The sequence below is a fragment of the Lampetra fluviatilis genome, chromosome 29, assembly GCF_964198595.1.
Source record: "Lampetra fluviatilis chromosome 29, kcLamFluv1.1, whole genome shotgun sequence".
Classification (NCBI taxonomy): domain Eukaryota; kingdom Metazoa; phylum Chordata; class Hyperoartia; order Petromyzontiformes; family Petromyzontidae; genus Lampetra; species Lampetra fluviatilis.
Window position 1 is genome coordinate 3,258,212 of NC_136303.1, and position 70,643 is coordinate 3,328,854.

Sequence of the window (70,643 nt, forward strand, 5' to 3'; positions counted from 1 at the left end):
CACGCCGGTGCTTTTGGGGATCCCGAACACATTGCTGTTTGGAGTTCGAGATGTAGACGTTGTAGGGAATTGTAAGATTAGAAGAGCGTTAATCGATCTCCACTCCTCACATCTCACCACCACCACCACGGGGCCTTCCTTTCCATGCTCACCAGTCTCCTCCATTCCAATTCAACTCAAGTAGTTACGCACCTCCGATTAGCGCAGTTGGCTACGTACGGTGCGAAAGGAGTTCAACATACATACACGCTGCATGCGCCTGTTTATTGCTAAACAGTGGCCCCATTTAATGTGCAGTGCCGGTTCAATTGAAATTTAAGATGTGTGCGCATGCATTACAACGTGCTTGATAACAGCACTTGACCCTACAGTTTGTAACGGCTATACAGCGGATCGTTGTCTTGATCCCATGTTTGGGTGGCGCACCTACCCATCATAGCTGGGTCTGTCCCGTGACCTCCTGCCAGCAGCAAGCCTTCCTCACTTCAAGTGGCCTCAAAATAGTGCACCTAGCCTGGCACAAGCCCTGTGGTGACCTCACTGCCGCCCAGTCATCGCATATGACGTACACGGGCTGATTCAAACAACCATTGCTCGCTACGTCACATGGGACGGAGTTTCGCAATCGTCTGGCGTGTGCAGCTCGTTACCAACCCATTTTTGGATTGGCACGAAGGAAAATTGGTCAAATTGGAAAAAAACATGAGAAGTGGAGTTTTGAGAATCCCTGGGTTACATGGGCATTAGATGTTGCAGTTAACACGGGTCAGCAGTCTAGCGCTAGGGCCGTGAGGGCTGCTTGCAGATCAGCCATGCAACGCCTGAAGTGGCGTTGTCCTCTGAAATTACAAGTTAGAGGGTGAAATCCGCTCTGTCGTGTTTTGCGTCACCGGCCATGAATTTGAGGGTTCCAAATGAAAGAAGCGTTTTGTTCTCGATTTGTTGATTTTAATCGATTGGGCACATCGATCGCGTCGCGCGCACAAGATGCGATTCGTGTAGGTCGTATACGATTGGTTTACGTGACGCCCCCCCCGCCCATACAGCCACTAGAGGCCGCTACATTCTCCAGTGTTGAATATAATTCGATTCTTGAGGTGGCCGGGTGGCTCAAGTGGTCAGGGCGCTGCTGCTAAGCTAAGCCGGCGTCGCTGAGGACCTGGGTTTGAATCCCAGGCCTGTTACTAAACTGGCTTTTCAAGTGTAGATCATCTCAGACCGATCAACAAAGACTGCACACACACAAAAAAAACATCGCATTAAAGTGGGTTCTACACTCTTTTATTTGGCCTTATTCCAGCTCTGAGAATAAAAAAAACGTTACTAGTTTCACGGTCATGTGACGCTCTCACAGCACAGCGTGTGGGAAATTTGCGCCCCCTGCTGTGTAGAGGGTGCAAATGCCACGGGTGTAGAGATGCTGAGTGTAGCGGCCTCTAGTGGCTGCAGGGGTGACTTCAATCCCATTGCATGCAACATGTATGGATCCAGAGCCCATCGATGAACGTATCGCGACGAGAGTGCATTCGTGGATGCATCGTCACTCCCCTACCCAGCCACTGCCTCCTCCTCCTTCACCCACGTGTGAAGGCAGAGCGATTCCGTGACTTAAGTGCTGAAATTCTAGATTTGAAGCTTTCGTGACTGCAAGGATTCATGCTCTTAGGTTTTTTTCGGTAAAGTCACGTAGGTAGAAAAATACAAATAAATAATAGAAGTAATAATAGATTTATTATTTTATTTCTATTATTACTTCTATTATTTTTATTATTTATTATGTTTCTACTTACTAGACTTTACCGAAAAAACCTAAGAGTATTAAGTGCTGAAACCTAGACCGTGTTTAGATAATTCCTTTTTTCAGCAAGAATGATTGCCGTTTTTACTTAACTTTACATTATTTGGAAGCTCAACGGGACGGATAAAACATACGATTTCAACTTGTAGCGTGTGCAGGCATTGGCTCGCTCTGGAAGAGAGGGAACGACTCAGAGGCACGCGAAGCCAGACAAGCGGGAAGACAGCTACGCGACGAGCCGGCGCCAACAATTGCCAAAAGCTCTGCGATCCGCCATATCTTAACTTGTGTCATCGGCCAATTAACGAGCGTTTACACGTGGGAGGACAACCGGAGTGCCCGGACAAAGCCGACGCGTGCGAGGGGGAAACGTTCGATCCCATACAGACGGATGAGGCGGAGTCCACATTTTGGCTGGACAGCCTCCTGGCGAGCCAGGGTATGGCTTGTCAGCGCCGAGCACGGTTGGCTACGTACGGTGCAAACTCCCGTTGTATGTAAGTATATATTTACATATATGTAAATACAAGGGAGTTTCGCTACATTTGTGCGGACCACCAACCCTCACCTCCGCAGTGCTGGATTACAGGCGGGCGTCACCATCGCCCGGCTAAATGTAAACCCTTCCAGAAAAGTGCCCTACTGGCGGACAGGATAAAAGTGTTTACTGCCTTATACATTTGTTTTGCTGATAAATGCCTTCGGTAGGCTGTGAATGATGAAGATTGTAAAAGTAAGCCGCACGTCATGAATTCCATGCAATCGGACAACTGTTTGGAGCCGATAGTGAACGCGATGTTATGAGTCACAGGATTTTTACGCCATTGGGCTGTTGAGAAACAATTTCACAAATACTGCCACGTCACCTTAAGTGTTCCCATATCACGTGCATGCAATTGCAGGTTCATACTTTGAGGGGTTCGCCTGGATTTTTTATGAACTTAAAAAACACATTTTAGTAATACAGTGCTGTACTTGACGTTAAAGGTTACATCGTTAAGTTTGCCCATTATTTGCCGTTTGCTTAAAAGTGCCGAACAGCCGTATGCCAAAAGACGCCGGTGTTTGTGGGGGTTTAAGGACGAACATGTCCTATGCGTGCCAGCCTTGTCACGCAAATCGTAAAATATTTGAGCGCATCATGCGTCGGAGCGTCTAACAGCTACCATCGGCCCTCGCTTGTCCTTTCGTGCCATCGCAGAGCCGGCTTATGGACGTGGTACCGCGCCAACTCCGTGTTCTTGCACAGGGGAATTGAATGTTCAGGTTCATACGGTGTACAGCCGTTTCAATACGGGCGAACACGTGTTTTTGTTGTCTATTTGTTTGTGTTTCTCCCTTGTGATGGGACCTTGCGGGATGAACGTTGAGATTTATAAGGTGGTCAATAAGTGTCTGAATCGGTCTCTATTAAGGTCGGCACTGATAAGGGGTTGACAGGTACGTGGACGTTGAAGTTCCCGTTTTGCCAAAGCGCTAACGAGATGGCGTGATAAGCAGTCGGACTCTTAAATTATCCGGGGCCAATGGATGAATTAAAAATAAGGATAATACTTACGGAAATTTGGCTTTAAAAAAAATTCAGAATTGGGGTTGAAGTCATGATGGCGTGTGGTCGTGTTTGGGTTTTGTTTATCGGTTCTTAAAGGGACTTTGTGGAGTCGTGGGCATCAGCAGCAGTGTATTTTACGGGAGTTTCTCGCCTTCGGATATTGGGCGTGGGAACGGCCACAGCGAAAGGAGGCCGATTAATTGATCACAAAAAAGTAGATTTTTAAGCCGAATAATCAACTATTCCCGGCTCTACCATTAAACCAGAATCCACGTACGATAACATTTTTTCGCAACCCGTGAATAATCGAGTTAACTATGGATCTATGTTTACAAATGTTGCAATGAGTTATAATGCATAGCTTGGCTATTTCACACCGGTTTTCAAAATTTCTGCATTACAATCGGGTCCCTGCTCTGCACCAGACCATCCAACGCGGTTTTGCAAATTTGTAATGGCCATAATTGGGCTACAGCGAGTGCCTCTTGGAAGCCAACTTTCATTCCCGCATTGTCCATTTGTTACACTGCCATTGAGATGCCTGGTTTGTTCCTGTTACAAGCCTAAGCGTTGTCAATAACGCAATTTCTCGGAAAGCATTGAGCCTCGGAGACTTTCAGGATAGCAGATTGAGCTATTTGGAAAATTCCTCTTCAAGGAGCAACACCCAGAGAAAACCCCGAGGATGATGGGGGTTAAACGGATCTCCGCCAAGGTCGGTTTGAACGCAGAATTTTCTGCGCTGTGCATCTCTGGCCACCTCGGAACCGCGTCGGTTTGAGAGTTTGACAAATCTTTGGCGTGATCCAGCAACCCTCGCGAGACCACCACCACACGCAGGCTCGACACAAGGCTCACCCCTCTGCTCAATTGCGCCGTTCGACGTTGCGCGCGTTTTGCGAATGCAGTCCCAAGCAACTTTCGTCACCTCGCAAATTTTGTACATTTAAAATTGTGGCATTTCGGTAACCGGATGGGGAAATGGGATCAGTGTTATGTATTTATTGTTCGGGATTTTCTCCCAACGGTTGGGCTTGTAAGTTCCATGCGTGCCGTCCAAGCAGTGTTAAAATGCGCCAAGTTTTTTCTGCAGACTTGCACGTAAATATATACGGACTTTTAAATGGTTGTGCTAAAACTGCCCCGTTTCACATTCTTTCCATTTTCAGCGAGTGCATACGTCCTCGTGTAACATGTTTCACGTGTGGGATGCTTTCATCTTTAGTGTACGCAATGTATAAATGGTGACCAGTCTTATAGGCCCACTCATCAGGCCCAAGAGGTTTCCTTGATGGGTAAGGTTAAGAACCAGTAAACTCACGTTGGCCCAATTTCTCTCAGTTAGCTACGAGTGGCAATTCTGTGACTGTCCACATTACTTGGGAGTCTTGGCACGCAGTGGGCAGTAGTTGCCTTCAAATACTTGCGAGGCAAAAGCCAGGAAGCGGGCTGCTGACAAATTAAAACGTCGCGTCAAATTTTCGTCCCGCCTACGTTTTTGATTGCAATGTGTGAAACCAAATTTTGAAAAAGGGGAAACTCCATATCCGTCAACCCATATTCTGGTACAGGTAAATTGAGTCCAGGTCCATGTGATGTACAGCCGTTTCAATAAGGGCAACATTGTTTGGTCTATGTGTGTTTCTCCCCTGTGATGGAACTTTGTAGGATTAACGTTGAGATTTATAAGGGCACAGGGTGCCCAATAAGTGTCTGAATTGGTCTAATAAGGTAGGGCACTGATAAGGGGCTGCCAGGTATAGGAATCGTGGCAGAGACCGGCCCACAACATTCTCCAAATGCGACCACGAGATTTTACCAACACAAGACGACAGCATTGTGAGAATGTGGATTTTATTTATCTGGTTTCCATGCGAGTGAACAGGTGCGCACACTCAGTGCTTCTTTGGCGTTGCTCCGGCAACCTGCATCATGCACACACCAGAGTACAAAAAAGCACACGCAGTTCCGCTTGAATTCAGTGTCAATGGGCAAGCAGTGAAACCGAGCCCAGCCCAGAGAAACCATCACCGACTGTGCCAGTAAAGCACACGGGTGACTATACAATTAGACAAGTCGACAACACGCCGTTCCTCCACAATAGCAGAATTTTTTTCCCACATCTCAGACACACGGCATTCTGGTCGTCGATTTTTTTTCAGCTATTCAGTATAATTCCCAACATGCACCTCGCTGTGCCCTTCTTCGCACACTTTTCAGATAATGTTCTGCTTTCTTTGTCAACGCCCACGTTCATGATCAACATAATGCAAGCAGGTCACACAGCGGTTTAAGACTTCCCTCTGTAGCAAACCAAGGACATGACTGCACCAGTAGAGGTTCCTTCAAATAGGAACAGCATCAAGGTGCATTTATTTAATCAAGAAGTCATTTAACTCAAAGCAGGCAAATACAAATGCATGCTTAAGTTTATATGTAAAGCAGTGAGGTGCCATTGAAGATGATTAAACTACGGCATGGATTGGTGAATAAATTATGTGTAAACAAAGGCCATCATTGACATAGATTCACCGTCTATAGTTTTGCTCGTGCCCTCAGGGTCACCCAGATCGGTAATTTTCCACTTATGTTTGTGGGTATATCTAGCTAAATTAACATTCATGTGTATTATGCATACGCGATTATTTGTATGCACGTTTGCGTGTACAAACACGTTTACAGTAAAACCTCAATATAACATTCCCAATTTTACACGAAGACGCAACATTCACTATTCCCACGCACCTGGTAATCAATTTAACCAGCCCCCCCCCTCTTAAGAGCACGCGAGTGAAGTTTTACTAGAATGTACTCGTTGCATGTATGTGTGCACAATAGCTCACAACAAGCAAGTGCACTGGGTGGATAACACACATCAATGTGCCGCCAGTCACCGCACAGTCAATTAACCCTGGCACAGGTGCCGTGGGGACGTCACCGGCACCATTCAAGTGGCGCATGTATGTTCAACTTCTATAGCATCGTACGTGGCCAAACGTGCTAATCAGAGTTGTGAACGGTGGTTGTCGCGTGTGCGAATGTGCGTACCTGTCCAGCGATTCTGTCGAGGTCCCTCTGCCCTGTGGGTGTCAGCCTCCTTCCCCTGAAAAGAACACACAAACGGCACCGAGTCAGCGACACAGTTCCCGCTCCCCCGAACCCCAGCGTGCGGATAAACCACCACACCTGCTGCCCATCTACCCCCCCCCCCCCCAATGCAAAGTGTGAAATAACAAAAAACCACCCTACACTTCCGCACTCTTACAAACATACAAATGTGGCACACTGCGCTGCGAGGTGGTCGGAAGCCTGTAAAGCGATGGATTTTCAAATCTACCCGAGCAGAGCTTTGAGTGCAATGCTCTCAAATGGGTGAGATTTCTCCGGGTTGCCGAGTTTCCTCCCACATGAAGCCAAATGCTCATTTGAGGCAAATGGTGCCAAACATCTCGATGCAGAACCCTCGTGAGAGTCTGAGACTCGGTGAGTGTGACTTCGAATGATCCACTGACTCTCAACAGGCAACTGAATATTATGAAAGTGATACTTTACAGAGAATGTTATTGACATAGACTTCCTAAAATTAGATTTTCTTTGCGATCTCTCCCTATTTAGTGCAGTATCTGTAAATGGTATCACCCAATCTTAGACGGAATCAGATATACGCACTTCATCTAAACTCTGGAGGACGCGCTTGGCGCAAGCTGTTAGTGCAATGCCCTATGAACCCTGCATCCCGAGTACATTTCAGGCCACGGCTAATATCTCCGAAACAATGGTGCAAAGTGATCATTATATGCCGAGGAGACCTAAGGGAGGCCCAGACTACGTAGAAACATCAATTGCCAAGATTAATCACAGCCTGGTGTGGAGAACGGGTAAGCCAAATCTCGCAGCACATCACAGTTGCCACAGCACCCCTACCCACAGACACTTGCATAAACAAACGTCCCCTGGTACTCAATTTTAAGGCAGAGTTAATGCAGTAGAGGCCTAGAACTGTTAACGGTTATCGATACCAATTTCCACTGATGTGATCTTGCAGCAGCAATTTAACCCAACCTTTTCGGATCATAGTCCAGTGTGCGAGCCACTACGCCCCTTGTACACTCGTAGCTAAGCAAAGTGGCCAATCTGAAAAGTAAAAATGTATAATTCGCCCCAATACGTACGGGGTGTCATTTCTTGACAATCTGGGCTAAAGCCTGGAACACACCAATAATTATACACGTAGAAGGAAATGAATGCACACTTCCAAAACCGTAAGCATTACTCCCTTGCCAAGAAAGGTGAACAAAAGTATGTCTATCGGAAGCACAGTCCCAATTGGTTGAAACCTATGCCCGCACTTTCTTTAGACGTGTCCATCCATCCGTCGCCTCCCTCAATCCGTCCCACCAGCCAGCCAGCAAAACTTTTCAACCGAAGCATGATAGAATGACGGCGTATCTCGGGCAATTACGGCTGAGGTGGCAGGCGATTTTGGCAGGCAGGCGTGACGCGCAAACCCAGCTCGACGCCGTGGGGGATGCGGGTGACCGTGTCGCCATGCAGATGTGCGCGCGGTGGCGTAACGTGCGGTTACTGGAGTTGGGCTTCTCACCCGGTGGGATCCTTCTCCACCATCTTGAGGCTCTCGAGGGACTGCAGGACCTTGCGAGCGACGTTCTTGGAGCCGCGCGAGAAGTGGCTCGGCTTGGTGCCGTTGCGCTGCCGACCGCCGTAGATCTTGGTCATGGCGCCGACCCCGACGCCACCGCGCAGGTACAGGTGTCTCACCACCGAGGCTGGTGGGGAGGGGCACGGGGCACGGGGGAGGGAGAGGGGGAAAGAGTCAGTGATTGGGTCATGATAAGAATCGTGAATCAAATCGATACAATGGATTGTGGCGATCGAACCGCTGGGTTTAGGGATACTCAATTACATGCCAACTAGTTTATACGGCTTGACCCGCGAGGTTGGCGGGGAGCACGTGGCACGGGGGGGGGAGTGGAGTGGCAAGAGTCAGTGATTGGGCCCTAAAAGAATCTTAAATCGAAATGATACACTGAATTGTGGCGATCGAACCCCTGGGCTTAGGTAGTCATCACCTCTGCACCTCTAATTAGCACGGTTGGCTACGTAAAGTGTGAAATAAGTTCCACATATGTACATTACATGCCAACTAGTTTATACGGCTTGGAGTGGGGAGGGTGGTGTGTGCGCGTCCACGCCCGCGTGTGTGTGTTCAGTGTACATTCGGTTGCGTGCCCACGATTGTGCTCGTACCAGCGCGCACGTAGTACCAGTCCCCATCGTAGGGCGCCAGCTCCTTGTGTTTGGCCAACTTCACTGTATCCACCCAGTCGGGCTTCTTCAGCTTGCCCGACCTGGAGCACAGGCGAGACACACACACCAATCTCTCAATTACGAGCATCGTGGGCGGGGGCTGGTTCTGTCAATAATAAAAACTCAATCCAGCCTGTTTTCCTATGATGCGGTGGTCGTTGCGTTTCTGAAGAACAGCGCGTTGTGGAAAAATCGCGTTATAATAATTATCGGGGGTAAAGCATAGTCCGCGATAACACTTGAGATGCGAACGCAGGCTCAGCAAAGACTGAAGCGCATGGTGGGTAGCATCTAGAAGCATCCAGCAGCATCCCGCCTTGTGTGACGCTACGCCGAGACACACCGTACAACTGCTTGTTCCTACAAAACCATAGCGTAAACCGATGCCCGAGGTAACACGTACATTTTCCTACGATGCTAGTTGGTTGTTGTTGGAGGCAGCGCGAGACATTCCCTTTCCCCGAAACATCACAGTGTTCAATTTGTAAACGTTGTGGGTTTACTCTCCAACACGCTGGGTGAGCTTCAGTAGTCAACGAATTGGCACGTTTTGGTTACGTGACAAACCTTACTATCTGGATGTGTCGGCTGGTGGCGGGTTTAACAGACACATTTATATTTACGCGACCAAACCCAAAAAAGACTTTAACCATGAATAATATTGGTCGCGAAGGCCTACTACTACTAAATTCAATTAATCTAGGAGCAAACCTGAAAAGCAGTTGCGAGTAGCAACATCATCAATACCAGCTAACATCACACGCCTCGCCAAAGAGAAGCAGTTCCAGCCATCACATTAGGAGTTAATTAAATATTTGACCAAATATAACAGGCTCATTTTTACGTTGATGTTGTTGTATGGCCCACAAATGATGTTATAAATATCCAAATGGCCCTTGGTAGAAAAAGGTTCCCCGCCCCTGTGTTAAATTAACATTCCCCATTGCCCAGAGAGGCTCGGGGGAGGACGGCGGCGGCCCACTCACTTCTTGAGGAAGGCCGCGAGGGCCTTCACAAACTCCTGCTGATTCACGTCCTTCACGGTGATGCCTGGCATCTGCAGCGAGGGTGGTGGGGGTCGGGGTGGTGGGGGTCGGGGTGGTGGGGGTCGGGGTAGCGGGGCCACAAACACAGCACACAGAGAGGGGACCGGCAGAGTTAGGATACAAGTCAGCTTCAGGGAGTTGTTATATATTTGTACATACAAGCTCTCGCGCGAAGATGTTAAAATGTGTGAATGGTCCTCTCTTCCTGAGCAGAAATCGACACCCACCAAGGGGAGCACAGATCGGTTATTACTGTTCAAGCAAGGTGATTGAAAGGGTTATATAGGGGGAAAGTGCTAAGATCTCGCCATGAACTTAAACCTCACGACTCAGACGTGCGCTCAGTGTTGTTTTGTTGTGTTACAAGCGCAATATATTAAACATTAAAGTTGTATTCATTAACAGCGTCGCATAAAGAAAGATAAAATGTCTAATGTAGCCAACAAAAAGGTTACATTGTCTACCCAAACTCAACGAGTGTTAAGCTGCACGCTGCCACGTGTTCGCATCATCTACATACGAAATCTCAAAATGAAAACCACCCAGACAGCCACAACTAAAATAAACCGCAAGACATCAATAAATAAGACAATTAGCATCCATAATACGGCTTTCTTTGGGGTTATATAGCGTAAATGTGTCGTTAAACCCGCCACCGCCGATTTGTAAGGTTTGTCACGTAAACAGAATATACCAATTCGTTACTAGTACAGCACACCGGTGCATTGGGAGAGTAAATCCACACTCACAATCTGTCAAGAAGAAAATCAGCCCACCACACAATTTTAAAAACGTGTTTAAAATTTTAACCGCTCGTATTCAGAACGAGACGGGGATTTGCAAATGCAACCCGCCCCGGGGGCACCGAACCAATGCACGCGAGAGGACGACGACCACGGCCTCAGTGCCCCGAGGGCGAAAAGGCCTCAACAAAGCCTAACCCGGCCATAACCACCGTTACAGTTGGGAGGGGAGCACAAACCTTACACGCGATATTTTAACAATTTAAACAATCCTCGCCGAGGCGCTGTGCGAGCGACCGAGGCGCGACGACGCTCGTCACGAGGGCGATGATCGCAAGGTGGGAAAGAAAACGCGAATACACAACAGGAAACCGGCGGAGCTCCCGACAGAACGAACCGTGATGGCGCGCGGTGCAAGAGGCGAGAGAGAGAGAGGGGGGAGGGAGGCGCGGGGTTTCCCGGGCCCGCGGGCAAGGGGCGAGATCTCACCCCTCCCAAGATCTCGCGAGAGTATGGCGCACCTTGCCGCTCAAGCCCCGCCCACACACCCCGCCCACACTCCCCGCCCCGCCCCGCCCACAGCCTCTCTCACTCTCGCGAGATCTCCTAACACTTTGCATATTGTCCTTGGTAAATGGGCGGATAATGTATCTAGCCCCGCCCATTTACCCTTGGCCACACCCATCTCAAACCTTTATAAGACCCTGCCTCAGCAGCTCTCCCGACATATTTGTTCACCTGATGACGATTGCTTGTGTTGCAATTGAAAGGTCGTGATATTGTTATTATTTTCTTTTTTTCTACGTGGCTTTACCGAAAGACCCAAAGAATATGAATTGCTGGAGTCACGAAAGCTTTAAGTCAAGATTTAGCACTATAGTTAAGCGGCCATCAAGGGGCGCTTATTGTATTTCTGACTATGGTCAAATACATATTCACCGACGCCTAGTTTATACAGGGTGCTTCAAAACACATTCCTGCTGCGGAGGGAGCTGGTAGGAACGTTGGGTTGCTCGGTCAATGGCCAGGGTCAACGGCGGCGTGGTGTATTCCGCAAATATGCCCGACTGTGAGGGCGGGCACAAGCCGGCGTGAGTAGGTTAAACGTTGAGTTTTATAAGGGCACCACGGGGTGAACAGCCCCTCCCTCCCCACCCAGCCCCTCCCTGCCCACCCAGCCCCACCCTGCACGACGAACGGACGGACACAATAATCCGTGGGCTGGTGTAACCAGAGGTTCTACCTGTATAAAGGTTAACACTTATACGGGACTATCGTTTTTAATGGGAAAAATAACGCATAATACTACACTGTAACACGATAACAAACGTCATGTTAATCGCTTCAAAAAGTCAAAGGGTCTCCCCACTTGTTCGCCATCGTTGTCAACGCGTGCCTGTAATCTCCTCCAGGTGGTCTCCAGGGGCCGGAGGCACAAACATTTGTTGTGGTGTTGTTGCAAATTCTCAGAAGTGTTCACATTTTTTTGAAGCACCCTGTAAATTTACCATTATTGTTCAGGTCCGTTCACTGGTGCCAGTTGTAAATGTATGCAATGTATTCTCAACTATAGTTCAATGCATAGTTAACTCTTATTCTTGGTTCTTTTGGTAAAATCACGTAGGTCCCCCTTGCAAAAGAGGTTTTTAACCTCAAGGGATTGTTTTTACCTGGTTAAATAAAGGTGAAATCAAATAAAATGATAAACATGCATTCAGAGTATTTGGCTGCTATAAGTTTTCACGTAAGTAATCCACTTCGTTGAGCTATCATTTGTAGCCAGCTGTGCGGGACCCCAGGGTCCCATAAGCCCCCGGCTCTTGCATAAACTGCGTTGCGACGTCATTTTATGTCTGTTAAAGGCGAACGATACGGCAATCTATTCCTCTCGACGAGCTCTACACGATGTGCTAATCAAAGTTTTGTTTCTTCTGCGCATTCGTCCAAGCGAAGCGAGGACGACATGACAACAATGATCTTCGCCAGGTAGGTCGCGGCGTTTATGTGCGAGGTGGGACGGAGTCGCCAAAAATAAATTAATTAGGATTTTGATTTCCGTTTATTTGGGACCCCGTCATAAGGTTCATCTGAAAAATAGCTCTATTGGCTCAGTGGGCCTTACCTAGTAAAATAATAGTTGATAAAATTCACGACGAGCTTATGTCGAGCGAACTCCAGTTGAATACCTTTTTGGTCAAACATTATTTGTGCCTAAAATCCATCGTAGCATAAAAACAAGACGGTAACATGTTGAATATGCGAAATGCAACGACACAGGGAGACATCGCGATAATCGTCATATCGTGATATTTAATTAATCGTACCGTGAAATTAACATCGTGGCAATACCGTACATGGCACCCGATTATATTTCAGAGCAAACGACCTTCATATTCCAGAGTACTATTTCCTAGAATGCTTACAAATATATATTAAACCTCAACGCATTCGTTCAAATGTTATATTTTTAAATACACAACTGTGCTTAAGTCCCCATTAACCAGTTACAATCCGTATTTTCTATACTCCGTTAAATATGTACCCAAGAAAATAGCAACATTGACTCGTCTAGCATCTAGATGGTGCGGTTAGTCGACAGAGCAGAATAGTATTTTCTATATGGAATGTGATGAATTGAGAATCATGCCCTGCCAAATGTGTTTGCATGGTAACATTAACAAGTCTATTATATCCTGTAGAAGTCCCTTTCCGAGTTGAATTATATTTATGATTGCACTAACAGACCAAGCCCTTGCTCAATTGCATGCAGCATAACTGTAATCAATGCAGTCATTTTTCATTTACCATTACATAGCCGACACTTCTGGGAGTCTGAACCAATAGTATCGAATATGCAAACATATTTAGACTTAAAACTTTCGTGACTGCACGAATTCATATTCTTGGTTCTTTCGGTAAAGTCACATAAATAGAAAAAAATACAAATAATAACAATTTATTATTTTGACATTTTCTTATTTATATTTTAATTTTTTGCTTTTTATTTACGTGACTTTACCGAAAGAACCAAGAATATGCAAACACATTTTACCCAGACAGCTAAACATTAGCGTCTGTACAGATTTCCCTCACTGTATGCAGGTTCGGTTTATGCGATTTCGCATATACGTGACTAATCTATTTCGACGACAAATTCGCTGCATGCGATTTGAATTCACTAATATATTGCTATGCAGTCGGACGTGGGACAATATTGCTTGTGTACTGTGTGCGCTACTTGGCAGGCAGATAGTTGTCCTGTCTGGTGCATTGTGGGCTGGATGACTGTCTGGACTATGCTTGCCAATTTTGCTTTGTGTGCCCTTTCTTTTCAACGCATCACTCGCATAAACAGCACTGCTAACTGTATACTTCTGAGAATTGATTGCATGTTAGAAAGTGTTACATAATCTACGAATATTTCTTCCAAACTTGTGTAATTTTGCGCATCTAGCAATGCTGTCGCTGTCTTCCTGCTATGAGCAGCTTGGGCCGGAAGCGGCGGTCATTTCTCAGGTGGTTGTTGTCGTGGCAACGGGCAACGACACGGTGAGCGTCCGCGTTCTGGCCGAGAACCTGGCGGACCCAGCAACGTCAACGACTGGTCGAGAGAAGGTCACGTGCAAGCGGTATTTTCCTGGCACCTCCAGTAGCAGGTCGTCCTAACGTGGATCCCAAAAACACAGCCAACGCAAACGATCATTACTATACAATTACAATGTGGATATATATAGAATCTGAAATAAACCACGTATCAAGATGCTGTAATTAAATATGTAATACGTTATTTGTTATTTATATTGCACTGCCTATATTGATCAGCAGCGCATCACATTATAGTATTAGAAATAGTGGGAATATTTATCTCATAAAGAAGCTGCCACTCATAGACACCCCATACACAAAAGCCGAGACACACATACTTAAGAAATCCATAGACTAACATCCAAGAGACCCAAAAACTCACATAGAGGCTCGAAGACTTACAACATAAACCTATCGACTTGCATACAGTGCAATGGGAGAGAATTGTGAAATGAAACGTCAGGTGCTCACAAAGCTAATGCCAAGGTTGCAGTCGTTGATGGTGGTGACATCCGGGAGGGAGACGGTCACTATGTATCGAGGAGCACAGTCCTCGCTTTCCTCCAGATGCACAGTGTGCTTGGGTTCCTTCAGAGACATCATGGGCAGGAATCAAAAAGGCATGCATGCGTACACAAACATACCCTAACTCACTCGCAGAAACATACACAAAAAGGCAAACACGCATCAAAATATCGCAGATAAATGCGCGATGATCGCTATTACTGCTATCAGAACGAGATGGCGTGCGCGAGTCTCATAGCCAAGCCCTTGGTCACCTGCAGCCTTTCCTTCGCAAGCCCGCCTTCCGTGCAATCAATTGGCGTGGGTTCTGGCCTCTCCGGCGGAGATGTGGGCAGTTCCTCAATCAGCAGTTTCCCATTGTTCCTCCTCTTACATGCGGGCGAAGCGGTGAGCTTCAGTGCCAACCGGGAGCCATCCTCGCCGTCGCTGATGCCCTCCTCCTCTTCTTCGCCAGGCGGTCGCGTGAGAATCGTTGCTGGAAATGTCCCACGCGGGGCTGCGACTGCCCGGAGCTTCTCGACGGCTGGTTGCCGGGGATCAGGTATGGCTGCGGAGGAAGGGATGCGAGCTCCTTTCAGCTGGTGCTGGATGAAATTTTTGTAGGCGGTGGGGTCAGAGATGGCTAGCTCATCCAGTGCTCCCCAAATGTGTTCCGCCTGGCGCATCAGTCCCTTGTCCATTCTTGTGAGGGGCAATCGACTGCAATATATCATTATCATCATTAAACAAATTATTGGCAGTGGTGCACAAGAAAAATGTACGAATGTGTTAAGTTTTTATTTCATCATCTCAATAAACAGCATCATCATAAACAACACGTTTTTGAATGACTTAATTTCAATCTGCATCACTATCGTTATCATAATCGTGAACATTATTAAACAGGGTGGCCCAGATGTCTTATAACCCCCGTTTAATTCTCTAAAAGTTTTTTTTAAAAGTAAGATTTATTTAAACATCTGGACCACCCAGTACAATTGTTTTTAGGATGTTTTTGTTGACGTTTTTATTTGCTGTAACCAGGTCCCCATCGAAAAGAAGCAGTTATTGCCCAATTGGTTTTACCTGAACCAAAATAAAACTTAAAAGTATCATCACTAACATCACCGTCAGAAGTGTCACTGAAACGATCACCACCACCGTCATCGTCGTCACCACCACCATCAACAACACCCACATTACCATGGTGTTCACGATTATAAAAACTTCGAAGTACGACTTCCTCGCAACATACCTTTGCAAGGGTAACTCTTAGAACCGTTGCGATTAAAATGTAAGTTTTAAGTTTAATTGATTTGGTACTAGCTTCGCCCGGGACTTGGATTCACCACGCCCGGCCGCCTTTGTCACCCAGTGACGATGTTCACACAGCACACCAGTTACTCGTTTGAGGCTGAGTCGACCTAGGGGAGGCCCAGGACCGGTTGAAATAATCGTCACCGGTGGTGGCCGTGAGCGGGAATTGAACTCTGGTCACTGGGTTCGTAGCGCTAACCGCTGCACCACCGCTCCCCACACGATGCAGTTACGAATCAATGACAGGCACTCAAAACACCGCCGCAATTCTCAACTCGCCTCGCTTCGAAAACGTCCCGTAACAAAGCGCGCGATGTTGAATCTTCTACTCGAAATCTTCACTCGCAACGACTAAAAAAACCTCACGAATTACTGCAGCACTGCAATGGCGTCTCTCGGGTGGCTCCGTCTCCATGGCGACCCGCGCGTGCCCTTTGACCCCTCCCCCTCCCCGCTGTAACTTTCACCCCCCCCGCCCAATTTATCTTGGACCCCCCCCGCTTCCTCTTTGACCCCCACCCCTTCCGTGTGCCCTTTGACCCCCCCCACCCACTTTATCTTGGCCCTCCCACCGCTTCCTCTTTGACCCCTCCCCCCGCTTCCGCTTGAACCCCCCCCGCTTCCTCTTTGACCCCCCCTTCCGCGTGCCCTTTAACCCCACGCCCCCCCCCCCGCCGCCTCTTCCACACCCCCCCCGCCCGCCGCGTCACGTGACGTGACGTCACCACAACGAGTTACCTTGAGTGGTACAGTAGAGTACTGTAGTCGTGTTTCGCTCCCCCGCTGTTATAATCTGAATCAAGATTCCGTTGTCGTGTTACGAATGTAATAAACAAACACTTCTAATTATTAAAGACCCACTGTCGGCACGCGTGGGCGAGAGCGAGTGGCGGCGTCCGTTTGGAACGCCCGTCAAGGTTGGTACAAGACGGAACGATGCACACACACACACTCCGGCCTTCGTTTACTTGGGGAATCAACTACTCTACTACCATCGCTTTACAAACAACAACAGCTACAACAACAAGACTTGATTACTTATTAAAGCTGCTGTTTGTCAACAAACTTCGCCGTTGGTTTATGTATCTTGCAATCTGCGGTTGACCAAGCATCGCTAACGCCATGAAAATAAATATTCTCATGGGACTTGATTTTTGTTGTTGCCGGTATCAAAGTATGAAAACTGAGAAGAGGTTTTACTCTCTCTGGCAATGATACAGCTGCCCATCCCGAGCTATAAATGCCAGAGGTGGGACAAAGTCATTGTTATGCAAGTCCAAGTCGAGTCGCAAGTCATCAAATTCATGACTCGAGTCTGACTCGAGTCCAAGTCACATGACTCGAGTCCACATCTCATAGGTGGGACAAAGTCATTGTTATGCAAGTCCAAGTCGAGTCGCAAGTCATCAAATTCATGACTCGAGTCTGACTCGAGTCCAAGTCACATGACTCGAGTCCACACCTCTGATAAATGCCCTGATAGTGACATTATCTCTGTATTGTTGGACTTTTGGCGTTCTCTGGTCTGACACTGGTGGGACTGGGCCATAAATAAGGCTATGGTGTAGGCCAGGGGTCGGCAACCTAAATAACAAGAAGAGCCATTTCTTTCCAATTCGGTACAAAATTCAGTATTTCAAGAGCCGCAATGCATCTGAGTACATACTGTACATACGTACATATCGTCAAGAAGCAGCCCGTAAAGAGCCGCATGCGGCTCCGGAGCCGTAGGTTGCCGACCCATGGTGTAGGCCAATGAACTTCAAAGACAATGCTCATTTATTATCATGTTTGGTTTGCATGTTCACCATAAGTACTTGGGGTTAATGCAGACTTGATGCCTCGCAAAATGTTTCTAATTGGTGTTTGAACATCTTAGCACACCTGTGTTATTGCCAGAAAGGGTAAACACCTATTCATATTTTGATATTGGCAAAAAAGGTCCCATTTTGTAGCTGTTCACTCCGAGCTATAAATGCTCTGATAGTGGCATTGTCTCTGTACTGGTCGCCTTTTGGCGTTCTCTGGTCTGACACCGGTGAGACAAGGCCCTAAAGAAGGCTGCTGTCTATGTTGTATGCCAATCAGTTTCAAAGACAATGCCCATATAACACATTCCTGCGGAGGGAGCTGGTAGGAACGTTGGGTTGCTCGGTCAATGGCCAGGGTATCCATGTCTCGGGGTCTGTACATTAATGAATCACACTGTTACACAAGGTTCCTCTCTAAAGAGTCTGAGATTTGTAACACTTGTAAAACATATTTCGTGTCTTTAATCTTCGCAAATAGTTTTTTTTAAATGTAACCCGTCAATAAACCGTATCCGATATCCGCCCGATTCAGGTACTTAGTGAACAGTTTGGCCAAATTCTAGCAATTCCAATCTAACAAAAATAACTGGCTGCATTGGCACCTGCTGTAACATGTGCTTCTCTTTCTACATCCATTGCTAGATCAGGGCCTCCTACTGCCGTGTATATTCCGTGGGTTATTTCACCAAACTGCACCACGCTGGTCAATGTGGGTTGGTGAAGTTGGCGAGCCCAGCGGCATTTCAGATCTCACTCGCCACTGGTGTTTGCCGTGGCTGGCAATCGAACTCAGGTTGGTCGGGTTCACGGCTCAGTGCGGGAACCACTTGTACCACACCACTTGAGTTGTCTTCGTTTCCTCATACAGTATTCATTCCAACACATCGGTTACATATAAACTCCAAGCAGCAGAGGGCGTACTGCCTACATCACTTCTTGTACACCTCCACAAGCGTGCGCAGACTTTCAATTAGCCCTTGAATCTCGCTTGCGCAGCACTTTGTACAGCACGGATCATTATAATTTAGTGGGTGCGAGGTTTTTCTAATCTTCAGTGCTGGCAGTGAGCATTTCACCTTCCCCCAGTGTTACTTGTTTTCCTGGAACATGTCTAGATAGGGAGGGTGGCCGATGTTCGAGACCGGTGATGGATTGCAAAGGAGACGATGCGTCCAAGAAGACGACCACCGTGGAGATAAAGCGATGAGATCCGTTCATGTGCAGGAGTCGCGATCAGAATCAGTAATTCAACCTGGAGAAATCCGATGAGCTGTGAAGCTCTTTTTCACAGACGTCCAATATGGTCTGGTCAGAAAGATACAACGTCAAAGAATACAAAAAAAAACTATAGGAGTGCAAAGTATAGGAAAGGTTTAGTGAAGTGAGATTGATGGGAGCGAAACGGGATTGCGAGGGATAGCAACGGCTTGGGGATGCCCTAATCCAGCAGTAGATCGACTGTGGTGTTTTATGTTGGATCATCGAGCCGTCTACGAAAATAAGTTCTTGCAATCACGATGCACTCTTTGAATTGTGAGAGTTGATTATGATTAAATCAAATAAACACAACGGACATATTTGCAGGTAGCGTAACGATGCTTCTTACATCCAAAATACAGCCAAATGTAATTTGTTAAATCAGAGCATGACCACCAAATCGTGACCACTCAGAATCGCTTGAAGGCATGTAATTGCCCTGCGCGGAGTCACATGAAGTTATTCAGTCAGAGCATGTAAAAAGGTCACTGCTAAAGATCTAAACACATCTCACTACTCCTACGATTACAAGAAGCCATCCCGGGGTGGAGTTGACACGAAGGCTGGCACACCACAAATGCTGAATTTATCACCGTGGATTTTGCGATTATGCTTCTGATTAGAGCATGAGCCACTGCGAGCTAAATGCTTCTTTGTGATGCCTTACATATCTGTTCCATAATTTACACAAGGTGATGGTCGTTCTATAGTTTATTTGCAGACACAAGTGTTTATGTGTATGTGTTTATGCATGCACTCATTTACGTGTGCGTTTTTTTATCGTGGGAAGTGGTGTAGCAGTAGTTTGCACACTGCACTAGAGTCCCTGAAACTTCGCTTCAGTTAGCATCCATTCTAATTTAAATAACATCAATTGGTGTCTAAACCGGTCATGGGCCTTTTTTAGGTCAACTCAGCCTCATGCAAGTACCTTTTGCAAAGTGTAAAACATCACCAATTGGGAGAGCGAGGGGGCCGGGCGTGGTGCTAGCTTAACAACCCCCCACATGTACCATGTCGCCCTTGGCAGGCGCTCGCTAACGGCACTTGCCCCAACAGTCTGTCAAGGCTGCAGAAAACCCCTTGTCTTTGTGTTGTGTGTACGTTGTCCTTGCCTGCGTGCGTGTAAGCAGATCTCAGGATGTCTCGCCTGCCGTGCATTGACAAGCGTCTGCTGAGGAACGTAATCCGGCACACGGACGCTCACAACAAGGTAACGCAGCAGCAGCAGCCGCAGCAGCAGCAGCGATCGATGGGAACGGAGGGTGGAGGGGGGTAGGCGGTGGAGGGGCTATGCAAGGGGACGTGGGGACCCTCCGGCAATTGCTCCTCAGGGATTGCGTTATCCTGCTGCATGGCAAGGGTGGAGGATAAGCAGCTTGGAGAGTAATTGATAATAATTTTAACGTCTGGGGGTGGAGTGATTGGTGCAGTGGTCAAAGCACTGCACCGTGTCGGTGGCGTGTAAACATCTGAAACGGTTCCCCGGGAATCCTTCCCATCACTTGATCACGGCTGTCAACCCATACGGTTTACTTGTATTCTTGTACAGGGAAATAGAGTTTTCAGTTTCATACGACATACAGCCGTTTCAATATGGGCAAAAATAGAATAATACGGTAAAAAAAAAAATCGTGGGATAGCTTTTCTTTTTACTCTGGAGAATCGCGATCCCCGTAACAGCCGACAAATTTGATCCGGAATTATGACGCTCTCGGGTACAGATCATGCGCAAGGCTACACTTCCACATCCAATTTGCCAAACAAGCCACGCCACAGCTCAGCGACACTGGCAGAGTTACCTCCTGCGGCGAAGAAAGCGACATTAGCGACGCCGACAGGCAGACATTTGAAAGAGTGGGAGAGCCCGACCTATGTTCAAGGGCAGTACGCAGGATGGGTGCGGTCATTTGTTTGTGTTTCCCCCTTGTGATGGGATCTTGTAGGATGAACGTTGAGATTTATAAGGGCATGCGGTGACTTATAAGGTCTGAATTTGTCTGTAATATTGTAGACACTGATAGGGGTTGACGGGTATGCGTAATGCATGCGGACCAGTGTGGTGAAATATGGTCAAACGGACCCAATGACGAACAGAGCGTTGAACGGCAATTATCCGGCGGTGATTTGACAACGTTCTGTAATTTTTATGATAATTTGCAGTGCTTTGTTAATTTGTGTCGGTCATGGGGGTTGTTTGACTATACTTCATGCTGGGTGACCAGGAATTTAAATGAAGAGTTTGGTGCACTAACAACTGGGCCATGACTCCACCCCGATAATAATCATGCCCTTTATTTACCCAGAAAAACCTCAATGTGTCTGATGACTGCTTCAAGATGATTATGATGTTTGACCACTTCCATTGATGAGCACGTGGGAGGAAAGCGGAGTACCTGGAGAAAACCCACCATGAACAAAAGTGGGGGGGAGGGCGGGTTACACTCAAAGCTCCACACAGATGGGTTCAAAGCTCATCGGATTTCTCCATGGTAAATACATATTCTGATTTTAAATAAAGATTCAACATACTTAATTTGGAGCTTTCGTGACTGCAGGAATTACTCTTTGGTTCTCTCGGTAAAGTGACGTATAAAGAGAAAATAATAAATTAAATACTAGCAGACGACGTTCCGATTGCAACACAAGCAATCATCATCAGGTATAAATGAAATAGAAACACAAATCTAGTATACTTAGAAATGTAATGTAATACAACAGAGAGTCGGATAACATAACAGTCAACCCCCTACCTGGTTGATTACGTTCTTCCTGTGAATGCTAAATTTGAGAGAGAGATAAAACACAGAACCAGAGACATATAGACAGACATATAAGTAGAGACAGATATCACAGAGCATTCTCAGGAAGAACGTAATCAACCAGGTAGGGTGTTGACTGTTATGTTATCCGACTCTGTTGTATTATATTACATTTCTAAGCATACTAGATTTGTGTTTCTATTTCATTTATACCTGATGATGATTGCTTGTGTTGCAATCGAAACGTCGTATGCTAGTATTTAATGTATTATTTTTCTCTTTATACGTGACTTTACCGAAAGAACCAAAGAGTAAAGATTCAACAATCCATTGCTCTGCACCCATTTCCTGGCCACTTGACAGCCTGAGCCTACATTGCCAGCGACTATTTCCAAGCAGTCTTCCATCCAGCCACTCGGCCAGCTCATGCCTGTCTAGCTTTCCAAGATCGAGCGCATTCACGGGGTGATTTGGTTGTGGGAAAGAGGGTATTAATTCTAGATTTGAAGGTTTCGTGACTGCAAAGATTCGTACTCTTAAGTTTTTTCGGCAAAGTCACGTAGGTAAAAAATGATAAAATTAAAATTAATAGAAGTAATAATAAAAATAAAATAATAAATCACGACGTTTCGGAGGCAACACAGGTCTCCATCATCAGGTGGACCGTCACTTGATACAGTAAATTTAGCTGTGACGGTCCCACCTGATGACAGAGACTTGTGTTGCCTCCGAAACGTCGTGATTTATTATTTTATTTGTATTATTACTTTTATTAATTTTAATTTTATTATTTTTTACCTACGTTAATTTAACCGAAAATCTAAGAGTCTGTGGGAAAGAGGTCGGGGGAGGGGGAGGGGAGCGATGGCGGCAGGGATAGCGGCGGCAGTGACGTCTGCCGATGTCAGGGCTGGGGAATGATGCAACACAAGAAAATAAATCAAGCGTCGGCCACGCAGGCCAAGCGTGGCGTCCTTAGAGGCAGCAGAGCCACACCAGGTCAAGAGGTCGGGGGCATTTGTGTGGAATGATTCATTTTTGGGGGCAGCGTGGCATGGCGGCAATGCTCGTGCGTCGCAGCAAGCAGGGCCTGGGTTCGATTCCTGACTTGGATGCTTTTCTGCGTGGAGTTTGTATGTTCTCTCTCCCCCTGTGCCCTGTGGGTTGCCCCTCATCCAGTTTCTTCCCATAGCTAAAAACAAAAATCGATGTAACTGTAATTGCCAAACATCACAATGCTGAAAATGACCTTGTAAATTACTCAATTAGAATTATACGTTAGCAACATCGCCCGGTCCTAAAATAGTTTTAACACTTGAATGATAAATCTTGACTTAAAGCTTTCGTGACTGCAGGAATTCATATTCTTTGGGTCTTTCGGTAAAGTCACGTAGATAGGTTCAAAGAAAATAACAAAAAATTACGACGTTTCGATCGCAACACAAGCGTTCGTCAACGTCGTAGTTTTTTGTTATTTTTTGTTATTTTCTTTGAACCTATCTACGTGACTTTACCGAAAGACCCAAAGGACTTGAATGATGCCTTGCTGGATCAACAAGGTGTTGTACCATGTGGATCAGAGGAAGCTTCAATCCCTCGTGATCTCCGATCAGAATGAAACAGGTTTGGTGAACCGTGCAGATGGATGTAGCAAATTGAGATCTGAAAGAAAAAGAGACTGGAATTTTCATAGGGGGTGAGACCGATTTTGAGATGCGAGACAGTGGAATGATGTTCATTCAGGCCTGGTGCCGCTGTTGAGCAGGCAGAATGGAAATGCTGGGCGGTAGTGGCTATCTACGTGGCCTGTGATCCAGCACTGGAGGTTGTGAAACTCCCTTCCCGTCTTCGTAGAGGTGCCATACCCTGGCTCGACAGCAGATGGCAGTAGAGCAAGTGGAGACATCGTCATCTGTTTCCTGCTGTATAGGCATTGAGTGTCACCCACTGATGCGTGCGGGTTTTCTCCGGGTGCTCCTGTTTCCTCGCACGTGTATAAAAACTCATAATTGATTGGCTGAAAACATCTTAAAATAAAAACATACAGTAAGGTGGACCCTCTTGCAAAAGAGTCATTGTACTCGGTGTGGCATTCCTGGATACATAATTATTACAAGCGAAGAAGGGATTTTAAGAAGTGTTTTGCATGTCGGCGGAAACCAGACTACCTTTCAGAATTCCCGCGTACAAGCAATAATATTCAGAGGCCTATATGGAAAGGTTTGCAAACCCAATTGCTGTTCTGCAATCTCCAACTCGCAGCCCCATCGGGTTTGAGAGTCTCACAGATCTCTACGTGATCTACCTCCCCGCGCTTCTAAAGTACTGGGGTCACAGGCGCACATAGCCACCACGCCTGGCTGTCAAAGAGCGTCCCAGTCCCAAGGCTTGAATCCAGGATCTCGGCCGTGATGACTCAGTACTTGGACACGGCCATTATGAGACCCCCCGATTGACCTGGCCACCTCGTAATGCCTGGGCGTGTGCTGCTCGGGCTACGTGACGATGCGTACGTGCTTTTGCGCGTGTGTGCGTCCCTGCGCGTGCGTCTTTGTGTGCTTAACGCGCGCGCATTCCAGATGCAGGAAGTGAGCGTCATGTGGAAGCAGCGGCAGATGCAGACGTTCACCGAGGACGGCGGCGTCCGACGGAAACGGAGGCGCATGGCCTCTCCCGTCCTTGGAAGGTCGGCAGGGGGTGGTGGGTGGAGTGTGTGGAGGGGGGCGGGGGGGGGGCAGAGTGGCGGTGGCTAGGAGATGTTATCTCCCTCGCCTGGTATGGAGGAGGTTGTGGGTTCGATCCCGGCCCTGATGCCTCCGGTTTTGCCCTCCACATTTAGAATCGACGTGCGTTTGGATTATTTGGCTGCTATAAATTTCCACATGATAAGTAAGCCACTTGGTTGAGCTATCATTCGTGGCTAGGTTGCTTCTAATAAAGAGCTATATAGCTCCGTGAGCCTTACCTGGTAAAATTAAAAATAATTTGTAGTTATCCTTACAGCGGAAAGTCACTCAAGGTCATCAAACGGTACTCGATGAGCATCATAAACTGGCACAGGATTCTTAACACACACCTGGAATCACTTGTAAATTCTCGTCGCAGAAACTCGCGATGACAACATTTCGTTGCTAGGGAAACCGAAAAAGTCTCTAAATCTCGTGACAAAACCACTAAGATTGCGCAGTCTTTATTGAAATTACTCTGAGCAATTACAGGCGGTGGTGACTGGGAATGTGACTAGCTATCAACTCGCTACACCTTTGGGTAATTCCAATAAACACCCCGCACAAGTACACATTGCTCTCACGGTGTTGACATGGCAGAGTAAGTTACTTGAAGCCCCCGGGGCCTCCTCTCGAGCGCTGGGCGGTGTGTACACTGCACACTGTGGCCACTCTGCCGGGAGCACGCGCGTTGTTTGCGCTGGACTTGTCGCACAGGTGGCTCGGGAAAGAAGAGCGCTGAGTCAGCACAGCGGGGGGTTTGAATCCTGCTTTCGGGCGCCCGTGATTAAACCGGGTTGCCAAGTGTAGCGCGTTGATTGTCACAGGCCCATTCAACCCTGCGTGTTAAAGTAACAAAAACATTTTTTTAAAATCATCGTGAAATTTTGATTCACCGTCGCCTCTCTGTCGATGTGATGTATAATTCGCTCGTTAAAGAAGCGGCAAACGCGGCCTTGGCAACTCTATCAACGCTATTGCTGTGGCTTTCATTAAAGGGTGGGGGGGGGGTAGGGGCAATGCATGACACAGTTTCTTTAAAAAAATCTTTAAATGAAAAAGTATAGAAGGGGAGCTTAGCCTTCAGCAGGGGAGCTGAGCACTCTATTGATCAGGATCTCTTGGAAGCCCCCTGATTGGCCAGGCTGGTGTATAAATTGATGCCGGTGATCGTGGCTGTGTATAAATTGAGGCCTGCGATTGTAACGGTTTATTAATCGCGGCTGTGCGAAAACAGGAAGCGGATACGGAAAGGCTCGACGATGGGATCGAGGCTGTGAGGCAGATCCCGATCCATGTCTGAGCCGCATCATTTAGAATGTGTCTCGTCGCTCTGTGAGTCTGGCAACGAGCTGCCGACCTGCTCCGGGAAAGCCACTTTATCCTACTTAAAGAGCCGCTTGTTTTTTTTACATGGTCACAAACGATGACGATGATGACGACGATGATGAAGACCCTGTAAGTTGAGCGATGTGAGGCAGCGTTCCCCAAGAGGACGCTCACCAGGGAGATGGAGCAATCTAGGGGCGCCGCGGTGGCACGAGGTTAACTCCATTGCCATGGTGTGCAAGAGGTCGTGGGTTTGATCCCGACCCTGACGATGCCTGTTGTATAATTTAAGTTTGCGTGTTCTCCCCGTGGTCGCATGGATTTTTCTCCGGGTCCTCCAACACATTGAGAATGAACATGCGCTTAGAGAGTATTTGGCTGCTATAAATTTCTACGCGACGACATTCCACTTCATTGAGCTATCATTTGTGGGCAGGTCGCTTCTGAAAAAGAACTATATAGTTCAATGGGCGTTACCTGGTTGAAATAAAAACACTAGTTTTATTTTTTCCTTTTGAGAAATAAAGAACCGCCCTCCCCCCCGCAACCGTCGATCTGACGGAGCGACTTGCCGCCGCGCGTTCCTCTCATCCCCCGCAGAAGCCACATGCGGTGCGACGGCTACGACGACGACGACGATGCGGTGGCGACGGCGACTACGGCGGCGGAGGCGAGCGACGATGGAAGAAGGTGGCGTCGGAGACTCCACGAGGCGGAGGCACCAAACCCCGACCGGTGAGAGACGAGGCCGGCGTGGGAGGTGAGGGTGCCACGGTGGCTATGAGATGTTGACTACCTCGCCTGGTATACAGGAGGGCTTGGGTTCGATCCCGACCCTTACGCCTGCTGCTGTATATTTGGAGTTTGCGTGTCTCTCATCATCATCACGGTGGCTAGGAGATGTTAACTACCTCGCCTGGTATACAGGAGGGCGTGGGTTCGATCCCGACCCTGACGCCTGCTGCTGTATATTTGGGAGTTTGCGTGTCTCTCTCTCATCATCATCACGGTGGCTAGGAGATGTTAACTACCTCGCTTGGTATACAGGAGGTGCATGGATTCGATCCCGACCCTGACGATGCCGGTATGTATATTTGGAGTTTGCGGTGTGTCTCTCTCTCCGTGGTCGCGTGGATTTTTCTCCGGGTGCTCCGGTTTTTCCTTCCGCATTTTGATATCAACATCACACGTTTAGAGTATTTGGCCGCTATAAATTTCCACACGATGATAAGCCACTTCGTTGGGCCATCACTTGTTGTTAGGTCGCTTCTGAAAAATAGTTTTATAGCTCAGTGGGCCTTACCCGGTCAAATAAAAATAGTTTAGTTTCGGTGGCATAATGGCTCACAATGGCCGCGTCAGATATACCGAATTGGCGTAAATGCACATTTGTTCACTTGAATATTTATTCCACTGAGAACAGATAGACGGGGAGCGTTTTATTTCCAATAGGGGAAACAGATATTTGTTCCAACCAAGTCAATATTTGTTTCACTACTTATCAGTACCTTCAAATTAGCGTTATACATTAGGATCAGGCGCGGTATGTTGATTCGGACAAAGTGTGGGCCGAAGAGACGGCATGAAAAAGTCAAACGGTGCTGAAAGCAAACCCCGAGTAGCCGTTCACAAATCAGTTGAGAAATGTTCTTAAAAATTCTATTTTAGTTGAAAATGCATATAATTAGACTCGCATGCATATAGAGATTACCTCGTCACAGACAAATGTAACTGTAATTGCCAAACATGCTGTCAAAAAGCATGCTGTCAAGGTCATATCAAGGTTAATGCCCTCCGTCATTGCTATAAGGCAATTAAAGAGGGTGAGTGACATCATCTCTTGGGCGGTGTTGGCTTTCCACCATGCCTGTAACCCAGCACGAGGATTGGTGATTCACACTTATTGTTGCGAAAATTCCCTTCCATGTGAGCATGTCAAGGTGCCAAACCTTGGCTTGCCAGGGGAAGGCTGTACATCTGTCCCAGCTGTACGGGATAGAGAGTTGCCCCCTCGCTAAGCGTGTGTTATCTGCGGGGTGATTCGGTTTCCTGCCACGTGTATAAGCGCTCAGAAATTGGCTGAAAACATCGTCTAAATATATATGCACCTCCGTGTGTTGTGGATTGTGTCAAGTTGTGAAATGCACTTTGTGAGATGAATGAGGCTTATTATGATTATCCTCAACGAGGAGATGCACTATTCACTGTGAAAACTCCGAACGGGAAGTCCCATAATCTCGCGTACATGATTCCGATCAGCGGCGGCAAGGAGTCCAACATAATTGTGGCGTTAAAAAACTAAAAAAAAGATAAAAATAAATGTGTATATTAAAAACATAAATAAATACGGCAATCCCCATTTTGAGCATTTCCCAGAATCTGGGAGGAAAAAACACATTTAGGAGGAGTAACGAGCTGGGTGTCCCGAGAGACGCTTCCCCCAGCGATGTCCGTTGCCTTGCTCGCGATAAGCGGCATCGCAAATGGAGCGGCCGCAATTAAATATCCTCCGGCGTTTACCGGTCTTTGCGCTCATTACCGCGTCTGATCTCCCCCCCCATCCCCTCTCTAATTCGGGGGGAGTTCCAAAGTTAGTTTTTTTTTGTTCTTTCTCGCACGTTGAACGCTGCTTTTTCCCCACTGCATACCCCTCCCCCGGTTCCTTCTCGCTGTTAAAAATGGAATTTTAATAAGCAAGCGCACACATTCGTCTTACTCTGACTGTTGTTATTATGGGTGGGCTTTAGCAGAGGCCATGATAACTGTCGCGAAGATGATGAAGGTTTAAAAGCTCAGTGGGCCTTCCTGCTGTATAGTTTATAGTTTTGTTTGTAGATCTTATTGGCGAAAAAACTGATGGAAATCTCTGCATGGTTGTACAGTCAGGGTTATTCAACATGAATTGCATTTTATTGCAATTAGGGAACATCGGCTGCTAGATGAAGGCTTATACACGTTGTTGCCATCCTTCGCTGTTTTGTCCTTCCCCCGCACCTCCGATTAGCACGGTTGGCTATGTACGGTGCGAAAGAAGTTTGAAGCAAACACGTACATTCCGATGCAGCGGTCCATCCAGCACCTGTGCACGAGCTGGTCGGAGGATGTCCCCTGCTCGGCTTGAGAGTGGCTCGGCTGATGTTGTGTCAGCCGTCGCGCGATGACCCGTGACCTCTAACCTCTCGCCCCACCGGCCCCTCCTCCTCCCCGGTAGGTGGGGGCATGCTGGATTCTGGGAGCTCTATCCCAGCGACTACCGCCCACCGCTGTAAGTACGGCAGCCCAAGCAGATTGTTAGGGCAAGTTCTATTAGCGAGCACCTGTTTAGGCCGGCATGGCTCACGTTGCGGGTGTCTGGTCAGTGCCATATGTAAACACCGCACCAGGTACTCTCACCTATCGCAATGCCGGCACGAGTGTGGGGGGCAGGTGTGTGGCCACAGCTCCACGCCCGGCCGCTGTTGTCTCCCTCATGGCGATGTTCACACACCGCACCAGTTACAATGTTCATTTGACGCTGACCTAGGGGAGACCTGGGACCGATTCCGATATCTTCCGCTGATGTTGGTCGTGAGTGAGAACCGAACCTGGGTTCATAGGGCTGCGCCACGGCTCCCCACGCGGCACGCGCGCACACACACACGCACACACACACACACGCACACACACGCACACACACGCACGCATGCACGCACACACACACGCATAGAGCACTGCTGGCGTGGCACACCTTGAAGTCCACCACCTCGTGTGGATGAGAGGCCGCAGAAGGCATCTCAGCAGTTTGTTTTGAGGCGTCGTCTCTGTCCGGAGCCGCCGCGATGTCCCGCTGCTCCCTCTGCATGAGCTTCGAGTCGAAGTGCCTTCACCTCGTGGCGGCGTGACGCTGACGGTTGCGCCAGTTTCACGTAATTGCGAAACAAAAGGTAAAAGAACAGCAAGGACGAGGCCGCGTTGATAACGACGACGACGGCGGCGGTGACGGCGGCGGCGAGGTTATTCTTTAAACATCCCCTCTTGGTCACCAGCTGCACGCACTCGTGAGCCCCCAGCGAGAGGCCACAGACACAATCGAGCCAACGAACCACTGTACAGCCTTAACAGAATGTCGGAGCAAGTGCCGCTAGCGACCGTAGCCTTAACAGAATGTCGGGGGCGGGCGCTTTTCAGCGCGCAAACCGTGAAGGCCGACATCGTACACGAGGGGGTGGTGTTGACAGCACCCACCCCTGGTCGCCTTTGTCTCCCCCTGTGCTGATGTTTATGAGCCGCATCGGCTCCTTGTTCATGGCAGAGTTGAGCTGGGGGGGGGGGGAGACCCAAGGACCGCTTCGGATATTCGTCACCGGTGTTGCCGCAAGCGAGAATCAAACACTGGTCGCCGGGTTCTTAGCACAGTGAGCTAACCGCAGCGCCACCGTTCCACGCGCACGCGTGCACATGAGTCAATTGCATGGAAACACAAGCAGGGAGGGACTCTGTGGAGCCCGCGGAGTTTGCTGTAATCATCCCTCTCCTGCGGGGAATCCAGCAGCAAGCAATTAAACACAAGCACACACCCACACACACTCACATCCACACACACACCCACATCCACACATCCACATCCACACACCCACATCCACACACATCCACACACACACATCGACACACATCCACACACACACACCCACATCCACACACAACAACCGCCATTCGCCACTAAGTGGCGGTGACGTCACCATGACGCTTGTGCCAGTCTATGTGCACCTTGAGGCAACGTGAAGTGTCGAACGCCCGCTGGCAGGAGGTCACGGGGCAGACCCAGGTGCCACGGGTCGACTGACTGAGATGACTGGCTGATGCACCACCTGTGCCCCCTACTGTACCAACTTGCTGTGCTTTCGCCACCCGGTGATCCGCTCGTTGTTGTGAGCATCGCTCCTCCCCCCTCTGTTGTTGTTGGAGGTGCGATTGCCTCCAACTGCCCAGTAGCGTCCTTCACGAGCCTCCTCCACAGAGGCCGATCTTGACACCGCTGGTACCAGTCATCGGCAAGTCCACTCAGCTCCACGTCCTCCTGTACCACATCAGCTCCATCTCTTCTCTAGCCCGTGCCGTGCCTGTTTAGCCCTCTCGATCCAGCCGAACAAAAGCTGTTTAGGCATGCGGTGGCTGGGCCCAGCCAACGCAGCCTTGCCTGCCATAAAGATAGAAAAGACAAAGATCCCCCGAATAGCCTTAAAAGACTGTAGGGGCAAGTGCTGTTAGCGAGCACCTATGAAGGCCGGAACGGTACACGAGGGGGTGGGTGGCCAGCACCATGCCCGACCGCCTTTGTCTCCCCAGTGGTGATGTTTACACACCGAACCAGGTACTCATTTCAGGCTGAGTCGACCTAGGGGAGGCCCAGGACCGGTTCAGATAATCGTCACTGGTGTTGGCCGTGAGTGGGAATCGAACCCGGGTCGCCTGGTTCATCGCGCAGCGCGCTAACCGCTACACTACCGCTCGCCAGCCTTGCCTGCCACACACACACCCACACACACACATCCACACACCCACATCCACACACCCACACACACACACCCACATCCACACACACAAACACACCCACACACACATCCACACCGTTTGTAGTTCTATATATTTGGATTTCTTTTTTACGTCCGTTAAACCATACCAATTATAAACCGTAACCTTTGAACCCATACTCTATCGCAATCCATGCGGAATGCGGAATGTTATTTTATATCATTGTCTTGTCTGGCGTGCGGTCGTTTTTGTGCGAGTGCATGCGTGCGTGCCCAGTGCACCTCATTACTCGTCAAGTTCAAAATTATTTTTAAAAATTCGCTAAATGTCTTTTTAATAAGGCCAACCTCACAGACTCATCCTTCTTTAGAAGCGAAGCCTGCCTCCGATACGCACTGCACGAGTTTGCGCATTGGTGCTCCTAATTAAAGGAAAGTCATAAATAACCGTTTAATGATGATTATGATGATTGCTGTGTGTGTGTCCCTCGTGTGTGTGTGCGCGCGTGTGGCCTGGCATGTGCGGAGCGGCAGTGCAGCGTTTAGAGCGAAGCTGCGCTACGAACCCGGCGGCCCGAGTTCGATTCCCGCTCACGGCCAACACCAGTGACGATTATCTGAACCGGTCCTCCCCTAGGTCGACTCAGCCTCAAATGAGTACCTGGTGCGGTGTGTAAACATCGCCACTAGGGAGACAAAGGCGGCCGGGCGTGGTGCTGGCCATCCACCCCCTCGTGTGCTGTGCAGGCCTTCATTGGTGCTCACTAACAGCACTTGCTGTTAAGGGTATGCAGGGGATCTTTGTCTTTGTGGCCTGGCATATAAAAATGTAGAATTGTACATTTGTATGTGTGTACGTACATGTCATTGAACCTAAAACAACCGGGTCTGTCTTGCTTGTGACTTCCATTCAGGGCGTCTTCGCCACTTCACCTGGCCTCAAAGCGCACCTAGCCTGGCACAGGCTGATGTTACATCACAGCCGCCGTGTGCGGAATGGCGGTCGCTGTGTGTTGTTGCACGTGTGTGCATTATTTTAGCGTTTCTCACGTGGCACGGTTGTGTTTGTGCCGATTTATATTTTGCTGCATTGATGTGCTTTTTGTTTTGCTTTTGCCATGTTGGTGCCCCAGGTGAGTCTTGCAAATTAGACTCTCTCCTGGGCCCTCTGAGTTCTCATCCTGGTTACACAAATCAGCTAGAACTGGTACTGTGGGGAGCGACATCAAACAAACCCCAGCGATCAGTGGCGAGCGATATCTGAATCCGTCCTGGGCCTCCCCTAGATCGACTCAGCCATCGATTCTTAGTCCTACCCGGTACGGTCTGTAAACGTCGGCAGCTGGTGGACAAAGTTGGGCGGGGCGTGATGCCGGCCACACCGACGCCACCACTGCGTGTGCCGTGCTGGCCTCAACATTCGCTCACTTTATGTACACGTACACATATACATGTGTGTGCATGTACACACGAGTGTTTCTGTACGCACGTTCACTGACGATGTGCAATAGCACGTCAACGCACTTGCGTGCATATGATGTGCACATGCTGTGTGTTCTCACGCGCGCGCGGCCTTTCTCGCGCGTGTGTGTATTGTGTGCACGCGCGAGGACAAAGTAACAAAAGGATGAAAGCAAGGAACGGTCCACTCCGGCACTTCTCGTCGTCATCGTCGTCCTCATCCTCCTCCTCGTCCGCCACCAATGAAGCGGCCGCGCGCCGCTGCGGTAGCGGCGAGAGACGGACTCGGCAGAAGAAGAAGAAGAGGCGCAAAGAGAAGCGCGGAGAGGAGCGTGGAGATGAGCGACGACGCAAACGCAGGCGGGGCGCCGAGGAGCGCGGAGGAGACGGCGGCGGCGGCGATGAAGAACGCGAGGGCAGAGCGGAGCGCCGTCGCGAGCGCCGAGACAGACGCTCGGGCGAGCGGAGGGACGGCCGCAGCGACGACGGAGAGGGCGGCAAGAAGAAGAAGAAGAAGCGACGGCAACGGCGGTTCGAGGGGGCCCGGCCTGGGGGTCACGACCCCTAGGGATATTCACTAAACTGTTGGGCAGTGGCGGGGTGCTTGACGCATCTGGCACGCGACTTGGTTTTCGCACTGCCCGCGGCCGCACGCTGAGGCCTACGCCCTGACAAAGAGCCCGCGAAAGATTGAAACTGTTTACTTTTATTGAACGATTTTTATTTCACCAGGTAAGACCGACCTGCTTTTTCAGAAGCGACCTGACCACAAATGATAGCTCAACAAAGTGGCTCATCGCGTGGAAATGTACAGCAGCCAATTACTCTAAACGCGTGATGTTGATTCTGAATTTGGAGGTGGGAAAAAACCAGAGGACCCGGAGAAAAATCTACGCGACCGCGGGAAGAGAGGGAGATGCACGCACCCACACTCCAAATATGCAGCAGGCGTCGGGGTCAGGATCGAACCCAGGCGAGGTATACTCTTTGGTTTTTTCGGGAAAGTCACGTAGGTAAAAAATTAAATAAACAATAACTAAATTAAATCACGACGTTTCGGGCGCAACACAAGCGTCCGTCATCAGGTGGGAAAGCATGGTCTACTGCTGATGTTTTTTTACCGAAAAAACCAAAGAGTATGAATCCTTGCAGTCACGAAAGCTTCAAATCTAGAACCAGGCGAGGTAGTTAACATCTCGCCATATATTTATCGGTCACCGGGAGCATCCTGGGAATATTTCTGACGTGACCAACAATGGCCGTGTCCAGAATTTACCCGTCGCTCTCTCCGTACTCGGTCGACGCGCATGTTTTCGGTCGCGTTCTTGCAAAAACGCCAAAACGTTAACGTGCGGTTGTCCGCCAAAAGGTGTTCGACTCGGCCCACACGTCACTCCAGGCGTTTGTGAAAGGAGTACCGCTTTGATGGGGAATTCAACGGTGTGTGTCTTATATATATTGAAATATATATATATAAAATCTCACCGCGCGCCGCAAGAACGTTTAATTTCCATCGCGGGCTCGCGGTGCCGTCAGCGGGAGATTTGTTATCCCCCCCCCCTCCCGAGATGAAAGTTTTATCGTAGAAAAACAAAAACGGCGACTTCTGAAATCTTTCAGTGGCACACAGCGGGGGAGGGGGGGGGGTAATCGTTTCTCAGACCGCCTCACCCCTTTTTCCCCAGCCGATGAGTGTTTTTGTTATCGACCGCAAAGTGCCTCGGGCGTTTCACCGTCATGGAGCAAGACAACCCCCCCCCCTCCCCGAGCGGGTTGGAACTACTTTTTAAATCCTGTGCGCGAACCCCCTCGATTATTTTTCTTACATTCGAGTCGTCGTTGCAGCCACTCTAGAGTATTGCGGTGCTTGAGTGCGATGAATGGATAAAAAACGTGTTCGGTTTTTTTTTTGGGGGGGGGTTCGGTTTTGTACGCCTTGTACGTTTTTGTAAGTTAGTGACGTGTAAAAATAAAACAACCACAACGCTCGCCTTCGAATCCTGGTGTGCAGGGAGCGGATCTGTAAGGCGTTAAGAAAAACTCGACAGGTTTGTCACTACTCTTTGGTTCTTTCGGTGACGTCACGGTGGTAGAAAATAAAATAAATAATAAATCACGACGTTTCGATCGCAACAAGCGGTCGTCCTCAGGCGGAAAAAAAAATCTAGCAGTGGAACTGCTGAACCAGCGAGAGAGCTGTTACAACAAGAGGTTATATATGTGGTGATGGGCAAGCAAGCGTGGTCTGAGCTGGACAGGAATTTCATCCCCGGACGCAAGCACATCAGTTGTGTTAATGGAGGAGATTAGGGAGAGAGAGATTAGCATGAAATGAGCTTCCGTCGCCGCATAAGAGTATCATCCGCACATATGCGCACAACAGCAGTGTTCATGGGAGATTAGCACAATGTTGCTGGGAGAGATTAGGGGTATTAGTAAGTTAATGTTATGTCTATGTGTAACACAAGCTGCGGCGCTGCCAACTGCGCTGCGGGGAAAGCACGTCCACGCAAGAGAACGGTGGTCGCGCCAGTGAGACACAAAGCCCATCACACAGACAGAATCATCGATACATCGAGGCTAAGGGAGCAGAGGTGGCCATGTTAGTGAGACCCCAGCCCGTTAATGCAGAGGCACCTAACAGGGCAATGCAACTCGGAGAGTCGGAGATAACAGCCAGACGGCAGGGAAGAATGGAAGCACCACGGCAAGTTACGACTTTGCTTGGTTAATAACGTCCTTCCAATGATTGCTCAGCTTGTACCCATCTTCTCGGTAGAAATTGTCTCTGTGTTTATATATCTGGATGGCTTCATGGACAAATCTTTGATAGTAGTCCGAAGGTTTGCAGAGTACCTTGGTCTTGGAAGAAACAATATCGTGCGAGCCCACTGCGTTAAAACAATGATCAGCCACTGCAGAGGTATTGGTTCTGCCATGTTTCAAATCTGCCTTGTGTTTGCGAACACGGTCCGAGACATGTCGTTTCGTTTCCCCAATGTAACTGCTGCTGCAGACACAACTTAGTTTGTAGACACCAGGGTATTGCATGTTAGGAATGACATCCTTCACAGATGGGATCAAATCACGGATTTTGTGTACTGTATTGAATCGGACCAGGATCTTGTGTTTAAGATTTTGGAAAAATATTTGGTAACACCTGCTATGTATGGCAAGGTGATGGTTTTGATTGGGTCCTCAGATGGTTGTCTCCCCATGGTTGGGGCTACAGCTTTGCGGATTGTGCGGTCTGAGTATCCATTTATCTTGAGGGCTTGGTGTACGTGCTCCAGTTCACTGGCTAGGTGGCGCTGGTTGGAGATGCAACGGGCCCTATGGTGTAGTGTTTTGATGAGGGAGTTCGTCTGGGCCAGATGGTGGTGGGAGTCGGGCTTTAGATAGGAATCCGTGTGGGTGGCTTTCCTGTAGACGGAATGTCCCAACGAGCCATCAGGCATCTAGATCAAAACACTCAGGAATGATAGCTTGCCATCATTTTCCACTTCCATGGTGAATTTGATGATGGGTGTATGGAATTTATGTGGTTGAAAAACTGGTTCAGTGCTGGCTGGCCATGTGGCCGGATGACGAAAGTGTCATCTACGTATCTCTTCCACAGAGAAGGACGTAGGGTGGATGTCAGGATGGCATCTCTTCAAATTTCTCCATGAAAACATTCGCTACCACTGGTGATAAGGGAGAACCCATAGGGGTACCTTCATTTTGTTTGTAGAATGTACCATTCCAGATGAAGTAAGTGTTGGTAAGGCAGTGCCTCACCAGAGATGGTACATCAGGATTCAGTCCCTGTTGGACCAAGTCTTCAATGATTGCTATGGCGGCAGGTACAGGTACCTTGGGGAACAGATATACTACTTCGAAGCTGACGAGCAAACAATCTGGAAACAGTGAAATGTCCTTGATTAGAGAAACCAAGTGAGCTGAATTAAGTACTGCTGAGGTTGTCTTGCCCGTGAATGGAAGCAGGGTCTCAGACAGAAATCGGACCAGTTCGTAGGTAGGCGAGTTGATGGTGGTAACGATAGGACGGAGTGGAGTACCTTCTTTATGGATTTTTGGAAGACCATTAAATCTGGGTGGTCTAGCAGCTGGCGGTTTTAGAGAGAGCTGCTTGATCGATTCGATTAGAGAAGCGGAATTAGTGATGATATTGTTGGTTTTTGTAGCCAGACTGTCGTTGCAGCCACTCGAGAGTATATATTATTATATTATTTTATTATGTTTTATTATTATTTTATTACTTCCCTTCTACGTGACTTTACCGAAAGAACCAAGAAGAAGTATTTCGGTGCGTGAGTGCGACGAATGGGTAAAAATGTGTTCGGTTTTGTACCACTTGTCCGTTTTTGTAAGTTATGACGCGTAAAAATAACCAACAACAACAACGCTCGTCTTCGAATCCTGGTGTGCAGGGAGCGGATCTGTAAGGGATTAAGAAAAACTCGACAGGGTTGTCAATACTCTTCGGTTCTTTCGGTGAAGTCACGTCGGTAGAAAATAAAATAAAACAAAAATTTAAATATCACGACGTTTCGATCGCAACACAAGCGGTCGTCGTCACCAAAAGTCGGTACATCAGGATTCGGTCCCTGTTGGACAAATGTGCAGCTCCGCCTGGCACTGCCAGGTAGCGACCTTCACGGGCCTCGTCCACAGAGGCCGAGCTGAACACCGCTCGCACGAGTCATCTGCAAGTTCACTCGGCTGCAAATCCTCACGTACCGCAAAGGGCCCATTTCCTATCGAGCAACTTTATAACGGAGACGAAGATTCCCCCTAAAAGCCTTACCAGACTGTAGGGGGCAAGTGCTGTTAGCGAGCACCTATGAAGGCCGGCACGGCACGCGAGGGGGTGGGTGGCCAGCACCACGCCCGGCCACCTTTGTCTCCTTGGTGGCGATGTTTACACACCGTACTCATTTGAGGCCGAGTCGACCTAAGGGAGGCCCACGACCCATTCAGATAATCGTCACAGGTGTTGGCCGCGAGCGGGAATCGAACTCGGGTTTGCCGGCTTTGTAGCGCGGCGTGGCGCTTACCCGCAAACACACACACGGAACGATGATCGAGACTTGCTGCGGGGGTGGTCTGGGTGGGAGTTTTCTTTTTTCCTGCCGTTTGCGTTTCACAGGGGTGTGGCTGCTGCTGTCTGTTGGGGTTTGCCGTGTAAACAGGCCTCTCCCCGGCATCGGATAGCTGCCCCCCCACTCTCATCGTCTTCGTATCTCAAGTGTGTCGGAAATGTTTCAACGCTTGCCTGCCTGCCGAGATAATACGTGGCGATTTTCTGTAATTACGTGCAATTACTTGATATTTATTTTAGCGTTCGTTTTGCAATGAATGTTGAAATAATTGTCCTGCCAAGTTGGTAATAATTGTGTTTTTATTTGTTTGCCTTCGTGACCGCGGGAAGTGCTTTTTGGTGATTTGTGTCGACGTTGGGAATTCTGAGCACTTGGGCGAGCATTGTGGAGTTCCTGGATTTGAGTTATGCTCTCCCACTTTAATTCTTTTTTTGTATTAGTATCATCATCATCATCATCCTCGTTTACACACCGCCGATTCCCCAGACTTTTTCAACAGGATCCTGATGAGAGAGCGTTGCTGCTACGTGTAATCCTCATTCGGTATTTTTCAGGTCCTTTTTTACAATTGGGACGTTTGGCCAACACCAGGTTACATTGTTTGGTTTTCATTGTATTTTTCTTTAGCTATGGAAGGACACTCAAGAACCCGGAGAACACCATACAGAACAGGGGGACAGAATACAAACTCTGCTCAGAAATGCATCCGGAGCGGGGGAATCGAACCCTGGAACTTAAAGCACTGTGGTACAAGTGGTACCCCTGCCACCCTGCACCATCCTGCACCACCCTGCACCACGCTGCCCTCACCCTGCCCCACCCTGCACCACGCTGCCCCACCCTGCACCACGCTGCCCCACCCTGCACCACGCTGCCCCACCCTGCACCACGCTGCCCCACCCTGCACCACGCTGCCCCACCCTGCCACTTAAGCACAGCCAGTTAGTAGCAATGTTTGTGTTGGAGCCAGGGTTGCCTTTCCATAAATTTGCTCGATAGGCTATGGCATGTAATTTTCCGATGATGATGACTTACAAAAGCACGTTCCCATATTACCACAATTTTGTGAATGTATTTTATAAAATCAGATTCCCATAACTCTGTAATTGTTTTGTCAATTTGTATCTTCTTCTGTGCGTGCTATGATGTTATGACAAGTCCGAGTAAACATTAAATATGATATCTATGTGAACCTTGTTTGCTTGTATCTATCAAAATGATACCGGCAAAGAGGGCGCTGTAGATAGAACTGCTCAACCCGAGCTGTCAAAGCTTTGATCCGTGCATTGCCTCTGTGCTGTTCGCCTTGTGGCGTGATTCTCCGGGCCTAACACGGGTGGCGAGACGAGGCCATGTAGGAGGATGTCTCTGGTGTAGGCCAATCAGTTTCAAGAACAATGCGTAACATTAGTGCCAAAACGTGTGTGCATGTTTCACCACGAAGTATGTGTGGTTCGTGCAGACTTGACGATGCAGCAGGTATCTGTTTTGTGTTTGAACATCTTCACTCTCTAACACGTAGGCTTTCGTGACCAATATTATTCATAATCAACGTTTTTGGGTTTAGATCGCGCTATTTATAAATGTGTCGTAACCCTCCACCACCCGACACGGCCAATCAGTAAAAAAGTGTCACGTTGACAAAAGATAAAAAGTTCACTGCTTTAGCCCACCGATGTGTTGAAGCATGAAACCACAACATTTACAATTTTTTTGAGTACGACGTGGGCTAAAGCAGTGAACTATTTTGTCTTTTGTCAACGTGACACTTTTTTACTGATTGGCCGTGTCGGGTGGTGGAGGGTTACGACACATTTATAAATAACGCGATCTAAACCCAAAAACGTTGATTATGAATCTTCACTCTCACTATATTCTTTCCGAGTATGGACTATTATTCAGGGTGCTTAAAAAAAATGTGAACACTTCTGAGAATTTGCAACAACACCACGAGAAATGTTTGTGCCTCCGGGTTCTGGAGACCACCTGGAGAAGTTTCCAGGCACGCGTTGACAATGATGGCGAACAAGTGGAGACTCTTTGACTTTTTGAAGCCATTAACATCACATTTGTTATCATGTTACTGTGTAGTATCCGTTCTTTTCCCATAAAAAAACGATAGTCCCGTGTAGGTGTTAACATCTTTTTGAAGCACCCTGTTCATTCCATCGTCGTCAAACGTTCGTCAACCGCAGTTCACTCCCAACGTTAACTCGCCGTGAGTAGCTTCCATCATCGCCGCAACTTTAGAATCCGTGTCGCGCTTTGGAGCGCGCGCACACGCGCGTTCCAAAAATTGACGATGGCAGAGAACCGCCAATGCTTCTCTTTCTTCCTGGCGAGCGATTGACACCAATTGAATCGTTTCTTTTGTTGTTGCATTTACTCACCGTGATTATCCGGAATTTTAACAATTGTTTCGTAATTATTTAGTCAGGAAATGGAATATTTAAGGGAAATTCAAACGAGCAACGCTAATGACAAAACACGTTGACGTTTAACAAATTGGACGAGGCGAAACAAATATGGGTCGTAAGTGTACAACTTAAGGCTAGGCAGCCGCCAAATAAAATGCCTTTATTTACGGAAAGTTGTTCTGACTGTAGTTGCTGAGCTGGTACGGCTTAGGGTCCGAGTTCAAATCTGGCTTTCAGCGCGTTAAGAGAATGGTCCGCAGAAGTGGATACGACGAACTAATAATGTCCAAAATATGAGAATACGTTTTCCCCTTTTTTCTGGTAACAAAAGAGGTGTTGAGATATATTCTTGGTTATTTCGGTAAAGTCACGTAGAAGGGAAATAATGAAATGATATGCAACACAAGCAATCATCATCAGGTGTGGATTTCACACCTGATGATGATTGCTTGTGTGGATTTCACACCTGATGATGATTGCTTGTGTTGCAGTCGAAACGCCGTGAGAATTTTTATTGTTTTATATTAATATGATTTTATTATTTTCCTTCTACGTGACTTTACCGAAAGAACCAAGAATATGAATCCCTGCAGTCACGAAAGCTTTAAATCAAAATTTAGGTGTTGAGATGTTAAAACACCAAACTTAAACCTTTTCCAAGGAATCTCAACACCTGTTTTGTTTGCCAGAAAAAAGGGTAAAACTTATACTCAATTCTAAGGTTGCTTCGATGACCTCCGTTCCTCTCAGGAAGGGGAGTGGGGCAGCATTATTTCATTTCCATGATGACGGTGACGCGTTTGCGTGTCTCCCCGCGACCACGGGGAGACACGCAAATGCGTGAGGGTCGGGATCGAACATACGACCTCCTGTATACCGGGCGAGGTTGTTAACACCTCGCCACCGCGGCGCCTTTGATCTTCAGCGGTGGCGTAGCGCTCTGCTCTCTGACCTGAGCCACCGATGCCACCTCCCAATCAACGAAACTCTCATCGCGAACGACATCACTCCCATGTCCTCCTCTGCGCCACCTCTTGGGCACGAGATACACTGGCAACTCGGTCAAGCAGAGAAACAGAATAAAAAAGAAACCCTCCGGTTTTTAACATTTTATTTTATTAATGTTCAAGCAAGGTTCATCATTATAATCATCACATTTGCCGTCCTGTTGTTAACTTTTCATCGAATGTTTTTTTTTCTTTTCTCTCGCCACGCATTTTTATTTTTTTTTAAAGAAAATTCTCCCAATACAAACCACACGCTTTGTCAACTTCGGCAATAGAGCAAAGTATACTCTCGTTATTGCAGTGGCGTTGGCTTTTTTCGTCTTACAAAAAGAAAACAAAAATTAAAGCCACTGCTCGATGCTGTTCCCTTTCAAGCAAGGGCTCGTTACGGTGTTATTATTCAGCTTCTTTTTAGTGGTAGCATATTATATTGGTTTTATTTTATTCAAAAGAGAAGTTACTTGGGTCGTGTCGCTTAAAAATGTGTCTGGTTAGTAGCACGGTAGTAGTAGTAGCTTGGAATATCTACAGGATATAGACTTGCTGCATAAAATCATTTTGCACATGCCAAACACATTGACATGCACACACACACACACATATAGACAGGATAGACTTGTTTGGCCGAGTGGTGTTTGCGAGCACCTATTAAGGCCGGCGTGGCGCATGAAGGGGCGGTATCGCCGGCATGAAACGACACCAGGCCCAGCCGCATTTGTATCTCACCCCCAAACCCCACTGCTCGTTTTAGTCTGAGTCGACTTAGAGGAGGAGGCCCATGACACTGGTGGCGAGGTTCCCTGCGTCGAAGAGTCGAACCCTGATTTGCAGGACTCGGCGCCACGCACGCTGATCGGGGCACGAGGTTATGCCGTGGCCGACACCACACTCGGCCGCCTTTGTCTCCCCAGTGCTAATGTTGACAAATCACACCAGGTACTCGTTTAAGGCTGTGTCAACCTATGGGAGACCTAGGACACGTTCTGACGAAACACGCCACTCATTAACCGCGGCCGGGGAATCGAACTCGGGTCGCCGGGTTTGTGGCACGGTGCGCTAACCGCTGCGCCACCGCTCCACATGACACCACTCCTCGCGGATAGACATACAAAGACAAAGTTCCCCCCCCCCATAGCCTAAACAGACCGTTGGGGCAAGTGCTCTAAGCGAGCACCAACGCAGTCAGACAGACAGACAGACACACATCCCCTGAACGAGCCTAGATAGACTACTGGGACTGGTCCTGTCAGCGAGCACCTATTAAGGCCACTCCTGCACACACACCGCGGGGTACATGAGCAGTTCCGAACCACGCTCAGGCCGACCGCTTTCACCTCCCTGCCCCAGCGCTTAGGTTTGTTGACACAAAGCAAGCAAGCATCGTTTTGGCTGAGTGGACCTAGAAGAGACCCACACCTTGTCTACACACACAAACGCGCGCGCGCGCGCTCGGTGAGGATTGGCATCAGGAACGGTTTGTGGGGATCACGAAACCAATTATGGCAATGTCCCTCAAGGTTAATTCACATTTCAAAGTAATTGGGAGTCAATTTTCCATTCATTACCCGAGGTTAATCTGGATTCGAACAACAAAAAATATGGATGATGCAACAACAACAACAACAAACAAACAAAAAAACACCCAACCAGTCAAGGGGGTCAAGACACTTCCCAAATGCCGGTCAGGGGTCAGGCCGTGGGTCAGCAACGTTAGACGCGAGAGCCTCCTCCAGTGTGGAGCAGAGATGTGAAACCCAGGCTGGCCTCAACGGTGAAATGAACTCAAGTTGACTTGAGCAGACACAGCGGAGGTGTGTCGGCATTGTGGTGATTTTCGAACAACAACACAAATCTACCGTCATCTCGTTCGAACTATCTATCCGCGAAGACCTTTAGAAATATGTATTTCTAAGTTTATGCGTATCAAAAAAGATTATTGAACTATATTCTTGGTTCTTTCGGTAAAGTCACGTAGAAGGGAAATCATAAAATAATACAAATATCAAACAATACAAATTTTCACGAAGTTTCGAATGCAACACAAGCAATCATCATCAGGTGTGAAATCCACACCTTTGCTTGTGTTGCAGTCGAAACGTCGTGAGAATTTGTTTTGTTTTATATTTGTATTATTTTATTATTTCCCTTCTACGCGACTTTACCGAAAGAACCAAGAATACGAATCCCTGCAGTCACGAAAGCTTTAAATAAAAATGTATTGAACTATAGTTTATGTTTTATATATTTTTTACCTGGTAAGACAGCTTTCGATTTAAAGCTTTCGTGACTGCAGGGATTCATCTTCTTGGTTCTTTCGGTAAAGTCACGTAGAAGGGAAGTAATAAAATAATAAAAATAAAACATAATAAAATAATATAATAATAAACTAATATAATAATATTTCCTTTATTATGTTTTATTTTTATTATTTTATTACTTCCCTTCTACGTGACTTTACCGAAAGAACCAAGAAGATGGTAAGACAGCTCTTTATCAGAAGCGACCTGGCCACACCACAAATGATAGCCCAGCGAAGTGGTTTATCGCGTGGACATTTTATAGCAGCAGTCAAATACTCTAAACGCGTGATGTTGATTCTGAATGTGGAGGGAAAAAAACCGGAGGACCCGGAGACAAAATCCACGCGGCCACAGGCAGAGAGACACGCAAACTCCAAATTTAGAGTCATCGTCAGGGTCGGGATCGAACCCACGACCTCCTGCATACGCGGCGAGGTAGTTAACATCTTCTAGCCCACTCTCCAATCTCTTGCTCCGCAATGGAAGAGGCTCTGACAAACCTGCAACGTGGGCAAATTTCTCACGGAGCTTGATAGCTCATCGGATTCCTCCAGTATAAATTCTGATTCTGACATCTCTCTACAGTGCGGATGACAGCTCGACCATCTGTTGCGTGCACGTCGAGTTACATATTTGCCCGCAATCACCCGGAGAATCCTTCCCACGGGTGAATCGAGAGTTGGCTGTTACTGCCAAGAGCATGCGTGACCTCAAATGAGCATTGCTATGGAATCATCCTCATTGCCTCTCTTGAGCCAAGCTTGCAAAGTCCCCATTCTTGTGGAAGGGATCGGTACTGTGTAACCATAGGATATCAACTCTTGACTTCCCACACGCTTTTTCCTTATTGGTTCTTTCGGTAAAGTCACGTAGAAGGGAAATAATAAAGTAATACAAATTAAACAATAAAATAAAATTCTCACGACGTTTCGGCCACAACACAAGCAGCCGTCCTCCAATTTAGAGCGACAGCTCTGTTTCTTTCGACAGCTCTGTTTCTTCACCTGAGGACGGCTGCTTGTGTTGTGGCCGAAACGTCGTGATAATTTTATTTGATCGTGTTTAATTTGTATTGTTTATTATTTCCCTTCTACGTGACTTTACCGAAAGAACCAAGGAGATGAATCCCTGCAGTCACGAAAAGCTTTAAATCGAAATTTTCCCACACACGATCGGAGCGTTTCGGGTGAGTTCCTGCTCAAACGAACATTGGGAGGTGTTAATCTCTGTTGGCGACCCTGAGCCAGTGCTGGAAATTCCACGTTTATATGGCGGGAGCAAGTCTATATCATATGACAAAAACATGGTCTAAATACAGAGTTACACCATTATGAACCACGTTGGAATGATGATGCTGATGATGAGGAGCCAGTTGATAATTCAATGCGGTTGGTTTTGAGTCAGCCTTCCACAGCAGGGCCACAATGCATACGAGGTCGCTCACTCAAAACTCCACGTAGCCGCCTACTCTCAACACATCTCCACTTTGTGGACTACAAGAGCCGTTATCAAGCAGTTCGGGTTTTTTTTCTTCCAGGACACCCTTCAATTGTTACAATGCCCAATGATGATGACAACAATGGTGATGATGATGATGACAATGATGATGGTGATGACAACAATGATGACGTTGATGATGATGGTGATGATGACAATGATGACGTTGATGATGATGTTGATGACAATAATGATGACGGTGATGGTGAGAAGAATGATGATGACAACAATGATGACAGTGGTGATGATGATGATGATGACAACAATGATGACGGTGATGGTGAGAAGAATGATGACAGTGATGATGATGACAATAATAATGGTGATGAAGATGATAATGATGACAGTGGTGATGATGATGACAACAATGATGACAGTGGTGATGATGATGATGACAACGTTGCACAGTTAATTTGACACCTTGACCACGTTTTGAACCCATGGCGTTCCAACTCCGCTGGAGTCGAAATACTCCCGTCGCAAGAAAGACAACCAACTGCTATTTCAAGAGTGAACCTCTGATCAAGAGGGTTAAGCTGTTAAGAAAACACACGCGGCCAAGATCGATGCTGAGACACGTGGGTGGGTGGGGAGATTCTTACGACCCCGTGTTGGTTGACTTAATAGGGTTGGGGTTAGGGTTGGGTGCCAGGACCAGGGTCAAGGCTTGGATTAGTATTGGGTAAACCCAGCCAATAACTGAATACTCAGGCAGACAAAAAAAGAGCACTACTCAGCAAAATGTTGAACACAAAACTTTTTTGGGATGCAACATAATTACACTATCGCTTTTTTTCAATCTTTCTCCAGAAACGTCTCAAAAGACACGTGTTTTTTTTCACGACGGTCCCTGCTACACTTTGATGTTTCTTGGCCAATTTCTGATGTCTAAAAACAAAAAAAACTCTCACTTTGAAGTTGGCTGAAATTGGAGAGCATTGGGGGAATGGAATAGAGTCAAGGCTCCGCACAGATGGATTGATAATTGGCTGGACCTGCCACCCTCCTGGCCACCTCAACCTACGCGGCGGGGTTTGGGAGTTTTCGCGAATCTCAGTGCGATCCACCAACTCTCGCCACTGCAGTGGACAGCAATTGTCCATGATAAATATATGGCGGTGACAAGAGATTGACACGCGTTATGACTTGAGAAAAGGATTGGCATTTGAATGTGCCGTGCGTTATTAGTAATCCACTGCCGGATGAGGGCCACTCCATCCCACGTGGGTCCCAGTGGGTGTGTGTGGGGGGGGGGCTTTTAGGCCATACTTCACCACACTGGTCAATGCGGGTTGTCGAGGGAACGTGGAAGAATAGACGTGGGAGCACAGAAGTGGAGTACAACAGTAGATTTTCCTGCACTCTGATGCCCACCACGGAGCACCGCAGCCTATAACACCTGGTATGCATGGCGTTATTATTTATAATACTTTCTTTTGATTGTATCAGTACATTTAATAAGATACTTGAAAATTATAATAATGAGTTAGACTACAGGGTTGAATGTAATATTATATACATAGGATAAATAATAACACATCTAATGATGCTGGTTAATAAAGCAACTTTTGCACAAAAGCCAGTCCCGTGGGTCTTAAGATATTCATAATACTGTAGTGTAAAGTCTATAATTAACCAAACCTTATATATGGCATCAAACAGTACAATTAAGTTTGTAGTATAACCTCATCGTGCCAATCATTTGCAAATTATTAAAACATTCCGTGTAATAGAGCAATGTACAATGCATTATACACATCATCATCATCATCATACAAAAATAGACAATTTGTAAAAAAAAATGCTAATTCAATTATAATGCCATCATTGATACTGCCATGGCAATGAATACGTGGAGTTTACCATCTCGGCTTCACAAGGTGGGGGGGTGGGGGAGTTGGATTGTTCCACTCTGGAGATGAGATGGGGGGGGGAAGGGGGGTTATGACCCAACCTTAATCTTATATGAGCAGACAATTCACATCCGTCCCATTATCTGTTCCTCCCCGTAAAAAAGTAACAAAAAATGCAATCATCCCATCAGCCACACGGCCTTCTGCGAGTGCATAATTTCAGCAGCATTGGTTCAGTCCAAGCGAACCTCGGTACCCGTTTTTTTTGACACGCATTGTCTCGTCAGCAGGGTCAGGCTCGCTTAAACCAATCCTGACGAGCTGCGGGGTAGAGCCAGCCGGCACTGCTGCAGCAGCAGCAACTTGCGGCCGACTCATGCTCACCCGAACCCGTTGCGCACAGCGACGATGCAGCCGGGCTTATGCAAAACGGCAGATCGGTGCGGAGAGCGTTCACGCTGTCTCAGCCGAAACTCGGAGTTCTGGATGTGGTGCAAGCAGTTGGTCTCGCATGGGATTCACTCAAACCCCTTCGCTGATTGTGTAACCTGGCAAGCGTTACAACTGTCGCGGACAAAAAAAAACCCCGTTCGAAAACATCGTCACTCATTTATTTGTTTTCACCCTATTAAGGAAGAATAGGATAATAAATGGGGTAGTTTTTATTTAATTTTTAAATTCGAATTGGAAGTTTTACTATCGCCCGCCGCCGTTGTATTCAGCAATGCAGGGCACTGCGTCTTTTCGCGCGAGCATTCTTCACGTTTGAACCTCGGGCTATAACCGCCGCGAAGCGTGCCGCGAACAAACACGGGGAGAGAGAGAAGGGAGAGAAAGAGGAGAGAGAAACGCGCAGGAGCACGGGGGAGCGCATTGGCTTCGAGAACACGAACGGAGATTTTTCGATTTAAAGCTTTCGTGACTGCAGTGATTCATCTTCTTGGTTCTTTCGGTAAAGTCACGTAGAAGGAACCAAGAAGACGAACGGAGATGTCGCGCTGACGACAGTCGTTGCCGGGCCAGGGCGGCGTCACTCGCAGAGAGAGAGAGAGCGGTCGCCGCTGACCGAGGCGAATGATGGAGTGGCGCGTACGGACCCCGCATTTGTTTGTGTCTCGCCCTTGGGACGAAGGCGGCGGCGAGCGCGCGCCGCTCTTCGGAGGCGCTTCTGCGGCGGCCGTCCGGAACGCTCTTCCATCCGATACGAGGAGGCATCCTGGAGGTTATAAACTTTGAACTCACCTAGGATTTGACAAAATCACTCCTTCAGAACCGCTTTTTGTGCCTAGTCTGTTGTCCCCTCCCCCCCCCTCGGCGCAACCTCCGATGAGCGCGGTTGGCTACGTACGGTGCGAAAGAAGTTCAACAACGCACGCGCGCGCACGCACAGGAGGGGATACGCCTGAGAGGACATCCACCGTCACTGCCGAGGGAGCAGCCAGCAGCCAGGGGCCGGGCCCATTGCTACAACCTCGAGAAGTGCGCGGCACGGGGACAGCTTTTGGAGTCCTTCATCCAGCAGTGGACCCATCACGGCCGACGATGACATCCGTACGGTGCACTACACCATTCAGAGTCGCAGCTGGATAGATGGGACGGCATTCATCCAGCAGTGGATTGTCAAAAGGGGGCGGCTGTATATCCAAAGACAAAGACCCCCTCCTCAGATAGCCTTCATCGATTATTGGGGCAAGTGCCGTTAGCGAGCACCTGTGAAGGCCGGAACGGCACGCGAGGGGGTGGGTGGCCAGCACTATGCTCAGCCGGCTCTGTCTCCCGAGTGGCGATGTTTACGTACCGCACTTGAGGCTGAGTCGACCTAGGGGGAGGCCCGGGACCGGTTCAGATAATCGTTACCGATGTTGATGGCCGTGAGCGGCAATGGAACCAATGGTCGTGGGGTTCCTAGCGCAGTGCGCTGACCGCTGCACCACCGCTCCCCACACACATGCAGTCATGCACGAGCCACGCATTGAGGCACAGATATTCATGCATCCCCTCCTCCACCCCCAAGCACAGCGATCGATCTCAAAAAGCCAATTAGATAATGAAACCGCACTGCCATCGTTCTCTCTTTTCTCTCTCTCTCTACAGACAGTCCCTCGATATACGAACTTTTGGCTGACGAAATGTCGCCTTGAAAGAAAGTGACACGCTCCCGGACACTTTTCGCCTCGAACGAAATCGAATTTCCGCGTGAAACGCAACAAATGTCGCCACCGGCCCAGGCGCGCCGCGAAACCCTCAAACGAGATGCCACCACAGAATGATCATCCCATCCGCGACATCGTCACGGCGCATCTTGGCGTGGTCTTGGGAGTCTTTTGGTGGTGTTATTGTCGACGGTTTTTGCCGCCTTGGCCCAAACTTCATTCATATATATATATATTTTTTAAAGTTATCGGAATTATTAAATTCATTCATTTATCACTTATTTATAGTTCGTGACTCGCTTACCATAGTCTCTAATGCTGCACTGCTTGTCGTTTTATTTGCGTGCGCATCGCCTGCTGCTGTTGACTTGACGAGCCGCTCCCTTAACTGGACATCTTTGTTAAAAAAAACAAAAAACCTTCAAAGCTCATCGGATTCCTCCCGTAGTCTAAGTCAAGAACCCGAGTCTTATACTGATAGGAACCTCCTGGTTACACCAGCCCACAGGGGATTAGTGTGTCCGTCCGTCGTGCAGGGAGGGGCTGGGTGGGGAGGGAGGGGCTGGGTGGGGAGGGGAGGGTGGGGAGGGGCTGGGTGGGGAGGGGCTGGTCACCCCGTGGTGCGCTTTTAAAACTCAACGTTTAACCTACTCACGCCGGCTTGTGCCCGCCCTCACAGTCGGCCATATTTGCGGAATACACCACCGGTGGATGCATGGAATCACGTGAAGGCACTGCAGCACTTTATGTACATGCGACAAACGAGTAATCGATGCTTACACGCGCGATTTCGATGCATGGTGTCGCAAGACTGAGGATCGATATTAACTCTCCTGCCTTGTCCCTCTCATCTCACTCTACTCCCCTCCACGCACTCTCCTGCCTCTCCCCTCTCATCTCACTCTACTCCCCTACACGCACTCTACTACCTCTCCCCTCTCATCTCACTCCACTCCCCTCCACACACTCCCCTGCATCTCCCCTCTCATCTAACTCTATTCCCCTCCACGCACTCTCCTGCCTCACCCCTCTCATCTCACTCAACTCCACTCCACGCACTCCCCTGCATCTCTCCTTTCATCTCACTCTACTCCCCTCCAGGCACTCTCCTACCTCTCCCCTCTCATCTCACTCTACTCCCCTCCACGCACTCTCCTACCTCACCCCTCTCATCTCACTCTACTCCCCTCCACGCGCGCCCATCAACCGAAAGTTCTCAACCGCCGCTCAGCGGGAGGTCGCTCGTTCTCCTCTGCTGCCCCCACTGCCTGCTTACCCCCTTCCTCCCCAGCCGCCTGTGCTGTCGACTCCCCTGCCCCTGCTCAAGTCCGCGGCTCCGACACCTCTGCGCCCTCCGCCTGCGTCACCCCACTCCTTCAGGACCGATATTCACGTTCAGTTTCTCTGTCCTTCCCCCCGCACGTTGCTTACGCGCGATGCGAAAGAAGTTCAACGTGCACACGATGCACGCGACCGATTGAGGGCCTCGCTCTACCGCAGCACACTCTGTCCCCCCCTCCCCCCGTTTCGCAGACCACGTCGTGAGACGCAGCCGCAGTTAGACGACGACGCGAGATAACTCCCGTCTCCCTTCGTTCACGCCACCTTTTCTCAGCCCGTGCGTCGGAGCCGCCGAGAAAGCGCGCGTCGATTGCACCGAGGCACCGACCGCTTGTCGAACGGGAAGAGGGCAGTGCCAGGCCAGGCAGAGGGCATCGCCAGCAGGGACAGCGGCGCACGGGACGAGAGGCTGACGATGGAATGGCAGCCGTGAGAGAGAGAGGGGGCAACGGGAGAACGCACCCACGAGGGAGAGCGGGCGCGGGGAAGATCGCACCGCGTGGGCCGCTCCTAGGCCACGTTCGTAGAATGACATCTGACACACCGTGACGTCGAGGCGTAGGGGGTGGTGGTGAGACCCCCTCCCCCCCAAAGCGCGGGGCCCGGGCGGTCGCCCCGAATCGCCGTTACCGTAGAGGGGCGACCGCCCTGGAGATGGAGCGATGAGAGTGACACCAGTGATCCGCTCTGGTGAGTTACAGGGAGGGGAAGAGCTTAGCGCAACGCTCAAGGCGCGTGCCCTGGAGAAGCGATCGCTCACCGGATCGGCGCTAAAGGGGGTCTTGATACCAGTGTGTATGTGGGGATGCGTTCCCGACGGCGTTATTTCCTTCGTATGAGCAATGCATGAGAGCTCCATTGGTGTATCGGTAAGAGCGCTGATAATAATACTAGCGATGATAGACATTATTTATGTAGGGTGCTTAAAAAATGTTTTTAACACTTACATGGGACTATCGTTTTTAATGGAAATAGAAGGGATATTACACTGTAACATGATAACAAATGTAATGTTAATAGCTTCAAAAAGTCAAAGGGTCTCCCCAATTGTTCGCCATCGTTGTCAACGCGTGGCCTGGAATCTTCTCCAGGTGGTCTCCAGAGCCCGGAGGAAGCAAACATTGATCGTGGTGTTGTTGCAAATTCTCAGAAATGTAAAAAAAAAGTTTTGAAGCACTCTGTATGTTATGTTTCGTAAAAAAAAAAAATACTCCAGCACACAGAGCACACCGTAACAAATCAGCGTTGTAGAGGGGCGCGCTAAGCGAGGTCTGCATGTATTGACAGCGTGCGCGCAAGGCGTGTGTAGAGTGGTAGGACGTGGTATCAATGGGGTCAATGTTAACAGGTATGGAATTCACGTATTGATACATTTTTGGAAACTTTCTCGATCAACTTTTGACCCCCCTCCCCCCACGTTATGTAACTTTTTGATTCTGGACTTCTAAAAGGCGCTTGTAGTGCATTTCCCATAAATATGCTAAATTCCTCTTGATATGCAAATTCCTTTGTCAAGGCGCCCCTTCCCTCCCTCCAACCCAGCTTAAATATACGCTGCCAAGCCTGGTGGTGCCCATTCAGACGCTGTCTTTCCGACAGACCTGTTCTTCACCTGAGGACGGCTGCTTGCGTTGTAGCCGAAACGTCGTGAGAATTATTTTATTATGTTTTATTTTTATTATTTTATTATTTCCCTTCTACGTGACTTTACCGAAAGAACCAAGAAGATGAATTCCTGCAGTCACGAAAGCTTTAAATCGAAATAAACAGACAAGCGGAAGGCCAGGCTTACGCAACAGCTTAGTATCTGTGTATGTAGATGTGTTTGTTTTTTAAGAGAAGACGAGTTCTGAAATATATTGTTTACCCCCAGGCAAAGCCGGTTACTTCCTGCGAGTATCTACATAAGTTCTGCATAATTTCATATACACACAAACAAACAACAAAGATTCCCCCGTGTAGCCTTAACAGACTGCTGGGGCAAGTGCTGTTAGCGAGCACCTATGAAGGCCGGTACGGCACACGAGGGGGTGGGTGGCCAGCACCACGCCCAGCCACCTTTGTCTCCCTAGTTTACGCAGGTACTCATGTGAGGCTGAGTCGACCTAGGGGAGGCCCAGGACCCGAGTGGCAGTGTTTTTTACACATCGCACCAGGCACTCGTTTGAGGCTGAGTCGACCTAGGGGAGGCCCAGGACCGGTTCAGATCATCGTCACCGGTGTTGGTGGCCGTGAGCGGGAATCGAACTCGGGTTCACCGGTTTTGGAGCGCAGCGTGCTAACCGCTGCTCCACCGCTCCCCACAATATACACACACACATCTCTAATATCACACACATCTCTAATATCACACACACACACGTAGAAAATGCGCTATTCCGTCAGGATTTTGGCCAAGTATCCCAAGAGCAAAGACTCTCCTGAAAATGAGCGTTGCGACTCACGCGAGGCTTTCATGGATAAAGTGACATTATCACCCTCTCTAAGTAATAATTTATTAATAAAAATAATAATTTAACTTACATCCCTTCGTCAATCCACTGCTGGACGAAGGCTTCCTCATGCCGCGTCAGTCGTGGGGGGGTGAGGGGGTGTTTGACCATACTTCACCAGTTTGGTCAGCGTCGGATGTCACTCGCCACTCGAGTTAAGACGCCGTGGCTGAGAATTGAACAAAGGGTCGCCCGGATTTCGAACGTAGCGCGCTAACCACTGCGCCACCGCTCCCATACATGCACACACATTCACATGCATACACAAACACCCCCCGTGTCGCCTTAACAGTCTGTTGGGGGCAAGTGCTGTTAGCGAGCACCTATGAAGGCTGGCACAGCAATACACGAGGGGGTGGGTGGCCAACACCACGCCCGGCCACCTTTGTCTCCCTAGTTTACGCAGGTACTCATGTGAGGCTGAGTCAACCTAGGGGAGACCCAGGACCGGTTCAGATAACAATGAGCGGAAAATCGAACTCGCGGATGCAGTGTTCGGAGCGAAGCGCTGCGCTAACCACCCACCACACTCACCGCCCCCCCCCCCCCACAATGCCACACGCAACAAAAAGACCCCCCCCCCCCACCGTTTAGCCTGCACAGGATGTTGGGTGCAAGCGCTCCGAGCGAGCGCCTCATGAAGGCCGGCACGGCACGCGAGGGGGTGGGGTGGCCGGCCACCACGCCCGGCCGCATTTTTGTCTCGCCGAGTGGCGATGATTACGCGTCGAGTCAGGCGATCCGTTTGAGGCTGAGTCGACCTAGGCGTGGCCCACGACCGGTTCGGATTGACACACACGCGCGCACGGGACACGCGCGGTCTAAACAAACCATTTCACGACGACAACAACAAAAACAACAAGCCCCGGGATGGACAATGGGAATTGTGAGCCGTCTGCTTGGAGACTTCCTGCACGAGATGCAGCAACGCCTTCCTGTCTTTGTGTGGCTCCTAGAATAAGTGGGGGGTCACCCCTCCCCCACCACCAACCTCCCCCCCATACCAACCCCCCCACCAACCCCCCCCCTCCACTAACTTCCACAACATTGACTCTTTTCATTCAATTCACGATCGACAAACCACGATCCATAACCACTGCTGGATGATGACAGGGGGGTGTTTCCAGTGTCGGATTCTCCTAGCAGCAAACGTAGCTACATGTGTAGTAGCTACTATATATGTAGCTACATATGTAGTCGCTACTATATGTAGTAGCTACTACATATGTAGCTACTACATATGCTACGGGCCCCGCACTTTCAAGGGCCAAGCGCTAAATGCTTTCAAGCTATCAATTCAGGTTCGGTGATTCTGCACTTGCTCTATTACTATAGTACTATACCGCCTTCAACTTGTATGAACGACTGGGTGTTTAAGGTTAGCGATTTGTCGTATTATGTAGCTGTATAGCAAATGAAAATGTATTACTATGCAAGTAAAAAACACATTTTTGTCAATATTTACGTCTTTTTTTCGTTTAGGGCCCCTTTATAACATCATGCTACAGGCCCCGAGCTAGCTTCATCCGGCACTGAGTGTTTCCCGCTACAGCCACCGCTGCCACCTCTCGTTCATTGGCGATGGAAGGCAACACTGGTCAGCACCCGTCACCGTCAGTCATGGTCTATCCGCTGCTAGACGAAGGCGCGTTCGCAAGCCGTCACCACCGCCCGCCTCTCACGGCACAGCGATGGATGAATCTGTCGCGGAGCCCTGCACGGAGCTGATTACATTTTATTTTTGTATTTCGTCAATTAAAGCCAACGCTGAGTTACGCAGCTCTTTGTTCAAAAGCGACCTGGCCGCCACAGGCGATGCTTCGACAAACGTGGCTTGACCATTGTGCGGAAATTTACAGCGGCCCAAAATACTCTGACAAAAAAAGGCGTGATGTCGTTTGTAAATGTGGAGGGAACAATTGGAGGAGCTGGAGAGAGAGAGAAAAAAAACCCACGCGGCCACGGGAAGAGAGACACCGCAAACTCCAAATATACAGCAGCAGGCGTCAGGGTCGGGATCGAACCCACGACCTCCTGCACACCAGGCGGGGGAGTTAACATCTCCTAGCCACCGCGAAGCCTCACATCGCTCAGCTTACGGGGTCTTCGTCGTCGTCGTCATCATCCGATTAGCACGTTTGGCCCCATACGTTGCGAAATAAGTTCAACATTCACCATCGGTCATCATCGCGGTTGCATCAACACCAGTGCTGCTGCTCAGAACGCTGTGACATGAATAGGGGCCACACCCTGCTGACGAGGGGCACAACTAGCGAAACCAGCCTTCAGGATCTGACCCGTACACAGGAGGAGGGCAGTGGGTGACGTAGAATCGAGAGGCCACGCGCTGCTGATAACACTCAACCGAGGTGACGCTGGACTTTGGGACAACACGTCATCCGGTAGCATCGGTTAATGGGACAACAAAGATAAAGATCCCCCGTATAGCCTTAACAGACTGTAGGGACAAGTGCTGTTAGCGAGCACCTATGAAGGCCGGAACGGTACACGAGGGGGTGGGTGGCCAGCACCACGCCCGACCGCCTTTGTCTTCCTAGCGGAGATGTTTACACACCGCACCAGGTACTCATTTGAGGCTGAGTCGACCTAGGGGAGGCCCAGAACCGGTTCAGATAATCGTCACTGGTGTTTGCGCGGGATTCGAACCCGGGTCGCCAGGTTCGTAGTGCAGCGCGCTAACCGCTACACTACCGCTCCCACTAATGGGACAACACACACACACACCCCCACACCCTGCTGATGACAATCACAGCGGTCGAAACTGGCCTAGGGCTTTGCCCCAAAACCAGGGATGGAACTTGGACAATAATGAACGACGCCCATTGACGCACTTTAGCTGATGCCATTGCTGCTTCACGATGCAACGCGCTGCTGATGAAACCCACCGACATCGAAGCCATATCCCGTACTCTCTGGCTGATGAGACTATCCACGTCGAAAACCAGTGGTGACTTCCCCCACCCAATCAGAGCAATATTAACTATCTTGTACACATTTTACCAACCTATAAATGATGATTTAACGAAGGAAAGATATGTTGATGGCGAGATGTTGACGACTATGATGATGATGGCGATGATACACTATGCCCTGACATACATTGCATATCCATTACAAGGTATGTGTTGCCTTATATAGACTGTTGGGGCAAGTGCTGTTTGCGAGCACCTATTAAGGCCAGCACAGGCACACGACGAGGTGATGTGGCCAGCACAACGCACACACATTTGTCTCCACCGGTGTGAAGTTTAACACAGTTCACCGGGTCTTAATTTAAGGCTAAGTCGACCTAGGGGAGGCCCAGAAGCGGGTAAGGATGTAGGTCCCTGCTGATGTAAACCTTCCCACTGACCACTGTCGGGGATTGAACCCAGGTGCGATACACGCGGTGACCTCACTCTCACGCACAAAGACAAAGGTCGCCCCGTATAGCCTTCGACGGACTGTTGGGGCAAGTGCCGTTAGCGAGCACCTATGAAGGCCGGCACCGCACACGAGGGGGTGGTTGTGGCCAAACACCGCACCCGGCCGCCTTTGTCTCCCCAGTGCTGACGCTTTACCGCACCAGGTACGTACGAACTTAAGGCTGAGTCGACCTAGGGGAAGCCCAGGAGCGGATGAAATATTCACCGTTGTTATTGGCCGTGAGCAGGAAATCCAACTAATGCGGCCGCGGTTAGTAAGCACATCAGCGCGCTAACCACTGCGCCACCGCTCCTCACTACCCACACACATACCATACGCATGCACACACAGGCACACCACACACACGCGCGCACACGTATGCGCATGCATATTCATGAGGATTAATACGAACGGCATTAGCAGAAGCCTGGCGTGTAATCCCTGGGTGTTTGGCAGCGGAGCAACGGGCGTCTGAAGGGTGGAGATGACTCGCCATGCCGTCATCTCGGCGGCTCACACAACCAGCAAGGGCCAAAGGAAGCGCAAGATTGCAGTCACAGGCGCGCCAGGGCGTCCTCCTCCTCCTCCTCCACGTTTGCCCGTGAGCCGTTGCGTGTTACACAAACAAAAGAAGAAATGAAACCCCAGGTAACCCAACGGCGGCATGAACGCGATCAAGACGGCGGAACTTCGCAAGCTCGATTCAAAAGCTGCGCCGCGCCCGAAATGTTTCTTGTGTGACCGCAGGGGGTGGGTGGCGTGGGTGGGGTGGGGTGGGATCGAGGGGTCCCCCCCCCTCCCCGTAGGCTGATGGTGACAACAGGAACGCCGTTCCGATGTTGTGTTGTTGTTGTTGTGTTGTTGTTGTGTTGTTGTTGTGTTGTTGTGTTGTTGTTGTGTTGTTGTTGTTGTGTTGTTGTTGTGTTGTTGTTGTTGTGTTGTTGTTGTGTTGTGTTGTTGTGTTGTTGTTGTTTTGTAATCGTCCCAGCGCGTGGAGCCAGGCGAGAAGACGACGATGTTGCCATCTGCGGCGCGCCAGTTGGGGGTGGTGGTGGGGTGGGGTGGGTTGGGTGGGGTTGGGTTATATAGGTTGGGTGGGGTTGGTTGTGGGTGGGGTGGGGTGGCTGGGTTGGGTTGGGTGGGTTGGGTGGGGAGGGGTGGGTGGGGTGGGTGAGTTGGGTGGGGTGGGTGGTGGGGGTGGTTGACTCAGCCCACCACCACCACCTTTGTCGTCATCATCATCAAGTTCGGGGGGTGTGGGGGGGGTCGGTCAAACGAGTAAACGCTTCGCGGGCACTTGACAGCGCTTGATGTACGGGGGCAGAGTGCCCCCCCCCCCCCCACGATGGGAATGTGGAATTTCCACCGCCGGCTACAGGAGGAGGCGCCTCCCACTTTGTCCTCGACGCGAGAACCACTGGTAAACAAAAACACCGCCGTGCGTCCTTGTTGTTGTTGTTTTTTTCCGGCCGGTCCGACATTTAATCTGCTGCACCGCGTGCCCATAAGCCTCTTACGCTGCTGAAACAAATAACCAACACGTATCTGGGAATGTCACGGGGCCATGTGACCCCAGGTGCCCACCCACCCACCTCGCCCACCCGGGCGAAAGTTGCTCATTTTAAAGGGACACGCGTGGGCACGGTGCCACGTGGCCCCGCGTGCGTCACTATTCCGCGGGCGGGCGGGCGGGCGAGAGGCTTAGATCGACATCAGGGCTACCAGGCACTCATCCACGCCGCCCAGATGGAAGCATGGGGCTTACCGAGAGCCGTGTGGTGAGCCGAATCATGGTGGTGGTTGGGGGGGGAGAGCTGTAGAGGGTGGTGGGGGGGGGGCTGTTTGGCTCAGCGAGTGAAGCGGGAACACCAGCGCACACGCCGTCCGTGCTGCCCCTCTGCAGCGTGCCTCGTGTTTCCGCGCGGCGCCGGGAGCAACACCGAGGGAACGGAGAGAGACGGCCGGAGCGGGCCGGAGCGGGCCACGATCGGCGGGCCCCCCATCGCCTGGCGTCCCACCAACCCCTCCGCCCGGCCGCGCTCCCTTGCGGCACGTGGGCAAAGGAGGCTTCTGCCGGGACCGGCTCCGACGTCGCCGCTCGGTTGGCCCGCCGGCCCCGTCGGCCGTGCGCGCCGGCCCCGTTGAAGGGGCCAACCGCGCCGATGGCAAGAGGGGCACGCTGGTTCCAGGCGCGGTGCCGATGACGACGATGCCCCCCCCCCCCCCCCAACAAAAAACGCTTCCCTTTTCGCGAGGCATCATCGCGATGGTCCTTTCGGCGAATGGCGCAAAATGCACCGGCGGTGACCCTGTTGCCGCCGCCGTTGAGATCCGATCGGCGTGAACGTCACCTTGGCCTCGGGCGGCGCGGCGGCGATTCGGGGTCGCTGTCGCCAGCGGTCCATGGTCGTCGCGGCAAGAAACGGGGTGGTGGTGGTGGTGGTGGGGGTGGTGGGGGTCTCAGCGACCGCGTCTCTCCACCGGCATTTTGTCCGCGTCCCTTCACCGACGGCGGCCGCATCGTCGACGGGCGGACAGAAGAAATCCTTGAGTCGCACTCGGCGAAGGCGGCGGTTTTTTGGGTGTGGAGATGGGGGTTGGCGGAAGAGAAGGAGTAGGCCGACGGCAGGGACTAGTCGGCACGGGGGAGGGAGGGAGGGAGGGAGGGATGGAGGGGAGGGGGAGATGGGGGGGGGTCGAGGTCACGGGTGGAGGGGTCACGAAGGTGGTCAGCGGAAGATGCACAGCAGCCGGTGGCTAGGAGATGTCAGTAGCCGGGCGGTGGCAGTGGTGGCCGGTGGCTGGCCGGGCCCCGTCTAGACCAGGGATCCCGCCCGGCTCTGTGCCGGCACCATGATGGGTACGCCTCCCATGCGCACGAGGTTGCCTGGGGACACCGCGCGGGCCGGAACCGGCGACACTCCAACGCCGAAGTCCATCGGACCGGGCGAAGTCTGAAGAAAACAAAGAGACAAATAATATCGACGGGAATGAAAGCTTTCGTGACTGCAGGGATTCATCTTCTTGGTTCTTTCGGTAAAGTCACGTAGAAGGGAGATAATAAAACAATAAAAATAAAACATAATAAAATACAATTCTCACGACGTTTCGGCCACAACGCAAGCAGCCGTCCTCAGGTGAAGAACATGTCTGTCGGAAAGACAGCGTCTGAATGTCTTCAGACGCTGTTCTTCACCTGAGGACGGCTGCTTGCGTTGTGGCCGAAACGTCGTGAGAATTGTATTTTATTATGTTTTATGTTTATTATTTTATTATTTCCATTCTACGTGACTTCACCGAAAGAACCAAGAAGAATATCGACGGGAGCCATTTTTTGTTGTTTTGTGCCTGCCGGTGTCAAAATTTTACGAGAGAGATATACTTGGAACCAGGATTTTTACCTCTTTCTGGTAACAAAACAGGGGGTTCTTGAAATGTCAAAACAAACCTACTGCAAGGCAGCGAGTCTGCATCAACCACATGAACTTGCGGCACAACAAAACAAACATGCAACACGCTCTGATAACAATGCACGCATTGTCTTTGAAATCGATTGACCTAGACCAGAGACAGCCGTCTTTATGGCCTTGTCTCACGAGTGCTCAGGCCAGCGAGCGCCAAAAGGCGAACAACACAAAAGGGCCGTCCATAAATGACGTCACGCGATTTTGGCCGATTTTTGACCCCCCCCCCTCTCCCCCCCCTCGTCACACGGCGTCACAAAAAGTCAGACCCCCCCTCAAATATGACGTCACAAAGCTCTGCCCCCCCCCCAAAAAAATATAATTCCATTTTGAAAACATGCTTAAAATCGCTGTAAACTGTTGTCATTGTAGTGCGTATTTAATGTGGCGCTGCACTCTGATGTTGTAGGAGAAAACATTTATTAAAAATTAGGCGCTGGAAAGCTGAAATTGAGCATAAAATTAACTTTAAAATATTAAACGTCTAACTAAAACTGCAGATGTTCAGAATATTATATTGAAATTCTCTTCCAATTATACAATATTAAAAGTAATTATAACTAGAAAAAAATACTTGAAACTTTGTAGTAGAACGAAGCAAATTGGAGAGTACAATTCTAACAATCCCACAGAATGAAAAGCCCTGGTTAGATTCATTAAAATAAAAATGTTTAATAACAATCATCTTTCTTTACCAAATGTATGCTTCTCCATTCTCCCATGGAGAAGCAAAATGCTCCTTCATGGAATACATAAAAAAGGTGACCTTAGTAAATTTAAATATTCAATTAGTTAATCATAAAAATTAATAAAAATTAGTGTTGTTATAACAATTCTATTTATAATTATTTAAAGTTCCGCATTTTGAAGTGACGTCATATTTCTCAAAACCCCCCCTCCCCCCCTCGTCACACATCGTCACATATCGTCACAAATGTCTGACCCCCCTCCCCCCCTAGGTGTGTGACGTCATTTATGGCCGGCCCAAAGGCAATGCACGTATCAAAGTATTCATAGCTGGGGTTGAGCAGTTATATCGATGGAACCTTTTGCCAGAAAGGGTGAAGCCTATTCTTATTTTTTTTGTTTTATCATAAAGACAAAAACCCCCCATGTAGCCTTATCAGTCTGTCGGGGCAAGTGCTGTTCGCGGGGCGCCTATAAAGGGGGGTGGGTGGCCAGCACCACGCCCGTGCCACCTTTGTCTCTCCCAAGCGGCGATGTTTACACACCGCACCAGGTACTCATTTGAGGCCGAGCCGACCTAGGGGAGGCCCGGAACCGGTTCAGATAATCGCCACCGGCGATGGTGTGCCGTGAGCGGGAATCGAACTCTGGTGGACGGGGGCTCGTGGCGCAGCGCGCTAACCGCTGCGCCACCGCTCCCCCCCCCCCAGCGCACATTGACACGCGAACCACAAGGGCTGAGCCCCAGTACCATCGGGATTGGAGATGGGGTGGGCCCGTTGCTTGGCGACAGCGGAGACGTCTGATTGGCCAGGGGCTCGAACGGGACCCCCGCCTCGTCGCAGCGGCTTGGCTGCAGATTCTGCGGGGAGGACCACGTGGGGGGTGGGGTTGGGGGTGGTGGGAGGGGGTAATGGTGGGGGGTGGTGGGGGGGTGATGGTGGGGGGTGGTGGGGGGTGGTGGTGGGGGTTTGTGGTGGGGGGGGTGGTAGTGGGGGGGGGGGGTGGGAGGGGGATGGGGTGGTGGGGGTGGGGGGTAGTGGTGGGGGGGTGGTGGGGGGGGGTGGTAGTGGGGGTGGTAGTGGGTGTTGGTGGGGTGGTGGTGGTGGGGGGTGGTGGTGGGGAGTGGTAGTGGGTGTTGGTGGGGTGGTGGTGGTGGGGGGTGGTAGTGGGGGGTGGTTGTGGGGGGTGGTTGTGGGGGGTGGTGGGGGGGGTGGTGGTAGGGGGGGGTGGTAGTGGGGTGGTAGTGGGGGGGTGGTGGGGGGGGGGACGACACCAGGCCACGTGAAAACCACGACGACACGTGGAGACGAGGGACGATGAAGGCGATCAAGCGCCACAGTGACCCCAAGCGCCCTGCACTTGCCGAGATCCTGGGTTCGAGCCCTGACTCGAGGCGTCGGATTCTTCACGTGGGCTGCTGAGTAAACACGGCCCTGAATGAGGCGCTGAGCTGGCAACACAGAGAAGCCCGAGGTTCGAGCCCTGGGGTCTGGGGGTTTTCTCTCCCTGTGCATCAGGTGCACACTGCCTGTCACGCTCATAGCGGCAGTGTGTGCCAGTGCGTCTGGGGAGTGGTAGAGTTGCATTCAGAGCGCGCCGCGCTACGAACCCGGCGACCCGAGTTCGATTTGCCAGTGACGATTAATTTGAACCGGTCCTGGGCCTCCCCTAGGTCGACTCAGCCACAAATTGAGTAGCTGGCACAAGTGGGGAGACAAAGGCGGTCTTCGTAGGTGCTCGCTCACAGCACTTGCCCCAACAGTCTGTTAAGGCTACCCGGGGGATCTTTGTCTTGCCGGTGCATGCCACCATATGCCAGTGCGTGTGCGAGTGGTGCGTGTACATGCCAGCGTATGCCAGCAAATGTGTCAGTGTGCGTGTGTCAGAGCGTGTGCCAGTGTGCGTGTGCCAGTGTGCGTGTGCCAGTGTGCGTGTGTCAGTGTTGCGTGTGTCAGTGTGCGTGTGTCAGTGTGCGCGTGTCGGTCAGTCGACCCGTGGCAACTGGGTCTGCCCCGTGACCTCCTGCCAGCGGGCGTTCGACACTTCACGTGGCCTCAAGGTGCACCTCGCCTGGCACAAGCGTCGTGGTGACGTCACCGCCACTTAGTGGCGAATGGCGGTTGTTGTTGTTGTTGTGTGTCAGTGTGCGCGTGTCAGTGTGCGCGTGCCAGTGTGCGCGTATCAGTGTGCGTGTGTCAGTGCGTGCAGTGCGCGTGCCCGTGTGCGCGCGTGCCAGTGTGCGCGTGCCCGTTTGCGTGTGTCAGTGCGTGCCAGTGCGCGTGTGTCAGTGTGCATGTGTCAGTGCATGCCAGCGCGCGTGCCCGTGTGTCAGTGTGCGCGTGCCAGTGTGCGTGTGTCAGTGCGTGCCAGTGCGCGTATGTCAGTGTTGCGTGTGTCAGTGCATGCCAGCGCGCGTGCCCGTGTGCGTGTGCCAGTGTGCGCGTGCCCGTTTGCGTGTGGTCAGTGCGTGCCAGTGCGCGTGTGTCAGTGTGTGTGTGTCAGTGCATGCCAGCGCGCGTGGCCCGTGTGCGTGTGTCAGTGTGCGTGTGCCAGTGTGCGTGTGTCAGTGTGCGCGTGCCAGTGTGCGCGTGCCAGTGTGCGTGTGTCAGTGTGCGCGTATCAGTGTGCGTGTGTCAGTGCGTGCCAGTGCGCGTGCCCGTGTGCGCGCGTGCCCGTCACCTGGCCGTACGCGTTCTGCCGACCGCTGCCGGGCGCCGGGTTCACGAGCGAGGCGGTCACCACGGAGGGGGCGTTGGCGTCCACCACGGCGAACGCCGGCGCGCGGCCGTGCCCGTTGGCCCCAACGACGTGCGGCGCGTTCTGCTGGTGGAGCGCGTGGTGAGGTTGGTGGTGAGGGTGGTGGTGAGGGTGGTGAGGGTGAGGGTGGTGGTGGTGTCGGTCGGAGCCGCCGGCCCTGTGCGTCGCGGGGCCGTGGGCGGCCGCCCCGTTGGCCGGGTGTTTGTACGGAGGCCCCGGCGCCGAGCTCAGGCTGCTGAGGCCCGAGCCGGGCCTCGGGGTGCTGCCCGCTTTGCTGCCCGACGCGGCGTACTGCGGCGGGGGGGCGTCCATCCTGGCGGGGGCAACAACGAGGTCGACGACGATGATGATGATGGCAGTGGCAGCAGCGGTCATTGTCACATCACGTGGCGGTGATTATCGGTCGTTGGGGCGCTCGTCGATGATGATTCTGATGATGATCACAACCAAAGCAACGATAATCACGTGACAATGATGGACACTTGTCAACCCCTTATCAGTGCCCTACCTTATTACAGACCAATTCAGAGCTTATACTGGTAGGAACCTCCTGGTTACACCAGCCCACAGGGGATTATTGTGTCCATCCGTCCATCGTGCGGGGAGGGGCTGGGTGGGGAGGGAGGGGCTGGGTGGGGAGGGGAGGGTGGGGAGGGGAGGGTGGAGAGGGGCTGGGTGGGGAGGGTGGGGAGGGGCTGGGTGGGGAATTTGCTGGTCACCCCGTGGTGCCCTTATAAAACTCAACGTTTAACCTACTCACGCCGGCTTGTGCCCGCCCTCACATTCGGGCATATTTGCGGAATACACCACGCAGCCGTTGACCCTGCAGGCCATTGACCGAGCAACCCAACGTTCCTACCAGCTCCCTCCGCAGGATTGTGTTTGGTCACCCCGTGCCCCTTATGAATCTCAACGTTCATCCTACAAAGTCCCATCACGATGGAGAAACACAAACAAATGAGACAAAATGTTGCCCGTATTGAAACGGCTGTATGCCGTATGGACCTGAAAACTCAATTTCCATGTACAAGAATACGGGGTAAACCGTATGGGTTGACAGGTATGTGATTGTGCTGATGACGATGATGATTGTGCTTCCTTTTGCTGATGACAATGATGCTGCTACTGCTGCTACTGCTACTTCGAGCGATGATGTATGGATGTTGAACTTCGTTCGAACTGTAGATAGCCAACCGTGCTAATCGGAGGGTGTGGGGTAAGGACAACAAACTAAACACAAAAAGCAGTTCTGAAAAAAAATACTTGTAATTTAGATTTAAAAGTGCATAGCTCCATGGTGGTGGTAGCGGTGGGTGGTGGCTATGGCGGTGGTGGTGGAGGTTGTAGCAGCAGTGGTGGTAGTGGTGGTAGTGGTGGTAGCGTTGGTGGCGGTGGCAGTAGCGTTGATGGCGGTAGTGGCGGTAGTGGTGGTAACGATGCCTGTGGCAGTGATGGCGGTAGTGGTGGTGGGCGGGGTAGCAGTTGTTGTGCCGGTGGTGGCGATGGTGGTGGCAGTGATGGCAGTAGCGGTGATGATGGCTATGGTGGTGATGGTGGTAGTGGTGGCGATGGTGGTGGCAGTGATGGTGTAGCGTTGGCGATGGCTATGGTGGTGATGGTGGTAGTGGTGGCGATGGTGGTGGCAGTGGTGGCAGTAGCAGTGGCGACGGCGCGACCGACCGGATGTCGTTGGGCAGCTCGTCCTCCTTGCCCGTCGCTTTGCGTCTCCGCGCCCACGCGTAGCCCAGCAGCAGCACGAGCGCCACTCCGAGCAGCGAGCCCACCAGCACCCCAGCCACGAGGACCCACGTTCACGCTCGGCGCTGCGGGGGAGGGTGGGCACGAGAGACGAGAGGAGGGGAGCGGATCGTCACGCCGCCGCTGTTCGATCTCTCACTCGGAGGTTCGTCGTCGCGGTCCGAGCGCTGTGACCCCCCCCCCCCCCAGGCCCACGCCAACGTCAAAGCGCCGTGATCTCTCTCCCCGCTCCTAATGACGACGCTGGTGGATTACGCGCGACCTTCCGTCGCGACACATGGCTGGCGTTGAATTCTCTCCTGTCCCCTGCTGCCTTCCGGTAACCTCATTGGAGCGGCGTTTGCATCGACGGGGCGTTGCGACGATTCGCGTGCGCGTGCAATGCGAGCCTGCGAACCGACTTCGATCGACGTATCCGATACGGGCCCCGTGATGTACGCACGTTCGTTGAACTTCTGTCGCAACCATACGTGGTGCGCGGGAGGAATAGCACATTGATGCAGCGGGAGAGTGAGCTCAAAGGAGGTTGCACGGTAATGTGATTGGTGGTGTGGTCAGATGTTTGGTGGAGTAGAGTCGTGAGATGATCGATAGTGGAGCTGTGAGATGATCGATGGTGGAGCTGTGAGATAATCGATGGGAGGAGCGTTGGGATGACTGGCGGTGTGGTGAGCGTGCGGGCACGTACGGATCCTGAGCGCCAGTGTGATGGTGCAGTTGCTGCTGCCCACGGAGTTGCGCGCCGTGCACGAGTAGACGCCCTCCGAGTCGGCGCTAACGTTCGTCAGGGTGAGCGTGCCCTCCTTCCGGCCTGCACGCGCACGTGATGACAAAGGTCCCCAGCGTAGCCCTTTCAACAGACCGTCGGGGCGAGCGCTGTTAGCGTCCAGCGCCTGTTAAGGCCCAGAAGGGCGCACGATGGCAGTGACGCGGCCTCGTGCCGGTCCCAGAGAATCCTGCGCGAGATTCGGCGAGCTCCTACCCAGCGCGGCGTTGGCCGGCAGCTTCCTGGCCGCCTCGAGGCGGGTCCACAGGTAGGAGGGCGCGGGGTTGCCCTCGGACGAGCTGCAGGTGAGCGTGATGTTGGTGCCCACCGTGGGGTCGCCCTCCATGGTGCACCTGGGCGTCGCGGGAGGAACTGTGTGGGGCGGCAGGAGAGAGCGGAGGGCAGAGGTCGCAAACGGGTTTTGATTCCTTATCCGCACCCGTACCCGGCCGCACCAGGGTCGCAAATGGGTACCCGTACCCGGCCGGGTACGGGTACTCGTTCCCTACCCGTACCCTACCCGAAATGAGTGACAAACGGTTACTCACCAGTGACTCACGGCCTACCCGTACCCATACCCGGCCGCACCAGAGTCGCAAACGGGTACCCGTACCCGTACCCAGCCGGGTACGGGTAGCCGGGTATCGGGTAGGGTACGGGTATCGGGTACCCGGTTGCGACCTCTGGCGGAGGGAGGCTTTAGGGGGGCCACCTCGTTACAGGGATCTGTGATGAAGTTTTTTTTTGGGGGGGTTGGATCGCGTAAATATAAAACTGCGTCGTTAATCCGGCCGCCAGCCCGACGCAGGCAACCAGTGAGGTCTGGGCCGGTGAATACAACGTGCCGACTAGTCACCGGTGCAGCACGCGGCTCGTGTGCTGGAGAGTGAACTCACAACGTTCACAATTCGAGTTCCGTGACGTTTCGCCGGCATTTAAAACAACCAGCCTCATTAGGCGGCAGTCAGAATCGTCGGGGGGGGGGGGGGGGGAGAGAAGTGGGGTGGGGGGGGAGAGATGGGTGGGGAGAGGTGGGGGGGGGGAGAGGTGGGGGTGAGAGGTGGGGGGGAGATGTGGGTGGGGAGAGGTGGGTGGGGGGAGGTTGGGTGGGGAGAGGTGGGGGGAGAGGTGGTGGGGGGGGGAGAGGTGGGTGGGGAGAGCTGGGTGGGGAGAGGTGAGGGGTGAGGTGGGTGGGGAGAGGTGGGGGGGAGAGATTGGGTGGGGAGAGGTGGGGGGGGGGAGAGGTGGGGGGGAGAGGTGGGTGGGGAGAGCTGGGTGGGGAGAGGTGAGGGGTGAGAGGTGGGGGGGAGAGGTGGGGGGGAGAGGTGGGTGGGAGAGATGGGTGGGAGAAATGGGTGGGGAGAGAGATGGGTGGGGAGAGGTGGGTGGGGGAGAGATGGGTGGGGTTAGGTGGGTGGAGAGAGGTGGCTCGGGAGAGAAGTGGTCAGTTTGTGTGCCGCGCGCCGCCCCGCACCCAGCACGGTGAGAGTGACGACGCCGACCCCCCCGGGGGGGTCAGCGATCAGGTTGACGGAGCACGTGTAGGTGCCCGCGTCGCTCTCGCGCGCTCGCTCCACGCGCACCGACACCGCCGATCCCGGCATGGGCGACGTGAAGTCGGCGCGACCCGCGAAGCTCGCAGAGCCGTTCACCACCTGGCCAGCCATGAAGCCCAGCACCTGCTCCTGTGTGGGGGGAGAGGAGGGGGGGGGAGAGGAGGGAGGGGGTGTCGGTAGGTGGGGTGGGTGGACGAACAAATGGGTAATGTACTCGATGTTTGATGTTCTCTGAGTGGACGTCAGGCCACGTAGCTACAGAGGCGTGCTACAGCCTCCTCCTACAACCTCCTACAGCCTCCTCCTTCTACAGCCTCCTCCCCCTACACCCTCCCCCTACACCCAAACCCTCCTACAGCCTCCTACAGCCTCCTCCTCCTACAGCCTCCTCCCCCTACACCCTCCCCCTACACCCTCCCCCTCCTACAGCCTCCTACAGCCTCCTCCTCCTACAGCCTCCTCCCCCTACACCCTCCCCCTACACCCTCCCCCTCCTACAACCTCCTACAGCCTCCTCCTCCTACAGCCTCCTCCCCCTACACCCTCCCCCTACACCCTCCCCCTCCTACAGCCTCCTACAGCCTCCTCCTCCTACAGCCTCCTCCCCCTACACCCTCCCCCTACACCCTCCCCCTCCTACAGCCTCCTACAGCCTCCTCCTCCTACAGCCTCCTCCCCCTACACCCTTCTACAGCCTCCTCCTCCTCCCACACACACACACGCGCACACACCCACACGAGCACACACGCACACACCCACACGAGCACACACGCACATACCCACACACACACACACGCACACACCCACACGCACACACACACGCACACACCCACACGTGCACGCACGCACACAAAGACAACGATTCCCCGTTTAGCATTTAACAGACTGTAGGGTCAAGTTCTGTTAGTGAGTAGCACCTATGAAGGTCGGAACGGCACACGAGGGGGTGGGTGGCCAGAACCACGCCCGTGCCGCCTTTGTCTCTCCCCAGTGGCGATGTTTACACACCGCACCAGGTACTCATTTAAGGCTGAGTCGACCTAGGGGAGGCCCAGGATTGGTTTAAATAATGGTCACTGGTGTTGGTCGCCAGGTTCGTAGCGCAGTGCGCTAACCACTGCACTACCGCTCCGCAAGCACACACCCACACGTGCACACCCACACGTGCACACACACCCACACGCACCCACACCCACACGCACACACACACACACCCACACGTGCACACGTGCACACATATGCACACGCACACACGTACACACACCCACACACACCCACACGTGCACACCCACCCACACACACTCACACGTGCACACACACCCACACACCCAGACACACGCACACACATCCACACGTGCACACACACCCACACGCACCCACAGACACACCCACACGTGCACACACACCCACACACACCCACACGTGCACACACACCTACACGTGCACACACGCACACCCACACACACGCACACACACCCACACGTGCACACATACCCACACGCACACCCACAGACACGCACACACGTGCACACACACCCACACGCACACACCCACACGTGCACACACCCACACACACACCCACACACACACACCCACGCACACACACACCCATACCCACACACACACACATCCACACGCACCCACCCACAGCCACACACACACACACACCCACGCACACACACACACACCCACGCACACACACACACACGCACCCACAGACACACACACCCACACGTGCACACCCACACACGCACCCCTGCGCCGCGCTCCGTGTTGGCGATCCACAGCACGACGAGGTTGTTGAGGGTGGGCGCGTTGGAGCTGACGGAGCACGGCAACTCGGCGGCCTGACCCCTCGCCACCGTGACCTCCGCCGGGTTCACGGTCACCACGACCCCGCGCGCTCCCCCGACGCACGCGCCTGTGAGTGGAGCACGCAACGTATTCAGCATCATCATCATCATCACCACCAGCATCATCATCATCATCACTAGCATCATCTATCAGTCATTTATGTTGTTATCATCACCAGCAGCATCATCATCATCACCACCAGCATCATCACCATCAGCTGCACCATAGTCTATCGATCAGTCATTATTCACGTTGTTATCATCAGCATCATCACCACCACCAGCATCATAATCTATCAGTCATTCATGTTGTTATCATCATCAGCAGCAGCAGCATCATCATCATCACCAGCATCATCACTAGCATCATCTATCAGTCATTCATGTTGTTATCATCATCAGCAGCATCATCATCATCATCACCACCAGCATCATCATCATCACTAGCATCATCTATCAGTCATTCATGTTGTTATCATCATCAGCAGCATCATCATCATCATCACCACCAGCATCATCATCATCACTAGCATCATCTATCAGTCATTCATGTTGTTATCATCATCATCAGCAGCATCATCATCATCACCACCACCACCATCATCACTAGCATCATCTATCAGTCATTCATGTTGTTATCATCATCAGTAGCAGCATCAGCATCATCACCACCAGCATCATCATCATCAGCAGCGTTATAATCTGTGAATCGGTCATTATTTATCTTGTCATCAGCATCATCATCACCAGGAGCATCTTCATCATCAATCCCGCAGTGAATGTGTTTTGTGTAAGCAGGGAAGGAAACTGCCACTCTTTGGACGCATGGAGGATGGCCAACAAGAGGTGACATTGAAAGTGTTTTAATTCTAGATTTGAAGCTTTCGTGACTGCAAGGAATCATCTTCTTAGGTTTTTTCGGTAAAGTCACGTAGAAAGTAAAATAAAATAAAAACAAAAATCACGACGTTTCGGAGGCAACACAAGTCTCCGTCATCAGGTGGGACCGTCACAGCCAGATTAGCTGTATCACTTGATTAGCTGTATCACTTGATACAGCTAATCTGGCTGTGACGGTCCCACCTGATGACGGAGACTTGTGTTGCCTCCGAAACGTCGTGATTTTTGTTTTTATTTTATTTTACTTTCTACGTGACTTTACCGAAAAAACCTAAGAAGAAAATTGAAAGTGTTGTTCGGAACAATGGAAGGAACCGGAAAGCGAGGATGACCTCCTGGCAAATGAGGTTCCAATGGTGTTTTGTAACGTTTTGACCCCGTGGTCCCGACTGGACATCTATGAAAAAGAGCTTGATAGCTCATCGGATTCCACCATTCTGATGGAAGGCGGTACAGGAAAAATTGTGGCTCCCCCCCCGGCCCCACAGCTATATAACCCCTTGTTACAGCCATCTCTTTGGCACACTTCAGCGATTATTTTCGCTGTGGTGGTCACCACCTGATGAAGGACGCTTGTGT

General features: G+C 50.6%; 5 protein-coding genes across 9 annotated transcripts in view; 2 read left to right on the top strand and 3 right to left on the bottom strand.

Annotated features, from left to right (window-relative positions):
• DIXDC1 (DIX domain containing 1) overlaps window positions 1–1,772 on the top strand; it is a 23,390-nt gene extending 21,618 nt beyond the window's left edge. For all 4 annotated transcript variants that reach the window (XM_078869997.1, XM_078870000.1, XM_078869999.1 and 1 more), the window contains one exon: window positions 1–1,772. This exon is cut by the window's left edge and continues 379 nt beyond it. The gene's annotated coding sequence lies outside the window, so the exon portion shown is untranslated.
• A 3,415-nt stretch (window positions 1,773–5,187) lies between these two features.
• Window positions 5,188–10,943, bottom strand: RPS19 (ribosomal protein S19). Its single transcript, XM_078870001.1, has 6 exons — window positions 10,865–10,943; window positions 9,665–9,735; window positions 8,619–8,719; window positions 7,954–8,137; window positions 6,399–6,453; window positions 5,188–5,275 (listed from the first exon to the last, which is right to left on the bottom strand). Exons 2-6 carry the CDS (start codon window positions 9,733–9,735, stop codon window positions 5,246–5,248), a joined length of 441 nt encoding a protein of 146 aa, XP_078726127.1. The 5' UTR covers window positions 10,865–10,943; the 3' UTR covers window positions 5,188–5,245.
• Window positions 10,944–12,759: 1,816 nt separating this feature from the next.
• LOC144943052 (PIH1 domain-containing protein 2-like) lies at window positions 12,760–16,295 on the bottom strand. The gene is made up of 4 exons (XM_078870219.1): window positions 16,153–16,295; window positions 14,832–15,276; window positions 14,524–14,640; window positions 12,760–14,129 (listed from the first exon to the last, which is right to left on the bottom strand). The coding sequence occupies exons 2-4, from the start codon at window positions 15,255–15,257 to the stop codon at window positions 13,980–13,982; spliced, it is 693 nt and encodes a 230-aa protein (XP_078726345.1). The 5' UTR covers window positions 15,258–15,276; window positions 16,153–16,295; the 3' UTR covers window positions 12,760–13,979.
• Window positions 16,296–16,612: 317 nt separating this feature from the next.
• Window positions 16,613–38,990, top strand: NKAPD1 (NKAP domain containing 1). The gene is made up of 6 exons (XM_078870002.1): window positions 16,613–16,790; window positions 20,075–20,154; window positions 24,283–24,389; window positions 26,359–26,493; window positions 28,970–29,023; window positions 32,886–38,990. The coding sequence occupies exons 2-6, from the start codon at window positions 20,083–20,085 to the stop codon at window positions 33,295–33,297; spliced, it is 780 nt and encodes a 259-aa protein (XP_078726128.1). The 5' UTR covers window positions 16,613–16,790; window positions 20,075–20,082; the 3' UTR covers window positions 33,298–38,990.
• Window positions 38,991–53,953: 14,963 nt separating this feature from the next.
• Window positions 53,954–70,643, bottom strand: part of LOC144942952 (uncharacterized) — a 73,948-nt gene continuing 57,258 nt past the window's right edge. Inside the window, exons 2-9 of one of the 2 annotated variants that reach the window (XM_078870014.1) lie at window positions 69,066–69,232; window positions 67,230–67,440; window positions 65,972–66,127; window positions 65,678–65,800; window positions 64,912–65,054; window positions 63,154–63,544; window positions 61,223–61,324; window positions 53,954–59,274 (exon numbers count right to left, since the gene is read on the bottom strand). In XM_078870014.1, coding sequence (XP_078726140.1) covers window positions 59,078–59,274; window positions 61,223–61,324; window positions 63,154–63,544; window positions 64,912–65,054; window positions 65,678–65,800; window positions 65,972–66,127; window positions 67,230–67,440; window positions 69,066–69,232 — 1,490 coding nt within the window. In that variant the 3' untranslated portion in view covers window positions 53,954–59,077. Of the gene's footprint in view, window positions 59,275–61,222; window positions 61,334–63,153; window positions 63,545–64,911; window positions 65,055–65,677; window positions 65,801–65,971; window positions 66,128–67,229; window positions 67,441–69,065; window positions 69,233–70,643 lie in introns of both variants that reach the window. The other variant, XM_078870013.1, reaches the window with a different exon arrangement.

What these genes read in the sequence shown, in the direction of transcription:
- RPS19 (XM_078870001.1), bottom strand. Translation starts at nt 9,735, where the DNA reads ATGCCAGGCATCACCGTGAAGGACGTGAATCAGCAGGAGTTTGTGAAG. An exon ending in CTGGTACTACGTGCGCGCTG is followed by an intron (nt 8,138 to 8,618) that starts GTACGAGCACAA and finishes CCTCCCCACCAG; the next exon opens with CCTCGGTGGTGAGACACCTG. An exon ending in TCGACAGAATCGCTGGACAG is followed by an intron (nt 5,276 to 6,398) that starts GTACGCACATTC and finishes TGCATGATGCAG; the next exon opens with GTTGCCGGAGCAACGCCAAA.
- LOC144943052 (XM_078870219.1), bottom strand. Translation starts at nt 15,257, where the DNA reads ATGGACAAGGGACTGATGCGCCAGGCGGAACACATTTGGGGAGCACTG. An exon ending in TTGCGAAGGAAAGGCTGCAG is followed by an intron (nt 14,641 to 14,831) that starts GTGACCAAGGGC and finishes ATGTCTCTGAAG; the next exon opens with GAACCCAAGCACACTGTGCA. An exon ending in GCAACCTTGGCATTAGCTTT is followed by an intron (nt 14,130 to 14,523) that starts GTGAGCACCTGA and finishes GATCCACGTTAG; the next exon opens with GACGACCTGCTACTGGAGGT.
- NKAPD1 (XM_078870002.1), top strand. Translation starts at nt 20,083, where the DNA reads ATGTCTCGCCTGCCGTGCATTGACAAGCGTCTGCTGAGGAACGTAATC. An exon ending in ACACGGACGCTCACAACAAG is followed by an intron (nt 20,155 to 24,282) that starts GTAACGCAGCAG and finishes CGCGCATTCCAG; the next exon opens with ATGCAGGAAGTGAGCGTCAT. An exon ending in GCCTCTCCCGTCCTTGGAAG is followed by an intron (nt 24,390 to 26,358) that starts GTCGGCAGGGGG and finishes CATCCCCCGCAG; the next exon opens with AAGCCACATGCGGTGCGACG.